This window comes from Oncorhynchus keta, chromosome 2 (assembly GCF_023373465.1).
Source record: "Oncorhynchus keta strain PuntledgeMale-10-30-2019 chromosome 2, Oket_V2, whole genome shotgun sequence".
Taxonomy (NCBI): domain Eukaryota; kingdom Metazoa; phylum Chordata; class Actinopteri; order Salmoniformes; family Salmonidae; genus Oncorhynchus; species Oncorhynchus keta.
The window spans coordinates 68409769-68481857 of record NC_068422.1 but is presented as its reverse complement, the minus strand read 5'-3'; the positions used below and the strand labels follow the sequence as shown (position 1 = coordinate 68481857).

Sequence of the window (72089 nt, the reverse complement as noted above, 5' to 3'; positions counted from 1 at the left end):
GTATTTGATAGGGAGATAAAAACAGCTGCATTTGACCTTTAAGATATTAACCTGAAAGAAGCTCAAATCTGTGAGAAATATTGGGGTCCAATCGTTGGCTAGTTTTGGTATGCAGTGGATCTCATTTACACAAGAAGCATATATTATCTCAAGCTATCCCAGTCACAAAGAGGGTGACTACCCCACCCAGGCATAAGCAAACACATCTGACAAGACAAAGATATCTTTAGAAAGCACAGGCATGACACCTCTGAATATGAATACACAATGGTATCTCATATCTATCTTCCCTTTACAATCTACTTAAAATGGGTTAGAATAGGGGCTGTGTTGGGCTGTTTTATAGATAGCGCCCATATGTCAATGGCAGTAACTGGCTGTTCATGAGGCTGTTTGTTAACTTATTGTTCATAGACAATAGCTTAATGTCTGTTTGGCATGAGATATTTTTCAATTTTAAGCCTCATGTCAAATATGTCTTATGTGGTAAAATGTACAGATGTACAATCTTATTTTGAGCCAGTTTGCCACAACAGGAAATGAATTATTATGTGGATTATAATAATGGACATTTTTGAAGGGATTGATACATTTTTCGTGAAAATCAAGTCTGATATTTTTAAGTGGAAATTACACACTTCAGAAGTCTTTTTAAACCTCAAATTTAGCAAAGGTAAACCTCAAATACACTACAAGTAATTTACAGGGTGATCAAATGACGATCCCACATCTGTATGTGGAAATGTTAATAGTAAATTACACCATTAAGCTTTGCTGGTATAACTAATTATGTAAAGGCAACAGATTTATGAAGACTTAAGTTGTGTATGACAGACTAAACCTCTGTAAATTCATTATTTGGTTTGTGGCTTAACTATGATATACAGTATCTTCATTGAAAGGGAAATCTCAGATGTCCCTTTCCTTGCCTGTGATCTTATTTAGCATAACTGACCCCATAGCATCCTTTCTGAGATATTTGCCAACGTCAATAGCCCTCTAAGTCCAGTATAATACCTTGTGGGCTGTGTTGTTGACATGCCATTTTCCCCATTGTTAGTTGTGGGATCTTGTCTACGGGTAGTTGCCTGTGTGCATCAGTAGCGTCACGGTTCGTTTGTGCGTTTTTGTTTTGTTTTGTTTAGTTTTGCTGAGTTTCGGTTTATTAAAACTATGTGGAACTCTACTCACACTGCGCCTTGGTCCAATCATTACGACGAGCATGACAGTAGTGTACTACATGTAGTTCAATTAGTGGAACTAAATTCAAATCTTGGGAGTGTTTTCAGTAATTAATTGCCATGTAGCGGTGTAGCTAACTACTGGAAGTACACACTACTTTTTTTGCTAAAATAAAGTATGCGTGAAGTAGGCAAGAATTTCCATAATTTTTCAGTATTAATCAAACCTAATTCTCATTTTTTTGTGTTTAAACCTCAAGAGTCTAAGCAAACATATGGAATTGTTTTAAGGTGGTCATAGCAAGGATCTTTCAGCATTTATATTTATATTTATATTTTTTTTAGGTACTGACTGTATAGAAATAAATAAAATATATGATAAAACATTGAATTTGGCTTTACTGCTATTAGCCCATAGAAACACAGTGAATAACGGATTCATACATGGAAAAACAAATATTTAACATTTAAGATTTAAATATGATAATTTCATGAAGTAGCTTGGATGTTGTGATTTTTTTTAAAGGTAGCATTATTTAAGTAAACTATGTTTTTATTAAGGGTAGTTTTAGTGTAGCTTTAACTACTTCCAGTGTGAAGTAATTGGTAGTTTGGTAAACTATGATTTCAGAGTAGCTTCCCCAACACTGTCAAATGCTACATATTAGCGCTCTGCCATTTAAATATATATATTTTTTACATTTCAGTCATTTAGCAGATTTACAGGAGCAATTATGGTTAACTGCCTTGCTCAAGGGCACAGACAGATTTTTCACCTAGTCAGCTTGGGGTTTTTCAAACCAGCAACCTTTCAGTTACTGGCCCAATGCTCCTTATTGCTAGGCTACCTGCCACTAAGCTAACCTGACCCAGCTGGCAGTGATTATTTCCTGTAACAAATTCCATATAAGCCTATCAAAGATCTTAAACTTTATATCCACCAACCATTTGCATTTCTTAAAATAGGTCAACTTGGCCACCAGAGGGGCTATATTACATTTTCCTGGTGGCACACACAGCTAAAGTGGTTGGTTGACTCATAAATGACAGTGCACATTAACCATGGGTTCAAGCCCCCCTTGCGTCAACCACTTTTGTTAAAGAAAACAGTGTTCATTGCTGGTCCTGGATGCTCAAATCAAATAAAGCATATGTGACAAAGTGGATAATTATAATAGTGCATATTAAACATTATGCATGTAAGTGTAGCCTACACATATATGTAATATAGCCTATAGCAGTGAAGATTTTTTTATGTAGCAGTATCTGAAACCTATGTGTCAGTCTGCAAGAAGAACTCCAACAATTTGAAATCTTTACGTAAAATGTAAGATGCAATGTTTTGGCTGCACTTCTCAACACACTAATAATAATTATACATTTCAAAGGGCCACAATCTGTGACAATTCCATGCAGCTAGGCACTCTACACAGAGAGCTATTTCACTTTTTCGACAGTCAAACACGCGTGATCTAGTTGCTTTCATTTTCAGGACGTGCGGTTGGACAAGGACGCTTTCATGAACAAGTGTTGGATCACGTCCAACTACGTAGACAATTTTAATTGGCCGACACGGAATTTTAAACCAGATATAATCACAGCTGTGTGGGTTAGCATAGGGCTAAATCTGCCAGGTTATCTGATGGGAACAGCTAACATAGCGTTTGATCACATGCAACTACGTCAACCATTTTTAATTAAATCGGCTGATGCGCATTTTGAGACACAATAAAAGTTTAAACTTATTCTAATGCTCAAAAGTATGGCCCCCTTATGTTTGCATAGAGAACATTCCAACCAGTTCTGTAAACTCTGATAAGTATGTTATCATTCTAATGAAAGCAATAGAAAAACATACAATGAAAAAACATACAATACAAAACATAACTTGGTCATGCAATCATAAGAATGATTATAGTAGGCCAGTGAAGTTAAAAAGCCATCACGCCTATCATTAATACTGTTCTGAAGAAGGTGGGGATGACACTGGATTGTTTATACTGTACATGTTCCAGATAGGAGATGGCTGACACTGACACAGTGCTTAGAGAAGGATCCAGGGAGACTGATGACGAATGACCCCTGATCCCCAACTAGGGTATCTTCCACCCCCAGCAGCCTCTCCACACAGCATGGCTCTGGGAGATAGGCAGCAGCAGCCATAGCCACAACACTGCACAGTAGTGGGCTAAAAAAGCAAAAGCTGGGCTTCTGAAATAATTTAACCTTAATGTGTTGGGCTCTGTCTGTCCTAATTCTTAGTGGCTGGATGTGTTGGGCTGTGGCTGTTCTGTCTGTGTGTGGGAACACTGATCTGTTCTGTGTATGCTATGGGTAATTTTCACCATCCCAAATTTCATCTGGGAGCTGGGCTGGGGGTGGGATGGAGGGGACCTGGCACATCGACAAAGCTGGATTAATGCCTGGCAGTTTGGCCTGCCCTGCATTTTCAGAGGAAGAGGGAGTGAGAGGGGAATAGAGGCAGATAGAAGCAATTTAAACAATTGAGGTGGAGGGAGGGAGAGAGAGAAAGAGCGAGAGAAATAAATAAATAAGGAGAGAGAAGAGAAAAGAGAAGTCGAAGTAAGGCCCTTTGGCACTTCTCTATATGACTGTAATTTCACACCTGCTCTTTGATGTGTTTAACACAATCCACCTCTGGCTCAATCTGATGTAGGTCTCTGTGTTGAGAAAAAATGAGGCCATTCAGGTGGCAAGTAGCCTAGTGGTGAGAGTGTTGGGTCAGTAACTGAAAAGTCGCTGTTTCAAATACCCAAGCCGACAAGCTAAAAAAAAAAATGGTTGATGTGCCCTGTACTACGATCGCTGACCCTGTAAAACAACACATTTCACCGCACCTATCTGGTATATGTCAGAAAGACATTCTTCCCAAAAATTGTGTTTCGGTATTTGTTTCATTAGTCTATTGTTGACGTAAACCCAAAATGTTTAGCTTTTCAGCGCTTAAGGTTTCAAGATGTCACTTTCAAAATACAGAAATCGTCCCCATAGGATGCATTTTGCATCATATGATGCTGTGGCGTTACATATCTTGAAAACTTGAGTGCTGACAAGCAAAACATTTTGGGACTATATCAACAATAGACTAATGAAACAAATACCAAAATATAGTTATTTTATAGTTTCCTTTAATGTTAAGCTCAATAACTGTAGAAAGGGTGACATTTTGTGACGCATTAATCTTTAGAAACAGGGCATTTTGTATATCTCAGCTGACTGCTGTACTGTACAGTTGAAGTCGGAAGTTTACATACACCTTAGCCAACTACATTTAAACTCCGTTTTTCATCATTCCTGACATGGAATATTTTACTTCGATTACCTGTTTAAGGTCACTTAGGATCACCACTTTATTTTAAGAATGTGAAATGTCAGAATAATAGTAGAGAGATTGATTTATTTCAGCTTTTATTTCTTTCATCACATTCCCAGTGGGTCAGAAGTTTACGTACACTCAATTAGTATTTGGTAGCATTGCCTTGAAATTGTTTAACTTGGGTCAAACGTTTTGGGTAGCCTTCCACAAGCTTCCCACAATAAGTTAGGAGGAATGGGCCAAAATTCACCTGACAGAGCTGATGTAACTGAGTCAGGTTCGTAGGCCTCCTTGCTAGCACACGCTTTTTCAGATATTTCCACAAATTTTCTATAGGATTGAGGTCAGGGCTTTGTTATAGCCACTCCAATACCTTGATTTTGTTGTCCTTAAGCCATTTTGCAACAACTTTGGCAGTATGCTTGGGGTCATTGTTCATTTGGAAGACCCATTTGCGACCAAACTTTAACTTCCTGACTGATGTCTTGATATGTTGCTTCAATATATCCACAGAATTTTCCTACCTCATGGTGCCATCTACTTTGTGAAGTGCACCAGTCCCTCCTGCAGCAAAGCACCCCCACAACATGATGCTGCCACCCCCGTGCTTCACGGTTTGGATGGTGTTCTTCGGCTTGCAAGCCTTCCCCTTTTTCCTCCAAACACAACCATGTTCATTATGGCTAAACAATTCTATTTTTGTTTCATTAGACCAGAGGACATTTCTCCAAAAAGTACGATCTTTGTCCCTATGTGCAGTTGCAAACCGGAGTCTGACTTTTTTTTATGGCGGTTTTGGAGCAGTGGCTTCTTCCTTGCTGAGCGGCCTTTCAGGTTATGTCGATATAGGACTCTTTTTACTGTGGTTTCCTCCAGCATCTTCACAAGGTCCTTTGCAGTTGTTCTGGGATTGATTTGCACTTTTTGCACCAAAGTACGTTCATCTCTAGGAGACAGAACGCGTCTCCTTCCTGAGCGGTATGACGGCTGCACGGTCCCATGGTGTTCATACTTGCGTACCATTGTTTGTACAGATTAATGTGTGACCTTCAGGCGTTTGTAAATTGCTCCCAAGGATGAACCAGACATGTGGAGGTCTGCAAATTCATTTTCTGAGGTCTTGGCTGATTTCTTTTGATTTTCCCATGATGTCAAGCAAAGAGGTACTGAGTTTGAAGGTAGGCTTTGAAATACATCCACAGGTACACCTCTAAATGACTCAAATGATGTCAATTAGCCTATCAGAAGCTTCTAAAGCCATGACAACATTTTCTGGAATTTTCCAAGCTGTTTAAAGGCACAGTCAACTTAGTGTATGTAATCTTCTGACCCACTAGAATTGTGAATCAGTGAATTATAACTGAAGTTATCAGTCTGTAAACATTTGTTGGAAAAATAACTTGTGTCATGCATAAAGTAGATGTCCTAACCGACTTGCCAAAACTATAGTTTGTTAACAAGAATTTGTGGAGTGGTTGAAAAACTAGTTTTAATGACTCCAACCTAAGTGTATGTAAACTTCCGACTTCAACTGTGCGTACACTGAGGTTCCCACCAACAGTATGTAAAAAACAATCTATCACCTGTTATCAGGTTCCAGCCACAGTGGAAATACAGAATATTGCAGCTCGAGTCTCAATCATTTCAGCACAACAGTTTTATTAGAGTTTTTCCCCCCGGTGTTGCAATAGAAACAGTAACCAAAAGCAGCACAGGTACAGGAATAAGTCTCCACATCCATGTTCATCACTCATACGGACGGAATGACTGTTGGTTCGTCTGACGTTAGACAAATCTATCACTTGCTCAGCCTTAATCCCAGTCACACAGAAAAGTCCTCAGCCCAGGGCAGAAGAGTGTTTGTTTAGGCGTGCAGACACGTGCATAGAAGCACTCAGTGTCCCAGGTTGGGATGGGTTTCATTTTGTCAGCTTGATACTGCAGCCCCACCTTTACAGCAGTTGATGGATACAACCTAGATGTACAACTCCCTTCTGCACATGTTAAGTTAGTCTTCAAGGAAAATTCATCATATCAGATCATCATTGGCCTTCTCTAAGCAATGCATCTATACCAGTGTAGGCTGCTGAGGGGAGGACGGCTCATAATAATGGCCAGAATGGAGTGAATGGAATGGTATCAAATACATTCATGTGTTCCATTTCATTCAATCCATTCCAGCCATTATACTCCATTCCAGTCATTTTGAGCCGCCCTCCCCTCAGCAGCCTACACTGGTATAGATGCATTGCTTAGAGAAGGCCAATGATGATCTGATATGATGCATTTATCTGTCTCCTTGAAGACTAACAAAAGTTGTTCTACCATCAACAGCACATTTGCATCCTTGGAACTGATTTTGCAAAACACATCCTCTCCCCTAATTTCTTTGGTCTCAATAGTGCAGGAAAGTGAAAATGATATGGTTAAAGATCTAAAGTAGACATGTGGGCTTGACTAAAGAAAAAACAAAACCCTGTTGTGGATAAGATTTCAAAGCCTGCATATTCACTTCAAAGTGACTTCAGATTTCAGGAGCCTTGTAGTACCTCCATTCACACGACCCTCAAATAGTGGGTAGTGCAGCCCACATCCCTCACATCCCTCACGCTGCTGGACCACTAGTCCCATAAGAAAACTGTATGCAGGACACTATTCAACAATATTCCCTTCAAGTTCCAAAAACATACTGCTGACACTAAAACTCAGTCTCGATAAGGGTGTCTCCTAAACAAATACATGTAAATGCAAAATACTCTCCGACGTTATGGCATTGCATCATTTTGTTCAGATTTAGTGATGTGCACTCCATAGGTGAACACTAATTGGGGTCCTGAACTCCTCCAGTTCAGAGAAGCCTTCTGACAGATAAACACAAGCCCCTCCTTGAAGAGTCCCTGAGTGCCTGGAGGGCATATCTCCAACTCTCTTTGAAACTCTAGAGAACCCCACATTCCAAGACAAGCAATCCAATCCCCAGCTATGACACGCTCACAAACACACTGACCTGACCGGGATCAAGTCAACAGAGAGGTTCATAGAACACATGGCAGTGGAATTATTCACCCCCAGATAGAGGGCCTGCTTGACAGTTCACAGATTGAATCAATCTTGCATTGTGTAAATGAAAATACCAATATTATTTCTGACCTTGACTTGGCAGTCTTACCTGCACACATGGGTACACAGACAGTGGTAGCCTAGTGCTTGGAGGACAAAATGAAAGTGCTGTGCACAGTGCAGACTGTTCCCGTGTGCACTCTCTGGGCCAATGGCTACAGGCCACGCCCTGTCAAACACAATAAATTCTAAGCCAATTCTACAGATGTAGAATCTTAATTTCAGCCAGTTTGCTACAGCAAAAAAAACATTATGCAGCAACAGGAAATGTGAATAATTATGTGGATTATAATGAATGGACATTTTGGAGAAGTTGATATTTTTCGTAAAGTAAAATCAAGTCAGAAATTTCTAAGTGGAAATTACAAACTTCAGAAGCCTTTTTAAACCTCAAATACACTACACGTTTTAAGTTCTCCTGCAACAGGGTGATCAAATTAAGATCCTACATATGTACCTTTATTAAACCTGATCTAAAGCCCTCAGACATTCTACCATCTAACAGAAACGTGTGCCAAGATATTGATCTAATCTGTGCTCCCTCTCGCTCTCCTTCTCTTTTTCCTTGTTCCCCTCCCATTAATAAGAGCTGTCAAGAAGACCTGGGAGTTTCCCTATAATTCTCACAATCTTGGTACCACACAGTATTTTATCTCCATTCCTGAGTGCATGTTAATCAGTGGAAGGCAAGGCCAAGGTTAGGGGTATCCGGAGCTGGTTTCTCTGATGATGGAATGAATCATGAAATTAGATGATACTTCAGCAACAGCTCCTGCTCTACTGTTCAACAAAAATCTCAATACTCATCTGACTTATCTCAGTACTTTTCAAAAGTCTGACTTTATCTGTCTCACAGACACCAATATACTTGAGGAAATACACATCTGTAAAACCAGTGTACCACATGTCAAATCAAATCAAACTGTATTTTGTCACATGCGCTGAATACAATAAATGTAGACCTATGCTTACTTACTTACTTACAAGCCCTTCACCAACAGTGCAGTTCAAGATCGGGCTCCAGTATACTATAGCTGAGAAATACTTTGAAACTTTGACTCAAGTATGTAGCATTTCTACTGAAATTGCAAATATAGAGTGGGAAATGGGACCTTTTGTCAGATCAATGTGCTTGAGTGCATAGCTCCCTGTTGTCATTAAAAGCAGAGGCCTCCTTTGAGGTAAAAAGGTCAATCATGTTGTCCCGGCAACCTGTTGTCTGGGCATCTGTGAGAACTTATAGAAGAGATTAAATAAAATGGTTACTCAATGTGTGTCCAAAGAAGTTCTACATTTGAAAAAATGAAAATTCTGCACTCAGTGAGAAGAAGGTCACCACCCACTTAAATCAGCGTCACTATTGCGGCCGGAGAAATATCCAGGGTATGCCTTAGTGAGCCATGGCTTTTCAACTGTCACTTTCTGTATTTCAGGCCTCGCCCAGTATTTAAAAAGCATTTTATGCCTGCATTTATACCTGTTGGGACTGGTAGACAACAGGCCACCCCACAGAGAAGGATTATTGACACCATGGGGGAACAAACAAAAATATAATGCGGTTTGGTATGAGCAGTAGCAATGAGTTTCTAAACCAAGAGGCCCAAAATCGTGATACTTCCAAAAATGCTTGGGAATCAGACTCGGCAGGCCAGAATAGGGTTTGAGGTTTGAGAAGTCAATGAAGGCACAAGCTAGATTGGAGCCAAGTAGCTGAACATGTTGTCACGCCTTGGTCTTCGTATTTTGTGTTTTCTTTAATTATTTGATCAGGCCAGGGTGTGACATGGGTTTATGTTATATTGTATGTTCGTATTGGGGTTTGTAGTATTTGGGATCGCGGCTGATTAGGGGTGTTGTTAGGCTTGGCTGCCTGAGGCGGTTCTCAATCAGAGTCAGGTGATTCTCGTTGTCTCTGATTGGGAACCGTATTTAGGTAGCCTGGTTTCGCTTTGTATTTCGTGGGTGATTGTTCCTGTCTCTGTGTAGTTTCACCAGATAGGCTGTAATTAGGTTTCATGTTCTGTTTGTTGTTTTTTATTTTGTTTAGTTATTTCATGTATCGCTTTCTTTATTAAAGACACGAGTAACCTCCACGCTGCATTTCAGTCCTACTCTCTTTCGACAAACGAAGAACGACGTTACACATGTTATAACTCCAACCTCGTGAATGTGACAAACTGACACGTTTTCATTTTCATCAAAACTCCTTTGTATCGAAGGACTACCTTTGATTTAACGGCCTGCACATACGCAGTTCAGCGAAAAACAACCGTTAGACCTGATGACGTGTTTCTACGCATGAACCTATCGCTACTATTGTGATCAGGGGTTTGTGTTGGAGAATCAGTTTCTACATATCTTCATACTAAACCATCTTTGGTATGAGGTCAAACAGCACCACATAGCTGGGATATTTTCACAATATCTGTATATCAATGTCTCTGACCAGTTATCACTTAATTAATTATACCAAATTCACAAACACTGGTGTGAGAACAAAACTACAAAATACTCATATGAAGTAATGAACAAGTGGATACATTTGAAGAGTGAACATCCTAGCCCTTCACTGCTATGGGAGAAATACAATTTTAACAGTAGTATTGTATCAGTAGATTGCATCCTCTCAGTGTTTTAACATCTGATTATGTCCAAGGGATCAGCACATCTCCATCATTCTCATTTAGGAGCAATAACCTTCACTTAAATCCTTAACTTAAACCCAACAAAAACAATAGCATTTGCAGAGTCATTGCTAATACTCTCTATCATATCATTGTTGTGAAACAAATACACACAGATTGCAGTTTGCAGAATGCAGATTTTAAGCCCTTCTGACCTGAAGCAATAGTTCAATCCCCCATATGCTGAAGAGAATGGACATATGTCATGAACAGTGGCAAGGACTGGTTGCGTGTGTACCATGTGTGTCTGTGTGTAGCTGTGTGTTAAAAATGAAAACAAAAATATGCTAATACTGGGTCTGCCTTAAAATGAATGTTATTTAAATCCTCAGATCATAGTAAAATATACAATCTGGGTTAACTTTTCATTAACTTGTCAAAGACAACATCTCTAGCTGGAGTCAACACTCCTCTTCCAGAGAGTGAGTGAGCTCAGGGATGCAGGCTCAAGGTGAGCTGACATCAAACGAGACTATGGACCTGTTGCACAGCAGGTGAGGCCTGGCTGTAATCAGCCTGATAAAAGCTGGCTTGTTGGAGAGGCTCTTTTGAGTGATATCATCAGGAATTCCCATTAGCAGAGAAGGAAAGGGACCTAGGCTGTCCTGTCCTGTCTCTCTGGCAGCTGGGTTATGTGACGTCTCTCTCAGAGCACCGAGATCAACAACACTACATCTCATGCCTCATAAGCAACTGCTGAAAACTTCATCACCATACTCCTCGTTGTTCCTTCTGGTTTTAACACACCGATAGTCAAACATATGATGATCAAATCTACTAAATCCTCCGAAGCCAAGATGCGAGTTGCCAAGTTGGATGAAATTCTTGTTTGCGATCGTTTAAGGAAAAACACAAATTGATCATCCCCTGGAAGAAAAATCTGCTTGCATCAGAATTGTTCCATGCGAGATGGAAGAAATCAAATGTTTCCATTCCATATGATACGGAAGAAATCAAATGTTTCCGTTCCATATGATATGGAAGAAATTAAAGACAAAGCAAACTGCGCGGCATGTGTCTGCAAATGCACTTTCATTTAGGAGAGGTTTGTGCTATGACTGAGTCTGACTGACTGACTGACTTGTTATCAGATTGTCTACCACACAATTCATTATTTCTGATTTATCACTATGAGTTCTACCAAAGCCAGACAATGCTCGACAATGGAAAAGCTTACTCATCAGGCACAGTTTGGGCACAGGTACCAGAGCTGGCATTTCTCTAGCTCTGTGTGAACAGGATTCCTCTAGAACCACAACCCTTTCAGCTTCACAATCCCAACATGCCCTTGGATTCCAAGAGGAGCCTCCGGGACTTTTCTTTTTTGTCTAGACAGTGTTGGAACTGCTGTCCCTGCTAAAGATTAAGCCACAATGATATCAAGGGGAATTCAGCCCAGGCTTTTTAATAAATGTAATGAGGGGGATTCATTGAGATAATGTTTTGTCTGGGCGGGATGATACATGAGCACTCCTGCATAGAATAGCCCAAATCCAAAGATGTAATTGTTTTTCTCCGAGATGCTACAGTATGTTTGCCAAAGCTAGAGAATATAAAAGACCATTCAATGGATCATATATAATCAGAACTGTGTTCAATTATTTCAATATGAGCTAAACTACTATGGTTAGGTTACAATTATCCTAGACAATTCTTTAGGCCTATTGTAACACTGTCCTATACAAAAATGACTAACCTTAGCTTTATATAAAGATCTTTGATGGCCTTTGATGCTTCTATGGAAGGAGATGGAAGTCACACAGCTTTGCTCTGCAGGGAACTGGGCTCCTATTAGAAATTAATTTGACATGTTCAATTTACATGTCTGAAATTTGTATTTTGTGATCTTGCACAGACATTTCTCCATCTCAAGAGTTGTCATAGTAGCTTTGAATGCCCTTTAAATCTACAAGTAGGATAACGAGTAGTATACAATACAGTATATATACAGTCAAGCTACATGAGGAGAGAAGAAAATAAAAATTGTGTCCCTCTACGTCCCCTCAGCAGCTGATGTGCAGACTCAGAGAAACCTGAGCAGTCACCTGAAAACTCCTGGGGACCATCTCTATTGACAGCTTGTCTAAATCTCTCCTAACAAAATGTTTCCTCATTTACAGGGTTAGGGGGCGAAAGGAGGCAGGGCCTAAGTAATGCAGGAGTCTTAGGAAGGATGGACATTAGGGGGGTCTAAAAGGGTTGAGGGCCTCATTGTATTCTAGGGATACGTCATTTCCGGTCACAACTTGCAGGCTTGTTTTCGAATTGCTGTGCGTTTTGTTGCCAACCTATTTTGCTACCTGACAACTTTACGGGTTTCACTTTTTAATTACCGTTCATATATTTATTTATTTTTTCCTCAACTTTTTCACTCCGGACACGATTCGTAAGGACCTCCAACAGCCGAAGCTAAGTAGTAACATTAACATGATGCCTTCTAATTGCAGCCGCTGTGCTCGCCTTTTACGGCGAGGATAGCTGTACTGCAAGCCCAGCTTCAGACGCAATCGTTAGGCAAGGGTAATTTCAGTGTAGGAAAGGATGAAACAGCGTCTGTGCCACCAGTAAGTACAGATAGTAGTATAAATCCCCTGGCACAGTCCCCGCAGCCGGACAACTTTCTCACGGTTTCTGGAAGGAAATGCTGTAGGAACGCTCAACCGGTGTCGCTCATTCAGCAGACAGAAACTTTCAACCGGTTCTCCCCATTAAGCAGCGGGTCGGTGTCAGAGGCCGAGTCTTCTCTGGTCTCTACTCCTCCCGTTACGGGGTCTGAGACGCCGAAGCTTCCCACCATTAGCTCTGACAAATTGAAAACTCTAGTCATTGGCGACTCCATTACCCGCAGTATTAGACTTAAAGCGAATCATCCAGCGATCATACACTGTTTACCCGGGGGCAGGGCTACCGACGTTAAGGCTAATCTTAAGATGGTGCTGGCTAAAGCTAAAACTGGCGAGTGTAGAGAGTATAGAGATATTGTTATCCACGTCGGCACCAACGATGTTAGGATGAAACAGTCAGAGATCACCAAGCGCAACATAGCTTCTGCGTGCATATCAGCTAGAAAGATGTGTCGGCATCGAGTAATTGTCTCTGGCCCCCTCCCAGTTAGGGGGAGTGATGAGCTCTACAGCAGAGTCTCACAACTCAATCGCTGGTTGAAAACTGTTTTCTGCCCCTCCCAAAAGATAGAATTTGTAGATAATTGGCCCTCTTTCTGGGACTCACCCACAAACAGGACCAAGCCTGACCTGCTGAGGAGTGACGGACTCCATCCTAGCTGGAGGGGTGCTCTCATCTTATCTGCCAACATAGACAGGGCTCTAACTCCTCTAGCTCCACAATGAAATAGGGTGCAGGCCAGGCAGCAGGCTATTAGCCAGCCTGCCAGCATAGTGGAGTCTGCCACTAGCATAGTCAGTGTAGTCAGCTCAGCTATCACCATTGAGACCGTGTCTGTGCCTCGACCTAGGTTGGGCAAAACTAAACATGGCGGTGTTCGCCTTAGCAATCTCACTAGGATAAAGACCACCTCCATTCCTGTCATTACTGAAAGAGATCATGATACCTCACATCTCAAAATAGGGCTACTTAATGTTAGATCCCTTACTTCAAAGGCAATTATAGTCAATGAACTAATCACTGATCATAATCTTGATGTGATTGGCCTGACTGAAACATGGCTTAAGCCTGATGAATTTACTGTGTTAAATGAGGCCTCACCTCCTGGCTACACTAGTGACCATATCCCCGTGCATCCCGCAAAGGCGGAGGTGTTGCTAACATTTACGATAGCAAATTTCAATTTACAAAAAAAAAAGACGTTTTCGTCTTTTGAGCTTCTAGTCATGAAATCTATGCAGCCTACTCAATCACTTTTTATAGCTACTGTTTACAGGCCTCCTGGGCCATATACAGCGTTTCTCACTGAGTTCCCTGAATTCCTATCAGACCTTGTAGTCATTGCAGATAATATTCTAATCTTTGGTGACTTTAATATTCACATGGAAAAGTCCACAGACCCACTCCAAAAGGCTTTTGGAGCCATCATCGACTCAGTGGGTTTTGTCCAACATGTCTCTGGACCCACTCACTGTCACAGTCATACGCTGGACCTAGTTTTGTCCCATGGAATAAATGTTGTGGATCTTAATGTTTTTCCTCATAATCCTGGACTATCGGACCACCATTTTATTACGTTTGCAATTGCAACAAATAATCTGCTCAGACCCCAACCAAGGAACAACAAAAGTCGTGCTATAAATTCACAGACAACACAAAGATTCCTTGATGCCCTTCCAGACTCCCTCTGCCTACCCAAGGACGCCAGAGGACAAAAATCCGTTAACCACCTAACTGAGGATCTCAATTTAACCTTGCGCAATACCCTAGATGCAGTTGCACCCCTAAAAACTAAAAAAATGTCTCATAAGAAACTAGCTCCCTGGTACACAGAAAATACCCGAGCTCTGAAGCAAGCTTCCAGAAAATTGGAACGGAAATGGCGCCACACCAAACTGGAAGTCTTCCGACTAGCTTGGAAAGACGGTACCGTGCAGTACCGAAGAGCCCTTACTGCTGCTCGATCGTCCTATTTTTCTAACTTAATTGAGGAAAATAAGAACAATCCGAAATTCCTTTTTGATACTGTGGCAAAGCTAACTAAAAAGCAGCATTCCCCAAGAGAGGATGACTTTCACTTTAGCAGTGATAAATTCATGAACTTCTTTGAGGAAAAGATTATGATTATTAGAAAGCAAATTACGGACTCCTCTTTAAACCTGCGTATTCCTCCAAACCTCAGTTGTCCTGAGTCTGCACAACTCTGCCAGGACCTAGGATCAAGAGAGACGCTCAAGTGTTTTAGTACTATATCTCTTGACACAATGATGAAAATAATCATGGCCTCTAAACCTTCAAGCTGTATACTGGACCCTATTCCAACTAAACTACTGAAAGAGCTGCTTCCTGTGCTTGGCCCTCCTATGTTGAACATAATAAACGGCTCTCTATCCACTGGATGTGTACCAAACTCACTAAAAGTGGCAGTAATAAAGCCTCTCTTGAAAAAGCCAAACCTTGACCCAGAAAATATAAAAACTATCGGCCTATATCGAATCTTCCATTCCTCTCAAAGATTTTAGAGAAGGCTGTTGCGCAGCAACTCACTGCCTTCCTGAAGACAAACAATGTATACGAAATGCTTCAGTCTGGTTTTAGACCCCATCATAGCACTGAGACGGCACTTGTGAAGGTGGTAAATGACATTTTAATGGCATCGGACCGAGGCTCTGCATCTGTCCTCGTGCTCCTAGACCTTAGTGCTGCTTTTGATACCATCGATCACCACATTCTTTTGGAGAGATTGGAAACCCAAATTGGTCTACACGGACATGTTCTGGCCTGGTTTAGGTCTTATCTGTCGGAAAGATATCAGTTTGTCTCTGTGAATGGTTTGCCCTCTGACAAATCAACTGTAAATTTCGGTGTTCCTCAAGGTTCTGTTTTAGGACCACTATTGTTTTCACTATATATTTTACCTCTTGGGGATGTTATTCGAAAACATAATGTAAACTTTCACTGCTATGCGGATGACACACAGCTGTACATTTCAATGAAACATGGTGAAGCCCCAAAATTGCCCTCGCTAGAAGCATGTGTTTCAGACATAAGGAAGTGGATGGCTGCAAACTTTCTACTATTAAACTCGGACAAAACAGAGATGCTTGTTCTAGGTCCCAAGAAACAAAGAGATCTTCTGTTGAATCTGACAATTAATCTTAATGGTTGTACAGTCGTCTCAAATAAAACTGTGAAGGACCTCGGCGTTACTCTGGACCCTGATCTGTCTTTTGAAGAACATATCAAGACCATTTCGAGGACAGCTTTTTTCCATCTACGTAACATTGCAAAAATCAGAAACTTTCTGTCCAAAAATGATGCAGAAAAATTAATCCATGCTTTTGTCACTTCTAGGTTAGACTACTGCAATGCTCTATTTTCCGGCTACCCGGATAAAGCACTAAATAAACTTCAGTTAGTGCTAAATACGGCTGCTAGAATCCTGACTAGAACCAAAAAATTTGATCATATTACTCCAGTGCTAGCCTCTCTACACTGGCTTCCTGTCAAAGCAAGGGCTGATTTCAAGGTTTTACTGCTAACCTACAAAGCATTACATGGGCTTGCTCCTACCTACCTCTCTGATTTGGTCCTGCCGTACATACCTACACGTACGCTACGGTCACAAGACGCAGGCCTCCTAATTGTCCCTAGAATTTCTAAGCAAACAGCTGGAGGCAGGGCTTTCTCCTATAGAGCTCCATTTTTATGGAACGGTCTGCCTACCCATGTCAGAGACGCAAACTCGGTCTCAACCTTTAAGTCTTTACTGAAGACTCATCTCTTCAGTGGGTCGTATGATTGAGTGTAGTCTGGCCCAGGAGTGGGAAGGTGAACGGAAAGGCTCTGGAGCAACGAACCGCCCTTGCTGTCTCTGCCTGGCCGGTTCCCCTCTTTCCACTGGGATTCTCTGCCTCTAGCCCTGTTACGGGGCTGAGTCACTGGCTTGCTGGGGCTCTCTCGTGCCGTCCCCTGGGTGGGTTGATTCACTGTTGTGTGGTCGGCCTGTCTGGGTTGCCCCCCTTGGGTTGTACCGTGGCGGAGATCTTTGTGGGCTATACTCGGCCTTGTCTCAGGATGGTAAGTTGGTGGTTGAAGATATCCCTCTAGTGGTGTGGGGGCTGTGCTTTGGCAAAGTGGGTGGGGTTATATCCTTCCTGTTTGGCCCTGTCTGGGGTGTCCTCGGATGGGGCCACAGTGTCTCCTGACCCCTCCTGTCTCAGCCTCCAGTATTTATGCTGCAGTAGTTTATGTGTCGGGGGCTAGGGTCAGTTTGTTATATCTGGAGTACTTCTCCTGTCCTATTCGGTGTCCTGTGTGAATCTAAGTGTGCGTTCTCTAATTCTCTCCTTCTCTCTTTCTTTCTCTCTCTCGGAGGACCTGAGCCCTAGGACCATGCCCCAGGACTACCTGACATGATGACTCCTTGCTGTCCCCAGTCCACCTGGCCATGCTGCTGCTCCAGTTTCAACTGGCCTGGGCCCTAGGACCATGTCCCAGGACTACCTGACATGAGGACTCCTTGCTGTCCCCAGTCCACCTGGCCATGCTCCTGCTCCAGTTTCAACTGTTCTGCCTTACTATTATTCAACCATGCTGGTCATTTATGAACATTTGAACATCTTGGCCACGTTCTGTTATAATCTCCACCCGGCACAGCCAGAAGAGGACTGGCCACCCCACATATGCTCTCTCTAATTCTCTCTTTCTTTCTCTCTCTCGGAGGACCTGAGCCCTAGGACCGTGCCCCAGGACTACCTGACATGATGGCTCCTTGCTGTCCCCAGTCCACCTGACTGTGCTGCTGCTCCAGTTTCAACTGTTCTGCCTTATTATTATTCGACCATGCTGGTCATTTATGAACATTTGAACATCTTGGTCATGTTCTGTTATAATCTCTACCCGGCACAGCCAGAAGAGGACTGGCCACCCCACATAGCCCGGTTCCTCTCTAGGTTTCTTCCTAGGTTTTGGCCTTTCTAGGGAGTTTTTCCTAGCCACCGTGCTTTTACACCTGCATTGTTTGCTGTTTGGGGTTTTAGGCTGGGTTTCTGTACAGCACTTTGAGATATCAGCTGATGTACGAAGGGCTATATAAATACATTTGATTTGATTTGATTTGATATTCAAACCTACCTGTCCAGACAGGTCCTCTGTGCTACAAAGCTATGACTGGAAAATATCAAATGCAAGGATAAAAAAACAACAACATACTATATGAGTTAACATTTCCACATACAACACATGTAATTGTTGGCTCTGTAGAAAACATTTTGGCGAGAACAGTTTTTCATCGAATGGTCTATTGAGGCAACCTTTTGCCATTGTGCTGCTGGGTGTTACCAAACAAATGTGCACACAGAGACAGCTTTGTGCCTGCCTCCCTAGAGGTCATGTAAAAAAGGCTTCAACATTTCGCAGGGAGAAAAGAGCCACATAAAGACAAGATAGAGCCTGCTGAACACATTGCTTGACTTTGTCAACACTACCTAAGGCATGGTCACCAAAGACAAAAGTGTGGACAGCAGACCACGTCATGTTGCATCCGTCAGACTTTAACACTTCTGTCCACCGGCCTTGTATTTGGTTGCATGTTATGAGGTACTGCTATAAGGCTCATCACCGAGAATACTTCCTATAGTGTACAAACTATATGGTAAGGTAGGGGTGAGTTACCAACGACAAACTTGATGTCTTCAGATGTTCTTGGTTAATAGGTCTTTTGGTGGAAGAAAGAGAGCATTATCTACATGAGGCCATTCAGATGTGCCATTTCTTTCAGGGCACTCTTACAAGAGATGGGCCTAAGTAAGAATGGAGAGAAAAGAAACTGAAGATGGGAGAAGTACACTGGATCTCATTTTCTCCTGTGGTCCCCAATGGCAGTACTTGCAGCTAACAATCCCTGTTTTGTGTTCACTGACTGGCTTGTTTTGTAAACCTGTCTCTCAATGCAATGGGTAGGCCTTGTGTATCTATTGCAATAAAATGGACTGCAACAAGTGGCATCAATAAATTCTAAATATTGCTTCTGGTGGGTATGATCGGTCTGTTACAAAATATCTATAACTGAATATAAGCCACTTAGTTAATTGTTACCCTGTTGGGTAATATGACACTTTCACTCCGAAAAGAGCAGATGGGTGGAGTAGCTCATAATCAAATAACTGTATAATGCTGCTTGCTCTCATCATTCTGTCTGAAGAAATATTGAATTAGATGATACAAGAGCCTGTTATTGCCCAGCTGTTGAGAGAGAATGAGATATAGAGAGAGATAGAGCGAGAGATCACACACCATGGATGACGTAAGCTTATTCCTGGTTTTAGTCAGAAACTCTAAATAAATATTTCAATGGGAATTAAGTTTTGAGATTTTTCATTGTAGGATCAAAATTAAGTGGGTATGGACTTTAAATGAAGTGGGAATGGTATGCTCGCTCAAACACTTTTTAATACATCCCCTTATAAATGGTTTCTCCCAAATTAATATTGCTGTTCTTTTCATCTTCATGCCAATATCATGAGTATTTACATGTGTTGAGGAAATGTTTGGTCAAGTTTTTGGCACATTTCAGTTTCATTATTAAATGCTGTAATTTACCTGTTTGCATCCTCGAAGTGGGCGTGATATTTAGGTGCACATGAACACAATCTGAGTTTACAAAAAATATAGTTTGTTTGTTTCCTTTGTTTGTAATTTGAGCATCTCGGAGCTCCATATCTGTCAGTGTTTGTCACGTGCGTACTAGGAGTGAGTGACTGCCGAGATCCACTGATCTGTGTTGAACACCATAGGGAGATGAAGCCATTCATTTTCAATGGAGGGAAGTGAAATGGGCGAGGGGACCATTGGGCGATGCGAGCATGGGCAAGGGAGCATGAAAAGGGGAGGAGATTTCCACATAACACAATCATTTGGATAGCCACTTTAGCTTCACCATTATGATATTGCTAGCAAGCTAGCAAGCAGGCTAGGTATACTCTTAGAAAAAACGGTTCCAAAAGGGTTCTTCGGCTGCCCCCATAGGATAACCCTTTTTGGTTCCAGGTAAAACAATTTTGGGTTCCATGTAGAACCCTCTGGGGAAATGGTTCTACATGGAATCTAATAGGGTTATACCTGGAAGCAGAAATAATGTTTTAAAAGGGTTCTCCTATGGGGACAGCCGAAGAAACCTTTTAGGTTATAGATTGCACCTTTTTTAGAGTTTAGTGCTCGGTATCAACAGCCAATCCAGTATCGGCTGGAAGCTATAGAGAGCTCCGATTGGTCAATAGAGTTGCAATATCGTGGCGTATTTGCATAAATTCAGCTTTCTCCAACTTTGGTTCCACCCTGTTCACTCTCCCGCGACCATGCTCCCAGCGCCCAATTGTCCCCCCGCCGACTTCCCTTCCCTCCATTGAAAACGAATGAGGCTTCGTTTGTTTCCTTGCCCCCAACGTGTTGTGTAGAAATGCACTGTTTGTTGGGGAAAGCTGAACTTCATGCAAATATTCTGTGATATCGTGGCGCGATTGACCAATCAAAGCTAATTATAGCTTCCAGCCACTACTGAATTGCTGTTGATATCTAGCGTTCTCTAGCATTCTTGCTACTTGCTAGCACCTCAATGAGGGTGAAGCTAGCGTGGCTATCTGATTTATCGCTGATAGTGGAAATCTCTGGTGGTATACAGTGGTAACTTGTCTAGTTACGCTAGCTTCACCCTCATATGGGTGCTAGCAAGGTAACATTCATGCTAGGTAGTGCTACACTCTTGGGGGAAAAGGTGCTATCATATCATACTATAGGATAACCCTTTGAAGAACCCTTTTTGGTTGAAGGTAGAACTCTTTTGGTTCCTCACTTTTTATTGATCTCTCTAAGGCTTTTGATACAGTTGATCATGCTATACTAAGGCAGAGATTGTCGAGGTAGGTCTTTCGGAGCATGCAGTTGCATGGTTTGCTAACTATCTGTCTGATAGAGCTCAGTGCACTCAATTTGATGGGCTTATGTCTGTTAAATTGTCTGTCTTGAATGGTGTGCCCCAAGGCTCTGTACTTGGTCCTCTCTTATTCACTATTTATATAAATGATTTAGACAAAAATGTCCAAAATGCACAACTTCATTTTTATGTTGATGATACTGTTATTTACTGTTGTGCCTCATCTCTTACAAAAGCTTTCCAGAACATGCAAACTGCTTTTTATACTGTTCAACATACCTTGTGTCAATTGAAGCTTTTCCTCAATACTGACATGACTAAACTAATGGTGTTTTCTAATGCAAGAAATAGACCTCTGAACCTTTCACCTATTACTACCTGTCAGGGCAAGGAGATTGATATAAATATCTTGGAATTTTAATTGATGACGGCCTCTCTTTTAAATTCCATATTCAACAACTTAAAAAAAAATTGAAGCTGAAATTGGGATTTTATTTTAGGAATAATGCCTGTTTTTCTTTTGAAGCCAGGAGGCTAGTATCAGCTACATTTATGCCTTTACTAGACTATGGGGATATTTTATATATGAATGCTTCCGCTCAGTGTTTTAGATCAATTGACACTATTTACCATGGCACTTTATGCACCACTGCACTTTGTATACTTTTATTTACAAAGCCATTTTGGGTTTACTACCTTTTATTTGTGCATTTTTATTGTTCAGAAATGTGGTGGGTACTCTCTTTGTTTGCTGGACTTTATCCTGCTAACTGTTCCAAATGTCCGAACAAAATTTGGCAAAAGGGCTTTTATGTACTCTGCGCCATCGTCTTGGAACACCTTACAAAATACTTTTAAACTGGAAGAACTTGTCCCGATTGGTGTTTTTAAATCACTGATGAAGGATTTTGAGGCTGATTCCCTGACCTGTCAATGTTTTTAATTTGCTGTTTTATACTCTTGTGAATTCAATGGTTTTAACTAGATTACTTGTAGTTTTTCATGTTGTCTGTCTGTCGTTTCTTTGTAATGACTTGGTGCTGCCCATCTTGTCCAGGGCGCTCTTGAAAAAGAGATTTTAATCTCAATGAGCCCTTCCTGGTTAAATAAAGGTAAAATAAAAAAATAAAAAAATAGTACTGTCTGGGTTCCATGTATAACTCTTTGCACAGAGGGTTCTACAAGGAACAAAAAAGGGTTCTACCTGGAAACAAAAAAGGTTCTTCAAAAGGTTCTCCTACTGTATGATATGACAGCACCTTTTTTCCTAAGAGTGTAGCACTACCTAGCATAATTGCTAGTATGGAGTGGTCAAGAATTTAGATTTTCAGCAAAAGCAAGAAGGGCAAATGAAAACAGGCCATCAAGTCTTCAAAAAGAAAATCACTGGATTCTATAAATGCGACGACAACAGTAGAGCAACAACAGGGAAAAATGACACTAACGAGGAACAAGGGAAAAAAGCAGAAGCGCTTCTTTAGTGGCACAATTCAGAACCTGAATCAGAAGTTTAAGAGGGAATATTCAGAGATTCAAATTTCCTACTATGAATTCTGCAAAATATGTCATTTTTGGTTGTCAAGCCAGCAGTCCAAGATTGAGAACCTTATTGAGCCTTTGTGTTGTGAGAACCTGAAGAAGGAGTGCATGTATAGAGAATGATCCCTTCGCCAAGCAAAAGAGCTTAAAACATATGACTTTGATACTGATGAGCAGACATGGTGGTTTGAGTGGAAAACAAAGAGGGAAACATGGAGAAGCTCACTGTACATTTGACAGTAAAACAAAATGTGTGGAGGACTTCTACAAAGGATTGAAAGAGAAGTTGGGGAAAACACGTGTACAACATTCAACACCAACATTCCAAACTGAGAGAATTAATAACCTCTATGGGATCAGTGTCTCTAAATAGGGACAGTTGTTGCTAAATTTTGGATAATGTGACTAGAATGACATTGCAAACAACAGCCAACTTTCTATGGAACTTAGACATGTCTTATACAGGCAGAAAGCTTGAATTCTTGTTAATCTAACTGCAGTGTCCAATTTACATTAGCTATTACATCAAAAAAATACCATGCTATTGTTTGAGGATAGTGCACAAGAACAAAACATGTTTATCACAGCAACTAGTTTAATACATTCACCTCTGAAGGTAAATAATGTGTAAATAATTCAGTAACATGGCTCTCATGTTTCCTGAGGGTCCCAGAGATAAAATCTAGTGTAGTTTAGTTTGAAAAAAAGTATTTTTTATATTCAAATGTATGAACTGGTTTCTACAGTTTGATCCCGCTGCTGTCTCTGGCTCCACACCACCCCGCCCGCCCATCTAGATGTGTGAAAGTTAGTGTCTTTACTGTAGGGAAGCTAATGATCCATTATGTATGACCTCCCTGGGAGTGTGTAAACTAAAAAAACGTATTACCATAGTATTTTTGTATATTCTCTATATTTATGTACTTGAAAATGTATAAATTGACCAATTTGGCACATTTGGGCAAACTCCTGGCAGACTTGATACAACGTATCGTGTAGTGATGTAATTATTCACTGCATCGGTCTGAAACTTTGCACACACACTGCTTCCATCTTGTGGACAAAGTGTAAATTATACCTAGAATCCTATCTCAATGTATGGCCTTTCTCTTGTATTTCAAAGATGATAGAACGCCCCAAAAAATGATAGTTTACCAGATCTAATGTGTTATATTCTCCTACATTCAATTCACATTACCACAAACTTCAGTGTTTCTTTTCAAATGGTATCAAGAATATGCATATCCTTGCTTCAGGTCTTGAGCTACAGGCAGTTAGATTTGGGTCGCAAAATTTGAAAAAAAGGGTCTGATCCTTAAGTTAAAAGAGAATCTGGGGAAAGAGGAGATCAAAGTTGTATACTTTGCAGTGAACTACCTGTGTAAATACACCAGTGAAATTCAGGTAGTTGTAATTCTCACAAGCACATTCTCCACGCCTGTGTTGGATACACCACAAATGATACAGTTTCACTTTGCACACTGAACTCTTCTATGCGGCATGACCCCTCTGCTATCTGGTCCCATCTCTCAAAAACACTGACCTACTTCCTTGAGCTCTGCCCATCGGCTACTGCTGAACACTTTGTGAGTGATGTTCCTTCAACCCAGTCCCCCCCCCAAAATGTACTATCTCTCCACCCTTCCCTTTGAAATGGGCTTCTAGAAAGTAGGCCGTCATTGTAAATAAGAATTTGTTTTTAACTGACTTGCCTAGTTAAATAAAGTTTCAATGTAAAAAAATCAAAAATAAAAGTGAGAGTCACATGGAACTTCCAGGAAACCGGACATGGAAAAGGCCAAGCTGATGAGGTAGGGACAGCTGTGAAACGAAGAGCAAATGGAATTGTGGCACAAGGCAAGGATCTCCCAAATGGAAGAAGTGTATTTGAGGACCTGTCAAAAGATCAGTCAGCTATCAAGCAGGTATATATCTCAGAGGAGGAGATAGCGAGCATGGAGGCCCTTCTACCAGATCACCTGGAGAAAATGCGTGGGACAATGAAGATATACCAGGTAATATTTGTGGGTTATTTTATATCAAATCTCACATTTGTTACACAAACATATTATCACTACTCTATATATCACTAGGCTATGCAATCATTACATATTTCGAATGTGCATAACTTTTAGAATTTCCTGTGTTTCCAGATTGTCACCGACAGTCCAGGAGAGATAACTTGGAGGATACTCCTGTTCCTTTCCACATCACTGCAACTGTTTCAGTTCACAGACTGATTCTGGTTGAAAAAACAGAGGCAGACCAAGATGGAAAATCCAACACATCTCACAGTGCCGTCCAGCCCATTGAAGATCTAAGTGAAGCATTGATCGGAGTGTGGTGGAGTATGATCAGGACGTTTACCCTGGCATCGTGCAAGATGTTCACGCAGAGAGTGGCCCCAACCATTTTTTGTTGTTGTTTGCAGATGAGAGACGACATCATACAGACCACAGCATGCGCTTGGACTTGTCCCTGAGCCCCATTCAGTGACCAAAAGGCACATGGAGCTGGATGCATTTGTCTGGGAGCAACTTAGCTCTCTTTCTAGATACCCTTTGAAACTCACGATACAGTACATACAAAGCAGGACATAAAATCATACATTAAATAAAACATGTGTAGCTCTCAATGAACTCTTCCTTCAATATATGTGCTACAATTTCTAGTAGTTGCATCTGTGTGTAGCCAAAACATTGTTCTCATGTTGAAAAGGTGCTAGTTCCAGTGTTTTGGAACCGTTTGGAACTTTGTCTTATATTAATTCAATGTTTAACAATGGTTGTTGTTCAACATGTTTGCAATCAAATACGTTTTTTTTTACATACATGTAATTTCCACCACAACCCATATTTTTCAGGTAAATTAGTATATTATGTATAATTTACATTTAATTCTTTATTTTATATAGGGAAATCATATGGTTGTTATCATGATCTCACAAAAAGTTTGGGTGGAAATATCTTATTTTTCATGATAAGTACATTTTTCAGCTGTCACCGGGGCAAGTTTATACATTCAGGTGTGGTGTTGAATTATTCATATTAGGAAAACCTTCAAAATCACTTAAAATAATATTCAATACAAGTTATGTACAAATGTATAAGAAATGTGTTATAAATAAATTGTATGATATTTTATTTTTAACTTAAATGGATGTTAAATGGGAAAAATAACCAAAATATATAAATTCCTGAATAGAACGATCGCAACCATTATCAGATATTGTTTCTAGACCAATCAAAGACAATTATAATACTGGTAAAAGCTATGCAGCTCGACCAACATCCGCGGGGAGGAGCATCTCGCCAAAATTACCAACCAACGCGGCTCCACATACTGTACATGTCCTCTTTTCATTTGAATGTGTTCACAGTTGGAATAATTGTTTGAGCCGCGCTGAGAATTCGAAAAGTATAAAAGCCAACAGTCCAATATTATAGAACACCGCTGTGCATAAGCTTACGTGTTTTGGACTGATAGGTGCTACTAGTAATAGTCCTACCTTGCTGCCTATTGTACTTCAGTACTCTATACTATATATTAATTTATTAAAAGTGTTCCCGCTTTGAGTTTACTTCTAGAATGTTACACGTTTTCTATTTAAATGTGGATACATTGAAGATACCTGTTGCATAATGTAATGAATGTTTTTGGTTAAGAGTATACATGGTTACTGGTATGGTCCGTATGAGAGAGACCATTTGTATAAAGATACCTGTTTTCAGGTGTACTTCAGTTCTGTTTTACTCAGGTATGTGAGTTGTGGGGAAGCTGAGGGGCAATAGGCTGGTATGCTCCAATCTGCTATAGTTGGCTTGGGATAGGCTGAATCGTTCAGTGTTTTGACAGTATTTGAAATCTGTTTATTTTGTAAATATCTTTCTAGACCTACGTAAATATCCATTGGATTTCGTCTTTCAGCTGTACAACATTCTCACTGTGAATAAACTGGATGCTATTTTGCACCTGATCCTGCTGCCTTCTGTTACTCACTACCCTTAATATGGCTGATCCAACATCTGGGCCCTACAACAGACTGGCCCATTTACTCAAAATTATTTTTGTGTGTGAAATACAACCCAATCCTCCCTCACCCTATGTGGAACAACAAGCACACAGTATACATTTGATAAAATGAGTGTTTCTCACATTACAGTCGTAGTTCAGGAGTGTGAGTTCAGTGGCACAGAAAGCAGCACTGAACGTGAGCCGGTTTTCCAGCAGACCAGTCATGCATGATGAGCACAAATCACCTGCACGAGCTGTGAAAGCCGGACTTAATAACAAACAGCAAACACAATCTGCAATTTGAATGTTACGTTCCATAAGACACCAACATTACATGACAAGCTCCGAAGTCATTACATAAATCTTGTACAACAGAGAATGTCTAAGATTCAAAAGATTTGCTTAAATACCCTCCCACTCTCTTCCTTATGGAGATCTGGAGGAGAAATGCACAGACATGCAACTGGAGAAGGAATTCACCTCACCAGACCCCTCTATCACAAGAAGGTGAAAGGTTGATTGATAGAAAATGGAAACAGCCTATCAGAAGGTTGCGCTCGCTGGCACTTGACAGGTCTGGCAATGGGACCTTTTTGTTTTGTCAAGCAGTTTCCTTTCATAATCACTTCCTACACAAGCTGCTTGGGAGAAAATAAAATGAAAAAAGTGCAATCTAGGTGGCCGTTATTAGGGGCAGGTCTTTACAGTGCAGGTCATGGCCTATGCCATACAACCCCACACAGCTTCACCATTCACATGGCCAGAGTGGTCATTGTGGTGGACCACTCATATCTAGCATTGTGTTTCATCTGGGTTTGTTCACATAGAAAAAGCTTTGTGCATGATACGATATTACTGTGGGCTGTGTCTGTCAAGGAACAATAACGGACTGAGATGTGAGTCAGGTAAGGGGTGTAGAAATCTGACTACCTCCCCTGAACCTTCTCTGTCTGCATGACCTGACTGGACGCAGCTGTCTCTCTATGCCCGTCCTGCCGCTCTGCTGCTTCACATCGCCAGGCTAAACTGTGTGATACACCACACATACAGTAGCTCACACTCCTCCACCTCCCTTCCAGCTACCCTGAGCAGAGAGGGGAAGAGAGATGGGAAAGAGCACCGAAAAGCTGGTTTAAACACAGGATGCATTATGATACCACCACAGCGCTTAATTCTTGAAAAGGTACATTAGTTCATCCACTGTAGTCTGCCTAAACCTCTTGGGATGAAGAGCGTCTGGACTCATTCTGTAGAGACATGAGAGGCATATGCTGAATCATCACGGACAGGGATCAGCAAGTCCCCTTTACCGTTTTGCGGGCAGGGCAGGGAAACAGGGGCTTTTCATGCCCTCATTGCAATGGCAGCCTGAATACATCTCTCCACAATCTCTTTTTTTTGCCCATGTTGTGCTGAATATGTGGCTGGGTGGCAGTTGCAGGTTGGGTGATAACAGCGAAGAGCTTTTGTAGCTGCTCTGCTTATGGGCAGGAGATGACAAGATGCCTGCCCCCTTTGTGTGGCAGGGAGAGAGCCGAGGGGTATGCAGGGACAGGGTTCACATGGGGCAAATGAAAATAAATGCTTCAGTGATGCAGCAGGCGTCAAGTCAAGCTGGGACACAAGCACCTTTTCCAAGCTGCTGATACACTTTGAACTGATCTCCAGGTGCAGCTTAATATGTCATCGTATTCCACAGTGCAGAGATCAAAGGGAGAATCTGTGGATGTCAGTGGATATGCCAAACCAAACCTGTTATTTATTAACAATTTCACAAGTACCACTGACCTGCCCATCTCCAATAGTCAGGCTAATTCTGGCCCAGTCCGTCTGAAATTGAGACATATTTGGGGATTACCATACAAGAAGTCTACTGTACTACCTGAGATCTGCATAACACAATCCCCTATTATGCAAATTAAAATAGAGTATGTAAGCTTTTCTTTAACAGAAATCTCAGCAAGCCTCAGAAATAGTCATCTGTAACCATCCTAAGGGAACATGAAACATCTCTATTGCATTTGAATAGCCTATATCTGCAAATAGCGTAGTTGTTTAAGGAGACATACTGTAGCCAGCCATATATGTGTGTAAATGTGAAATGACAACTGGCCACCCTCTTCACATCTATACGTTATACTCTGCTGCCCATCTGTGGTGGAAACATGAAATAGCCATACAGTTAAGAATCCACACTCATCAATCAACATGTTAGAAAACCAATGCCAGATCTTTGAATATGCATTGTTTCTCTGTTTTTGGTAACATTTACTCACCATGTTTCATCTGATAGATATTTGTCTTGTATGTCCTTGTCTTAGAATGTGATGTGGTAAGAATGCACTGTTTGTGGCTCATATTTCAATTAGGCTGTTGGTATGGCAACAGATTTGACTTAGACACAGGCAGCGATGGTTCTTTATTAGATTAGATAGTTTGTTATTTTCTGTTGATATTTGCTTTGTAACTACATATTTTTGTAACTATAATTGTAACTATATTGAACAACAATGCTTTGGTGCATTGTAATTCTGTTTTCCAAGAATACACAAACATATTATTTCTGAATAATGTGAATTGCATATTCACCACATTGTTACAGAGTAGCATATCATTATTCCTAAAGAAATATAACAGTAATTATTAGGTCTTTACTGTAACTAACTATTTATAATAAACTGTCAAAGTAGATAGGCCTATAAGGTCATTAACAGACAGACTTCGTTGTGTTGATTATTTGCAATGTGGTTAACCTGGCATGCCACGTTGGATGTTTTATCTTCCTGAGATAAATAGGCTACACTTCTATGCATTGCAACACACATTCTTGACTTGGTCCATTAGAATAGTTCCACAGACAAGTCCAGCAAAAATATTGGAGTTTTACTGCCCACATGTGTTGTGATACAATATATATTCCTGTTGACTGTATTCTATTTTGCCATTGGCCGAATCGTTGCGCTTTTCTGTAGCTTCCTTTGACGCCATTTCATTGGATATAGCCCATATTGTCTTCCCATTGCTCATTGGTCCATAAATGGCAACGAGTTATTCCATTTGCTAGAAGCTCAATACCTTGATCTCGAAAGCACCCAATTGGTTCATAAACTGGGTTAGTGGTGCAACGTTCATCACAGGAGGAGGAAAGTAGGTCAGTGTATTCCTACTGCCTACCACTGTTCCTATCCGCATCAGTGCACATGTGCTGCCTTTCCAAACGTAAGTCACATACTATGTTATATCTTATGTAAAAGTCCTATAAAATGTTTCCTTTATTCAACATTTGGTATACTGTGTGCATTTCTTTACTCGTATTGTGGTTTCAATTGGCTATCTAATGCCATTCCCGAGGATGTGCAGTCATCGTTTTACAATGTAACTTTTAAAGACACACAGTGTAATTTAATGTCGTGATAAAAAACGCGATTTGTAGGTGTCTAACCCATTTAAACATCTGGAATGTCCGTATGTAATTGTATTTTATTTGGAGGCTATTTTCTTCTATTTGTACATTGCGTGATTTGTCTGAACTTCCCTACCACGGCTCAGATTAAACGAGGTCATAGCTATGTTGCATAAATCGACTAGTGACGGGTAGTTGATTACCTGTTACAATCATTTACCTTTTATAGTCAGTCCTATGTAGTCATCCTTTAATTAACAGCAACAATGTTTCTCCTCTATATGAGCAATGCAAGGCAGGTGTTGGTCTGATATTGATACAATGTAATGAAAACATACTGCACTGGATTCTGTTCTGTTTCAGATGATATCAAATCAATGTGACAGTCACTAACATATTTCTTTCCATTTGTAAACGATTTGCAGTGCATTAGGACTGTATGTTTCATTATTTAATGACTGTTGTCATTAGGCCTTATATGCTCCACACATCCTAGTGCAGAATAGTCTAATAATAGCCATCTACCAAGCATAACAAATACAATTTTGTTAAATTTAAATCTGTTCATAAAAGTACACCATCAATTGCAACATTTTGGGGAAAAAAAGAAAAAAAAGTAGACAATCTATTTATTTATGTGAAAGTTATATGTTGGACAAGCTATTTACAAAAATAGTCTCAACATGCTGTCTATTCCTGACTAACAAATGGCTACAGCACACCATGTCCAGGGAAAGCTCAATGCAATGCTCACATTTAAAAGGACATTACTCTGCTATTCTTAAAATCTGAAACAGCTATTCCTGAAAAAGTCAACAAGTGTATCAGTAATGTGACAGGAATAACATAGATGATGCTACAGGGTTTTAATTTGACATAATATGCCATGAAGGTAAATAGAGGTCAGTGGGGTCAGAGGAAATTCAATTGTGATTGCGCTGTCTTTACTAACTCATTGATGGACTGTAGTAGGCTATAAGACAGGTCTTGTTATTGTTTTATGAAATATTTACCTATCCGAACTGCACATTAACACGGGAAAGTGAGTTGCGTCATGTCACATTACAGTATGTGTGGCGCTCGGTTGCTTCCACTGGAGCTGTGCAACTCGCAGTAGCTGTTATGTTGGGTACCCAAAATTACACACTTCTTGATTTTCCACTTCTATTCGGAAGTCCGTCAGTCTTTCTTCATGTTGCTCTCATCCCAATAGTCACCTTTAGGTTACAACTGAGGGATTCAACAGCAAGCAAGGCATCGAATTTGAACACCCTCCTACAGTGTACTGGATATGACCATAACCTGATCATATTCACCTGACCTGCCAAGACGATGCTCCACTGAGCTTTCGATAAGCCTACAGTAGCTCTAAAAGAACATGCAACATGAACAAGAAATTCATGCTGCTTTTTGCAAATCAGGAATATTGTAAAACATGCTTGAAGCCAACAGCAAATTTGCAGAAAGAGCAGGATATGCCGAGGGAGAAATCTGACCTTGAAATTCTGTACATGTACAGTTGAAGTCGGAAGTTTACATACACCTGAGTCAAATACATTTAAATTCAGTTTTTCACAATTCCTAACATTTAATCCTAGTAAAAATTCCCTGTCTTAGGTCAGTTAGGACCACCACTTCATTTTAAGAATGTGAAATGTCAGAATAATATTAGAGAGAATGATATATTTGAGCTTTTATTCCTTTCATCACATTCCCAGTGGGTCAGATGTTTACATACACTAAATTAGTATTTGGTAGCATTGCCTTTAAATTGTTTAACTTGGGTCAAACATTTTGGGTAGCCTTCCACAAGCTTCCCACAATAAGTTGGGTGAATTTTGGCCCATTCCTCCTGACAGAGCTGGTGTAACTGAGTCAGGTTTGTAGGCCTCCTTGCTTGCACACACTTTTTCAGTTATGCCCACAAATTTTCTATAAGATTTTGGTGTTCTTCGGTTTGCAAGCCTTCCCCTTTTTCCTCCAAACATAACAATGGTTATTATGGCCAAACAGTTCTATTTTTGTTTCATCAGACCTGAGGACATTTCTCCAAGAAGTACAATCTTTGTCCCCATGTGCAGTTGCAAACTGGAGTCTGGCTTTTTTGAGGCGGTTTTGGAGCAGTGGCTTCTTCCTTGCTGAGCGGCCTTTCAGGTTATGTCGATATAGGACTTACTTCTATACTTGCGTACTATTGTTTGTACAGATGAACGTGGTACCTTCAGGTGTTTGGAAATTGCTCCCAAGGATGAACCAGACCAGAATTTTTTTCTGAGGTCTTGGCTGATTTCTTTTGATTTTCCCATGATGTCAAGCAAAGAGGCACTGAGTTTGGAGGTAGGCCTTGAAATACATCCACAGGTACACCTCCAATTGACTCAAATGATGTCAATTAGCCTATCAGAAGCTTCCAACTCCATGACATAATTTTCTGGAATTTTCCAAGCTGTTTAAAAGCACAGTCAATTTAGTGTATGTAAACGTCTGACCCATTGGAATTGCGATACAGTGAACTTTAAGTGAAATAATCTGTCTGTAAACAATTGTTAGAAAAATGACTTGTTTCACAAAGTAGATGTCCTAACAGACTTGCCAAAACTGTAGTTTGTTAACAAGAAATTTGTGGAGTGGTGAGAAACGAGTTTTAATGATTCCAACCTAAGTGTATGTAAACTTCCAACTTCAACTGTAGGTATGGTTAAAGTGACTATGCATATATGATAAACAGAGAGTGGCAGTAGCGTAAAAGAGGGGTTGCCGGGTGGTGGGTTGCGGGACACAATGCAGATAGTCCGGGTAGCCAATGTGCGGGGGCACCTGTTGGTCGGGCTAATTGAGGTTGTATGTACATGAATGTGTAATTAAAGTGACTATACATATATATTAAAAAGAGATTGTAGCAGCAGCGTGAAAGAGGGGTTGGAGGGGGCACACAATGCAAATAGTCTGGGTAGCCATTTGACTACCTGTTCAGGACTCTTATGGCTTGGGGGTAAAAACTGTTGAGAAACCTTTTTGTTCTAGACTTGGCACTCCGGTACCACTTGCCATGCGGTAGTAGAGAGAACAGTCTATGACTGGGGTGGCTGGGGTCTTTGACAATTTTTAGGGCCTTCCTCTGACACCGCCTGGAGTAGAGGTCCTGGATGCCAGGCAGCTTTGCCCCAGTGATGTACTGGGCCATACGCACTACCCCCTGTAGTGCCTTGCGGTCGGAGGCCGAGCAGTTGTCATACCAGGCAGTGATGCAACCAGTCAGGATGCTCTTGATGTTGCAGCTGTAGAACCTGTTGAGGATCTGAGGACCCATGCCAAATCTTTTTAGTTTCCTGAGGTGGAATAGGCTTTGTCGTGCCCTCTTCACAACTGTCTTGGTGTAAGACGAGCGTCAGAGCCGGTGTAGTCCGATTCAATCTTAGCCCTGTATTGAAGCTTTGCCTGTTTGAAGGTTCATCGGAGGGTAGAGCAGGATTTCTTATGAGCTTCCGGGTTAGAGTCCCGCACCTTGAAAGCGGCAGCTCTACCCTCTACCCTAGCTCAATGCAAATGTTGTCTGTAATCCATGGCTTCTGGTTTGGGTATGTACGTACAGTCACTGTGGGGACAACGTCCTCAATGCACTTATTGATGAAACCAGTGACTGATGTGGTGTACTCCTCAATGCCATCGGAAGAATCCCGGAACATGTCACAGACTGGAAACATGATCCCTGCTGATGATCCCTGCTTTAGGTGTTAGAGGAAGATTCATGTCACTTAACCCACCTAAGCCAATCATTTGAAGCAATAGGTTTTCTCAACCAATAATAGAGTAATAATACAGTAATAATAATTGACAAAGTCAAAGCATGACAAGCGCAGTAGGCTAGGTAGAGCTATAGCTGCCACCTAAGCCTAGAGCTGACCGGTCAGAAATTTTGTTTTTTGTTAGACTATTGTGAATGGTTGTCCAGCTGTCTGCTTTGCCCTTTCCCTGAGGCACACACAATGCTCGTTAATCTCGGTTGCTGATTTTTTTAGACCCAAAATGGTCTCATTCCCCTTGAGTTGTGCATGTGTTTTGTCCATTCTGCTGACATGCTTGATATTTTCCTCTGGAGTTGTTTATGAGAGTAGCTGAGTGCAACTATAGGTGTAAACATACCAAATTAAAAGAAGGCATTGCTGTTATCCATGTACTCCAATGATGATATGAGCAGGAAGTTTAAAAGTCGAAACAGAACGTTGTTCTGTTTATGGTGCGGATAAGTGTGCATGTGTCTCACTGACCTATAAATAAAGGGGGGTGTGTGTGGAGCCATAAGAGCACATGCTAAAAGGAAGGAGAAGTGGTCTCTTTTGTATACATCTCCCCATAGAGCCATGATAGTCTGGGAAACATAAACATATATAGGCCTAGCTGTTCTGTTCTTAATTACAGGAATCACATCAGGGACTGGGCTGTCTGTTGTCCATAGTATACTGTGTGGCATTCAAAATGTAGTACTTTGCGCAGAACTGCTGCAGTATGATTAGTCTTATAGGCATGATATTTAGCATGGCAGTGGTGATCCTATTGCTAATACTATCCTGTTGGGGCTTGGCATAGAGGAGAATCTGTAGCCATCTCCTCTACTCACACTATCTCCAGATCACCTCCCATCTGTCGCCCATCTGAGCTTTCTAAACAAGCCACTTAATCAGAGCACCACTCGCTCTTACATCATAGGCCTAGATGAGTCGCCACTCCCGGCTGGCCAGTGTGTTTTACACTGTGACCTGACCTCTTGTCCTACCTGATCCCTCTCTTTTCTCTCCAGGTACTGTGCCTGTCGCTGGATCTGTGAGAAAAAGCCCAGCTCTGACATAAGGAGGCCGGTCCACTTCCTGCACCACTCATTCAGGTATGTGGACGCACATGGTTCTGTGTGATTTCATAAGAATTGACAGCCGCTCTGAAATGAGTTTGCGACCTTCATTTGAAGTGAATCACCAATGACATCTGTGACGCACTGCTTCATGCTGTTTCACTTCAAACTGGCCACATGAGCAGTTGGCGGGGAGAACAGTTAGGGATGAAGTAAGTTATGAGCGCAGTCAGTCATACATAAGCACAGTCATGTGTGAGGGTGGTTTTCTCACAGCTTTCTGTGTTTCATCAATATTGTTTTCTTGCATCTTATTAACTTGAACTGGAGTCTTATTTCTGCTTTAAAAAAAAAAACATGTCTTCTAACCATCTATTCCACCAAAGCTTTAACGTCTCCTGTCTATCTTTCTCGACTGGCTCTTAGAACGCTCTGTTCTGAGTAAAGGAGCCTACTGAGAAACGGACAGCTTGACTTACATAGCGAACATAGGCCATGTCATTACAGGAGCCAAGCCTGAGCATTCCAGGACGGCACACAACAGAAGGGAATTACAGACAGCCTTACAGCACTAGGATAATGCTGCTGAGGGCACAGGACACTCTGTTTCATCTGAACGTGACAGAACGATGGGATCACGTCAGGGGAGTGGCTTAAATAGGAACACAACGGTGACATAGCATTAAGAACCTTATGAAAGGGAGATGTACTTGCAGAGCAGACAGTATCACAGTGCTGTGTAAGCTAACCATGCGTATCCAGCTGAGCTGACACATTGTAGATTCACCCTGACCCTGTTACACGTAGTTCTGCCTCTTCTATACTTCACCTTATCATTTTTTTTGTGTGTTTTTTTTGTCACTTAGATACCACATGTGCATTAAAACATTAGAAATGATCAGAATCCACCTTAGTGATCTTCTAGTGTTGTAAAATGGATGGGGTTGAGTGTTACTGAATATGTGAATGCCATGGAGATGTTAAAATGATACTAAAGTACTTTCATTAGACTGATGAGCAGTGGAGTGGTGGTGTGAGGAGAGTTGAGACCTGCATGCTATCAGTGGGTTATGTGTAGCAGAAAAGGTTCCCTAATTGGCAAGCATTCAAGAAGTTCCTGCACCACTGTATCCAGGCAACCAGAGATTTGTCACAACTAGCTAAGCTGGCCTTAAAATAGGGTTTCCTTTTCTCCTTTTTTTGTCAGTACAAGCGAGAGCTTTTGTGTTTGAGTATACACTCAGCATACCAAACATTATGAACACCTTCCTAATATTGAGTTGCACCCCCATGCTCCCAGAACAGCCTCAGTTTGTTCTCTACAAGGTTTTGAAAGCATTCCACTGGGATGCTGGCCTGTGTTGACTCCAATGCTTTCCACAGTTGGTGGTGGATCGTTCTTGATACCCACAGGAAACTATTGAACATGAAAACCCAGCAGTGTTGCAATTCTTGGCACAAACCGGTGCGCCTGGCACCTACTACCATATCCCATTCAAAGGCACTTACATTTTTTGTCTTGACCATTCACCCTCTGAATGGCACACATACACAACCCATGTCTCAATTGTCTCAAGGCTTAAAAATCCTTCTTTAACCTGTCTACTCCCCATCTACACTGATTTAAAGTGGAATTAACAAGTGACAATCAATCATAGCTTTCACCTGGATTCACCTGGTAAGTTAATGTCATGGAAAGAGCAGGTGTTTGTAGGTGTAGGTGTAGCGTAGGTGTTTTAGCCTTCCTTTGGCTTATGTGACAAAATGAACTTTTACAAAAAGGCTTATTCTCAGGAGTACTGTTTGATGCAGCTTACAAAAAAAACATGTAAAAAAACATAGATGATGAATGGTATAGCAAGTTCTCTTTGTCCCGTGGATTACATGGTCAGCTCGGATGTCTGTTACATGTCTGTGACATATACTGTAACAGAGTGAAGGGTCAGGTTGTAGTGTAGTTGTCTATGGTGACGGTGACAATAACAAAGTTCCTGGCTGCAGGCAAGAAATAATGGGGTGTAATTATGGTTTGGCTCGATGTAATCACACTCTGAAACTGTCACATCATACGGATAGGGAAAAAGAGCTGGGGAAAAACAGGTCAGTGGAGAATCTAATTACAATGAAAAGACTTTCAGGCACAGTGGAGCAGAGCAATAGTTCTGGTCTGATTACAGGAGCAGGACAAGCCACAGTGACCTGAGGTGGCTGGGCTTTTTAAGGTATTTTTGTGCAACCTGGTCTCAGAGCATTTCGTATTATTCTGTATGTAAATCCGAGACACTCCATTTAGTATGATATGTTAAGTTTCGTGTGGTATGTATTCATTTGTGGATGTCCATCACTCATTCGTATGATATGTTACAAATTTGTGAAACGTGCAATATGTTACGAATTTTCAAAATGAACAATATGTCACGAAATTGCAAAACGCATGATATGTTACAAATTCTAGCAAGGTGGCTAACTTTAGCTTGGCTAGGGGTTAGGGTTAAGGTTAGGAGTTAGGTTAGGTGAAGGGTTAGCTAACATACTAAGTAGTTGCAAAGTAGCTAAAAAGTAGTAAGTAGTTGAAAATGAGCTAATTAGCTCAAATGTTAAAGTTGTTAGATGTGGGTTGCTTGATGTTCACTTTATATTTTCGTTTTTGCCTTAAGTAACCATCTGTCTCATGTATCCATACCAAACGTAACATATCATACTAATTTGAGTGTCCCAGATTTACATTTACTGTAAATCTGAAAGTGCTAGCAGCATTGTTAATATGTTATTTACAAAGCCTAGGAAACATGCAATTTGTGAGGGTAGGGCTTGGTAATTTGACCAAAATATCATATCACAGTATTTTCCTTTTTTTTTTTTTTACAGTATGGCGGTATTTGATAGTATTTTATTTTTCTGAATAATAAAGGTTGAAAATAGGTTTTATAAGTAGTGGATGAACCTAGGATGGCAAAAAAGTAATTTTAAGTGGTTTAAATGGTCTTTCTGACTGTTTTATACTCAAACAAACTAGGACAAAACTGACAGTGTAGTTTATTTAGCACTGTATCCAAATGTAAAAATCCATACAGGTATACCTTAAAATATGATATATCGCCCAGCCCTATGTGAGGTTAAGGTCATCTATAGAGGCAAATTGACCAGGATTACAATGTCACAAGGACGTTGTGCAGGAAACTACAAGGAGCACCAAGTGGTGGGTTAGCAGAGGAGACTCATTTAATCTATCTAAGTGAGGTTAGGAAAAGGCCATATTACTGATTGGATTATATAAACAGTGATCAATGTAGATATGGGTTTCTTCATGAAATGTGACTCCCTCTGTAGCATTGGCATTGTTTCATCTGAATGAGCCTTTACATTAAAGACTAATCTCACTGAATGATGTCTCTGACAGACACCTAGGTTTATGTAGCATATGCTGCATTATGTTATGGACACTATTCCCAAGCATCCGTTTTTAGTAATCCAAGGTTTTCATTGACGACAAAATTAATTCTACTCACATCAATCTTCTGGTTCATTGTTGCTGGAGGTAAAGTGAATGATGCCTCTCAAAGATACTCTTGATTGTTACCTAAGGGAGAGAGAGAGGCTTGAGCCTCTGCTATAGCTTTCACCTTATGTAAGACCTTATCATTTCTATCTCAAACCATAGAGATGTGAATCGGTCCTCTTACATCACGGGCCATCTACGGTATACGTCAGCACAAAGTCCAGGTTATCTGGCAGCTGCTCAGGTTCAGAGGGCTTTGTTATATGATGCTGCTGTGGTTTCCTCATGCCTTGTATATAAAGAGGACTTCTGACTCTTCACTGACTTGCCTTTCAGATCTGGGTCACTGCTGGAAAGAAACTGAGTGATATGTTTTGAGGATAGCCGGCCTAATGAATATTTGTGGTGAGTGTCACACCCGCTTTAAAACAACCACCGTTTATTTCACTTTTTGATCAATTGTCTTTGTCTAGGAATTTAGATTTTTATATCTAGGGTGTTCTTTCATAGAAGTCGCTTTCACGTCAACTGACCTTTTTGTTGTGTGTTATGGAGCATAATAAGTGTTGAAAACAATGTGTTTTCTCTCTAAAGGTGATCTAATGGCAGACCAAAGAATGGACATTTCCTCCACGATGAACGAGTTCTTGTCTCCCGGCTCCACTGATCTAATCAGCTCGATCGGCACACCCGGCATGGACTACACACGCAAGAGAAAAAGCAGCACCACAGACTACCAGTAAGCCTGACTTGAAAACTGCTTATAGACTTTGTCCTACTTGCTACCTGAAGATAGTACATGTGCCAATCATCTTTATTATATTAATGTCATGTTAGGTCTGGTTTAGTGAGATCACATTGTTTGTCATTTATTCCATTTTCTGACAGATTTTTGATAAACTATATGGAAATATTTTCTTACTATTTTCTTACTGTGTGTCAAAGGATTCCACTTAAAGTTGACAAGATAACTACCTACCTAGAAATGAACAACCAATTAGGAACAAATGGTAGCATAACCTTGACTTAGATTAAATCAGAATAATCCGTATACTTCATTTGAATTGTAATATACAAACTTCCTTGCTTTCACAGAATCGATGACTTTTCTTTTGAGTAAGTATCAAATCAAATGATGACTGTTGAAGTACATTTGTAGTAAAGGAGCCAATCCCATGTCAGATTAGTTGGCCCTCTGTGATCCTTGTTTGGTCGGGATTGGCCTTTCTTTGATCAAACTCTACAAACTGTTCTAGCATTTACCCCTAGAAATAGAGGTTAGACACTAATGTATTCCTCATCCCCAATTTAGGTCAATCAAAATGAATGCGCTTTGGTGATTAGTACCCTGAGAGTGACTGGTCAGTTAGTATGTACACTATGGATCGCTGTGAATATGGGAGAGCCATTCATGCTATAGTGTAGATTTGAATAGCTAGAATTAGGATAAACATCAAAGCATGAAGGGGTGCTGCAGTAACAATCTTGAAGCACCAAGAAAGTATTACAGATGTCTTCTAAAAATGTATTTGCTGGTATTTAGTTTGATCAGGCCTTCGTTTATTAGAGATATTAATTTGATTTGATGTATGATGTGTAATGGATGATGGATGATACATTATATTATTGTTTGTAGCTCATTCACTAAAGGCACAGATTTGTTTTTACCTGCCTTAGTGAGACTTAAGTCAACAACTCTGTGTGAATACCTTTGCGTCAATTTTGTACAGCCAGTCATATTTGAAATAATCTTAATTTGAGGCTGTTGAATGCTATTATAGTATGGAGTCGGCAAGTCTTGAAGTGGCACAGGATATGTAATGGGTCATGGCTTAATTTCTCTTTTGTGGTTTGTGAAAGGACAGTAGGGATGAGTGGGATGACAGAGTAGGAGTTCAGCTGTGAACAATATCAGAGGCACAAGGTCTTTCGCCTGAATCCTCACTAAGAAAGGTCTCAAAGAACCAGGTTCCTAATTCTGTAGGGACATTTCTAATAACTATTCATTTTGCTTCGACCAAAGATGGTAAGAAAATATTTGAATGACTTGCATTAATAATGTTGATGTTTCATGTGAACCAAAGGCTCTCCATGTTGTTTTTTACTATAAACATTTCAAACGACTTCTCACTTTAGTGTTTTGCTTTATTCATACTTACATTGCATACTGTAACATCATTATTTAATATTTGTTGTAAAAATAATTGTTTTACTATATTTCTTTGTACTAATGTTATTGCTTCTCCTCAAAGGGATAGCATGGACACAGACAATGATAGACTTGGTGATCATCAAGGCCGGATAAAAAATGCCAGGTAACCAAATGTTTCTATCTTCCATAGGATGACATAAATATCTATGGAATAAAAAATCTTTGTATTTATATTAGAGATTAGTCATGTTTCTGTAAATACATGCAGACTATGGATGTGTTGATTCGTTTGTCTGTGTTAAATGCTCTTTGTATTGTTTGGATGGTAGAGAGGCCCACAGTCAGATTGAGAAGAGACGCAGGGACAAGATGAACAGCTTCATAGACGAGCTGGCCGCACTAGTGCCTACATGCAACGCTATGTCCCGTAAACTGGACAAACTAACAGTCCTGCGCATGGCTGTCCAGCACATGAAGACCTTAAGAGGTGAGGCGAGAAGGATTTTAATAGGACTGCTGCCAGAACAGTACAGTGATAACAACCACCACTATGCAGCTGATCAATAAAGTACATCAGAATAATACAAATTACATATTGATTTAGTTGTCTTTACATACAAGCTTTTTCTGAATCACAGGTGCTGCTAACCCCTACACTGAAGCTATCTACAAACCAGCCTTCTTGTCAGACGACGAACTGAAGCACTTAATACTGAGGGTGTGTGTCCTTACCTCCATAGACTGTATGGTGTCCTCAGAGTGCGTTTCATGATGAGTATGCATGTGACTCAGTATTTCTCTTTCTCTCTTATCTCCCCCTCTCCCTCTCCTCTCCACAGGCATCTGATGGCTTTCTGTTTGTTGTTGGCTGCGATCGAGGGAAGATACTGTTTGTTTCGGAGACGGTCTACAAAATCCTAAACTTCAGCCAAGTACGTCCTCTCCAATATGTTGCTGTTTTTTTTCATTAAATGGTGGTACTGTAGTCATTTTTACCCTCATGAGCTATCCTGATGACATGCATATAACATTGATTTATTATTATTAACCTGGTATTACTTTACAGACATTTACATTTTAGTTGTTTAGCAGACACTCCAATCCAGAGTGATTTACAGTTAGTGCATTCATCTTAAGTAGCTAAGACAACTACATCTCAGTCAGTACATTTTTCCACAATAAAGTAGCTATCAGCAAAGTCGGTGCTAGTTGGAAAAAGTCAAGTACAAGTGTTAGTTCACGAAAGGCAAGTGTGTTAGTTATTTTCATTTTTTTAATGGGCATTTATGTAACGTGGTCTTATCTTATGGAACTCTCTCCCTCCCTGTGCAGAATGACCTGATTGGCCAGAGCCTATTTGATTACCTGCATCCTAAAGACATTGCCAAAGTCAAGGAGCAGCTGTCCTCATCGGACACGGCGCCACGGGAGCGCCTCATCGATTCCAAAAGTAATGCATCCTGGCCTCTAGTTTACCAGCCTTTCTTATAGTGCCCGGGGGGTGGAGAACAAGGAAAGCAGGGACACAGTGTATCTGATAGAGTAGAAGAGCAGACTGTAATCAGAGTGTCATCAGCCTGCTGTCCCCTACACAGCTAGCACAGTGACACACCCCTCAATGTATCCCCCTGTACCGTGTGTTCCTCATTATTTAAATGTCAGAAGCTAAATGTAGGGTAGTGATATTTTTACATAAGCCATGCTGGGTTCAGGGTAAAAATAAACAGTCAAAGAATTTCTGTAAATTCAGCAAAAAAAATTGTAATAGCAAATGATGTATTGTAGCTTTATTTGCCAGAGTAAGACTTGATACAGTATATATTTATTAAGGATCATGGGTGAAGCTGTTCCTGTTGTTGCAGCATAAATGAAATGCTATGTTGTGTCTGGTCCTCAGCTGGCCTTCCAGTAAAGACAGACATCACCCCCGGCCCATCCAGACTTTGCTCTGGAGCCAGGCGATCCTTCTTCTGCAGGATGAAGTGCAATCGGCCCCTCATCAAAATGGAGGACAAGGACTTCCCATCCACCTGCTCCAAGAAGAAAGGTACTTTAGCCTCCAATCTTTTCCTTACGTAACTTGCTCAAGGGTGTTTTTTCATCTCCTGTGATTCATTTTAGTTAACAGTTCATTTGGTTTCGTACCAATAGACTACTTACTCATTGATGTCAGTGATAGCTCCAGAGTAGAACTAGATGAGGATGATGATACATTCCCTGTGTCCACAGCTGACCGTAAGAGCTTCTGCACAATACACAGTACTGGCTACCTGAAGAGCTGGCCGCCTACCAAGATGGGTCTGGATGACGACAATGAACCAGACAACGAGGGCTGCAACCTCAGTTGTCTGGTGGCCATTGGACGGCTGCATCCCCACATTGTCCCTCAGCCAATGAACAATGAGATCCATGTCAAGCCCACTGAGTATGTCTCGCGCCATGCCATCGACGGGAAGTTTGTCTTTGTTGATCAGAGGTGAGAGATGTTTTATGGCATGCAGGCAGACATACAAGCATGTAGCAAAGGACGTGCCAGTTGGCCCCTAGACAGTGATGTCCTGACACCTGGCTGGACCTCGTGGGCAGTCCAGAGCTGGATTTACTGTGGAGTGACAGCTTATGTGTGAGTGAGGTTTTTGTCAATGTCCAAATATAGCATCAGCAACATGTTCCAGATGGAGGTGTAATGGAGGCCCAGAGGGCAGACAGGATTCAGAGTAGATATGTTGACAACAAATACTCCACTGCCCCCTGACAAAACAATCCCATAACCCCGCCGCGTCACTAATACTGTTGGGTACACTGGGAATTTCTAGATAATGTCATAGGGCTGGGCGATATGGACAAAATATCATATCACAATATTTGTAAAAAAAAAATGTTTAAAGGACCGTATTTGATGTTTTTGAATAATAAAAGTTTTAAATATATTTTCGGAGTAATTCATAACCCTAGGGTGGCAACACATAAATGAATAGCGAGTTCAATGGGGCTTTCTCCCTTTATACTATTCAATACAAACAAAAAATATTTTCAGCATTTCCATCTATTTCTGCTTATCCTGCACTTTTATTAACATTTCCACAAGGTGCCACTCAGCATGATATTGGCAAAAAATATATATCTAGCTAGCCAACATATCCTAGCTAGCCAACATATGATTTACCATCCCACTGCTACTGTTCTAGATGACTGTTGGGAATATACTAGTTGACAAGGCAGTGGTTTTGGTTGGACAGTTGGAAAGCTTGCTGATGAGAGTGGTTGGAGGGAGTTCGAGGTTGGCCCTTCTGTGTTGATAGGGGATGGTCCTCTATGGTTACTCCCAGATCCTGTTGTTGATCTAACCTTGCTAGAAAAAAAGAATGATTGGTCAAAAGTCAGTGATATAGGGAAACTGGTTCACAATTACATTGGTAGAAGTTGTTATGCATTTTTACCACTTTTCACAGATAGATCCAAGGACCAGATAGTGGGGGCACAGGAGCAGGCGTTTACGTTCCTGAATTTGATGTGCAGATATGTAGAAGACTAAACTGTCAGCATACTCAGTTGAACTGTTGGCAATAGTAGTTTCCCTCTAGTGGGTGGAGGGCGTACAACCTGTCAGAATGATAGTATGCTCAGATTCCCTGTTTGTATTGAATAGTTTATCGTCTGGCGAATATAATAGTAGTGACCTACTATTGGAGGTATTATTGCTATTATGGAGAATTGAGAGACTGGTTGTAGTAGTTAGATTCTGCTGGGACCCAGCCCATTCGGGTGTGGAAGGGGATGAAATTGTAGACCAGTTGGCCAAAAGAGCTTCAAAACTAGATATAATTGATATTAATGTTCCACTGGGTAGAGGTGAGGCCAAACGTAAGATCAGAGCCATTTTGATAGATGTGTGGCAGAAGAGATGGGACTCTGAGCCCAAGGGCCAGCATTTATATGCCCTCCAAAGAAAGGTCGGTGGACCAAGATTCAAAGGTCTAATTAGGAAGGAAGAGGTGGTGTTTGCTCGATTGTGCCTAGGACAATATGCATTGAACTCAGCATTACATCTGGTTGGCAAGCATGTGAATGGTTTGTGTCTCAAATGTATGGTTGATGAAATGATGGCATATGTGTTTTTATATTGTTGTAAATATGTTTTGAAGAGAGGGAAAGATTGAAGTGTAAGGTTATTGAGGTTGGACGGTTTGGAAGGGATTTTGGGGATGGAGGAGGGCCTTTTAGAAGTTAGTAAGGCTCTTTTTGATTTTCTCAGGAGTACTGAGTTCGGTAGGAGGATTTAGAAATGTAGAGCTAATGTAAACCGTGATTGACCAAACACTCCAGGATAGTAGGTGGCGGCATGCACCTTTAACGTTTGTTTGCGGACCCGACATTATATCATAGAAGAAGAAGCCGACATATGCATACTTTGCCTATTCCTCTCTGATAAGATTTCATTGCACAACATGCTTTTCTTGGCTTACACCGGCACTGGTACCAGGCAGTGTAAGCTAACTAAATAAGTTTGCTCTGACTCTTAGTACATTTAGCTAGCTAGCCACTAGCGATAAGCATTAACGGCTAACAAGTTATTTTAGCAACACCTTACTAAGAAAAGACCAACTAGCAAACAGTCGTTTGCAGACAGTAAAGATGCACAAACGAATAGAGAAAGTATAGGACGCTTGTGGAACGTAGTATGTCACCAACATTGTTGCATCCATCGGAGTGAACGGAAAGAAAGTGCTGGTGACTCTGGTCGAGCAACTGCTCTCTTCTTGAGTGACGGGGCAGGGCTTGGTGTGGTTAGCGGCATGCAGCATGACTCAAGAAGCAAACGGACTAAACCATAAAAACAGGCATTACACCCGCCAGAGTTGAGTATTTAATTTAAAACAAAACTAACATTGAAATACCGTTATAGAAGTTAAAGTAAAAACTGAAACCGGTCCGTGCATCAATACCGGTATATAGTCAAATATGGTACACTGCCCAGCCCTAGATTGTCATGGCATTGATTATGATCAAGCAAGCAAAGCAGGGGGGAGAATATTATTTTATTTGCATACAATAAAAAAAAAAGTGGGCTAGACTTATCTTAAAAATGTCCTAAATACCACTGGCCTGCTTTGATAGTCAGGACTTGTGTTTAATACTGTTCTCTTTTGTAGGGCCACTGCCATTTTGGCTTATCTACCCCAAGAGTTGCTGGGTACATCGTTTTATGAGTACTTTCATCAAGATGACATAGGGCACCTTGCGGAATGTCATAGACAAGGTATGTATCAGATTGAACAAGGACACCAATATAACACCAAAGATCAACGTTTTAGACTCTGTGATACATCCCTGAATCTCTTGCCATACATGAGTAATAATGTAATGTCTGGTAATATTGTCATAAAAAATGTATTGTGCTAATAAGCCTGTCACATAGCGAGTAGACTGTGATATGAATGAATCTAGAACGAGGCAGGCTACCATTTGGCAGTGTGCAGATATCATGCCTTATTGAGCTCACCCCTGGCTGCCACCTCTGTTCTCAGTGCTCCAGATGAGGGAGAAGATCAATACAAACTGCTACAAGTTCAAAATAAAAGACGGCTCCTTTATCACGCTGAGGAGTCGCTGGTTCAGTTTTATGAACCCTTGGACCAAAGAGGTGGAGTACATTGTCTCCACCAACACTGTCGTCTGGTAAGTAGCTACACACATCTGTTTCTGCAAGGACTTTCTTCCACAGCCCCCATTTAACTAGTCAATGCATAATATTACACTGTATTCATTGTATTAGGGTCATATCCTAATAAAGTCGGATAATAAATGTACAATTTTAAACAGCTGATTACAATGCCTACTGTGTCAAAATTGTTTTATCACCACCACTATTGTTTCAACATGAAATCAATGCCCAACTCATATAGCTGTTTGGCTTGCCTCAGAAAACAAAGCATGTATTATTGGAACTCTTGCATATTTATTACGGTGTCTTTCTAGAGCTGTTGGGCTAGCGTTAATAAGCTACCCAATGAGGTGTGAAGTGATGAGCATGCTCAGTGATGATACTCACTCTCTCTTCTCTCTCCCTTTCTCTGTCTCACAGCGGCAGCGTGCCTGAAGGATCTGATGGCATCTATCCTCAGCTCGCTGCCTCCCCCCAGAGCATGGATAGTGTACTCACAGACGGTAAGCCTGCCCTCCTGCGGTGCTCTCACACAGCAGTTCACCCGCTTGGATGAAGTGTGACTGTACTTTGATGAGTTGACATACACTTTTTGTGTGCCTGGCATGACTGTGACTAAGTAATGGTTTTGTTTTCCGAAATGTGACTGAGCTTTTGCGTTTGTTGCTTCCAGGAAACGGGAAGCGGGCCCTGCAGACTGTGCCTGGCATCCCCGGTGGCACAAGGGCAGGGGCGGGAAAGATCGGCCGGATAATCGCAGAGGAGGTGATGGAGATCCAGAGGTGAGAGGAACCATGTGGATTGTGTTATGATTGTCTTATCAAACATAAATTGGCATGTCTGTATGGTCATAACTATACCATGGTCTTTGACCCCCAGTGCATAATGGAAATGTCTGTGTGTGACTGAGACTGTATGGGGCTGTGTCCTGCTGTTTTTACCCTGGGTTTTCTTTACTGTTCCAGGATAAGAGGCTCCTCGCCCTCCAGCTGTGGCTCCAGTCCTCACAACTTCACCAGCACTCCACCCCCAGACATGTCGTCCCCAGGGGGAAAGAAGGTAAGAGCTCCCACCTGTCCTTCCCATTCTCCTCCACTTCAAACCCTCCCAACTGGGAGGAAGTCTGCTATTCACTCCACTGCTCATCCATGTGAAGTCAGTAATGAGCACATCTGGTGGATGTTTTTAGTGTCTGTTGGTGGCTCATACTTCAGGATGCAATGGTGATTCCTGAATGTCAATTCTGTCCTGATTCTCTCACAGATACAGAACAGTGGAACTCCAGAACATCCCTCAGCAGGGCTGATACCGGGACCAGACTCCGTAGGCTATCCATACTCCAACAACTCCAATCTAAGTATGTATTTTTCCCCGCTCTGAAATCTAATCTCGATTACAGTTAATGAAACTATCCACATAAAATCTTCGATATTTAACCCTTGTCCTTACCCTATTTAGGTGATAACTCTCACATTGGCATTGACATCATGGATGAGCCAGGCTCCAGTAGCCCGAGTAATGACGAGGCAGCCATGGCTGTGATCATGAGCCTTCTGGAGGCAGACGCAGGGTTGGGAGGCCCAGTGGACTTCAGTGATCTGCCCTGGCCACTGTGAGGACTGTCAGGCTAAGGCAAGGCCTTCTAAATGAGCTGAACATGGTAGAGTAAGGGCTGGGTGTTACAGTATTCATATTCTGTCAGTTTGTGACCAGTACCAGAGAGCCATATCAACATGGCTAATGTGACTGTAGCCTCACAGTAAGACTGAATGCAGGCGGGCCCTGAAAAGGAAGGAATACTAGGCCTGGGATCGGCCATGATGTACAGTCCACCTCAGTGCGGTTGGGGAAAAGTGAAACTGCCTCATTACTCATGTAGTATTATTGTACCAGTTATCCGGGTTTTTCTATGTCCATTCATCCTCACAGGCATTGAACCCAGCTCTTTTATAATGGCATTCATTTTTGTTTTTACACTTACAAAAACATGTTAATATTTCTAAAGAAAATTGTATCATACATGTTTATTCTAATTCACTAAATATATATATATGTAAAAGTAAGTGTATTGTCAGCAGTGAATTATTTTTTAAACTTCCTCTATTGCTTATTTCCATTTTCTAAAATACGAAACAGGGCGATCTGTATTAAGTTACCCTCCAGTGGCATAACACTGCTCAATCAACTGTAGGGATTTTACATTGTTGCTACAATGTGGAAATCCCAAGGTACTTTGCTACAATATGTTGAATGTGGAAACAGTGAGTAATCCGTTTGCTTGCCAACAATAGATGAAATGACAAAATCACAGACATACAGGATGTGCTTTACTACTGACCCCTGGGAAATGTTGTTCCCTAGCAACAGGTAGACTATCCAAATGACCCATAAAAAAACTTTCCTCCTGATCTGAAATCAGGTCAACTCAAAACACAATTGCAGGCTAGGTATTGCACATGTATTAGTCTACTTTTTGAACTTTCAGTTTGAAAGTGTAGGGTCTCTATTCAAATCTGTATCGCTGAAGCGTTACAGATTGCGCAATAGAAATGTAAAGGAGATTTCTAATTGATGCAGCGTTCACCATGAATACAGTCTCCACTAATGCAGCAACATTGCCTCTAAATTTCAATCATGCTGTAAAGCTGAACTTTCATTTTTGCTCAGAAAATGTGGGGGGCCAAATAAAACCAACAGAGGGTTAAGGTTAAAGTAACCTCTTTCAACTCAAGTGCTATTAATGGATAAGCATAATAAGAATAAAAACAATACAATGTGATTTGAATGTCTTTATATCATGCTGAATATTTAGGGAGCACAGAGCACAGCATCACATCACCAATTCTATGATGTCAACCAACCCTTACATGATTCAAAGTATATCTGAGGGGAATTCAACAGTACTTTCCACTGAATGGTGATGAAATCAGAGGATTTTCTCCATGGCCAGGCATCCCGCTCTGCAACCATTCCCCGAACAGTTACAGTATTCACTAGTCTTGCCATCTAGGAAGTATGCCTAGAACTGCACATAAAACTCAGGAGGAGAGCACAGTAACACCAGTGCACAGCCCAATAACCATTGTACAATAACAATATATAATAATTACAAAATAATTGGGTTTGCTAAATTTATTTCAAACAATTAACAGAAAAAGAAATTCCTTTGGTCAAGTATTTTATTTTATGAAATAAGAGAAATATGCCCTTTTGCCAGTCTAGTCCCTTATAGGGTTTTTACAGTCGACCAGATCCTTGAGGCTCTAAGGCTGCGGAGGAGGTGCCAAGGCAATATGGTTATGATGCCCCTCCTAGCTCCATGCTGCGGTACGCTGGGGAGGGAGATGTCAGGGAGGGGGCAGTCCTCAGACTGCGGGCGAGGGGGCGTCTGGGTCACCGGGGTCGTTGTTGTAGTTGTACTGGGCTCCGCTAGTGGGCTGGTTGGGGAGGTTGTCCAGCTCATCCACCTGAGGGCCAGGGTGCATGTTGACCAGCTGGTCCTGGGGGATATCTGCAGCAGCTGCAGCCAGGTTAGTGATGGACTTGCTTTTGACACACTGGAAGTCAACATGGCGGCTCTTGCCCTCCTCCTTCTCCCAGGACATGCGGATGAAAGGCCTCTGAACGTAGTTGTAGATGACCTCAGGACGGCCACCAGGACGCTTCTTCACCTTCTCTTTATATGTGGGGTAACCTACCAATACATGGGGCAGACAACAGAGCCAGTGAGTTCACAATGCTGAAGCGAAATCTTACATTTTTACTCTGAACCCCAGCAAATACATGATAAAAATCAGCATCTTACCTTCAATGCCTAATCTTATTTTCTTCAGTCCTCTCTCCTTTAAAACTGATTTGGCAACATCTCGATTTTCTATATACTTGAAGAACCGGTATAGTTTTGTACTGTATATTACTGCAGAGAGAAAATAAAATGTTGTGAAACACACAGCAACTCATTATCAACAACTTTTTTAAGCAGTGTCAATTAAGTTGGTCCCTTTAGGTAAGTGAACAACAGTTTAATCCACAGCAGGGATTACTAATTAGGAAGATCACGTTTTTGGTATTCAGTATCTTATAAGGATCCCTATTAGCTGTTGCGAAAGCCGAAACTACTCTACCTGGGGTCCACACAGAACATGAAACATGACATAATACAGAACATAAATAGACCAGAACAACTCAAGGACAGAACTACTTACATTTAAAAATGACACAATCAATATGCACACAAAATATCTAGGTCAAATAGGGGTGGGTGGAGAGTGTGTGTGTATTAACTCACTCTGTGAATACTCTTCTCCCATCTGTGGTGGGTACTCTTCATCCCAGTCCACTACGTCGTCATCAGTGAGCACCACGATGTGGCATTCTCTCTCTCCACTCTGGGCGCTGGCCACCATCAGAGACACAACCATTTCCTCCAGGTAGAACTCAAACTGACGCCGGGCACCGTCGTTAGACAGCTCATGCATGAGGGCACCTAGGGACAGCGGGACATGGTCAGTCAGGAGACAGCAGTTCAGATACGCAAACCAACACACTAACTTTCCATAACATCTTCATCAGTTTAATGGAAACCTAATTAAATCACTAATAAGGGATATGAAAACCAAGGGCTCATTATTTATGTTCACTGAGCCAACCAGGTCAAGAAGGGTAAAAAGGGGGTGTACTCACTGAGGTCTCTGCACTTGATGGTGCTGTAGTCAAAGGTGATGCACAGATAGTCACATGCCTCTCTCAGCTCAGGGATGGAGATTCCATCAGGGCAACGGATTATCCCAGATTTGTAGTAATCCTGCCAGTTAGAGTGAACAGAGAAAACACAAAAGACAGGCATTACAGAGACTGCCCGCTATCAGCTCCCCCTTCCTAAAATGTTCAAAATGGCCAATGCCCTTCCCCCTACGTACAGATATCAGTTTATTGCCAGTTGAGCTGGGCATGGATATAGATTTGCAAATGCAAAAATAAAATGATGCATCTTTCTAAACAAGTACGCTGCCTCTGAGGCCAGATTGATCCATGTTTGTCAACAACAGCCCACATGTATCAATCCCATCCTCCATTTTCACATCAGCAGCCTACAGCCAGTGGTATTGATTGTTGTACTTGTTCTCAGGACATTCATAGCCTCAGTGGACAACTCATGGCATCTACTCTATAATAACAGTCTGAGGTTGATCCTATAGCCTTAAGTAAATGTTTCTGTTGTCTATATAATTAAGCTACAAAGTTTCAGACAATCAACAAGTAAGTTAATCAATTCAGGATTACTATGAGTAGCAGGCTGCCCCTCCCATTGTGGCTCAGAAGAGCAAAGGTTAGCAATGGCTACACTAGATCAAGGAATTGTTTTCAAGTAAAAACAGTCAATAATTGACCAAGTTAGTAAAAGGGAGTGTTGTACTTGGTAATACAGTGCTATTGACTGACCAGGATGGCTCGGAACACCGTAGAGCTGATGCCCTCGGCGACTTCATACTCTCCTTTTTCATTGGGCCGTGTGAAATTGTGTTCCCTTCCAGATCCAAACATTCTGCAAGAAACCACAAAATAGGTCACACTTCAGTGTTGTTCAGCTTTCATACAATAAAAAAGCTAAAGGAAAAAACCCATGTAGGTGACTTCCTCCTCATAACCATACTGGTAAAACAAAACTTGATACGGATTGATGATTTCACCATAACAAAGTACAACAATGAGGTCAGCCCTACCTGCCCAGCATGGTGTTGGGCTGTGCTGTGAAGATTGAAGGGTCCACCACGAACCGTGTGTTATCTACTATAAGAGTGACCCTCTCGGAGCCTGAGGTCCGGATGCTGCGGGTACCCAGGCCCGTGCCCAGTCCCTCCTTGCTATTCTCATAGACAAACACCATATCTCCCACTCCCAGGCTCTTAAAGCAGCCCTCAGTGCTGGACAGGCTGCTATTACGGCTGCTGACCACCCCGCTACTACTGGAGCTGCTGGGGGAAATCCTCTGAGGACGGGGGCTGCTGGGCCTGGAGCCACCGTCCCTCTCACGGTCTGGAGGTGGAGGGAGAGAGGCACTAACTCACTGGCATGACGACTGACCTTTCTCACAGACTACTCCTATTACATGCCAACATTAGAATCCATCCATGTTCTCTTAGAAATATTATTTTAGGAGACTGTGTGAAAGTGTTCGCACTACGTTCTACTCACCGCTGTTGTGCTGGCGGGTGGGCGAGGTGACATTTCTGATGCAGGGGGTGAGCTGGCCCTCTCCCCTCTCGTGCGACGAGTCCCGGGAGCGGTCGCTGGAGCGGCGGCGGTCGCGTGAGCGGTCACTGCCCCCACTAGCACCATGCAGGCTCATCTTCACCAGGTCTGCTTCTAGTCGAGATGCACGGGACTGAGCGCTGTCCAGAGCAGAAAGCACAATAAATACTAATAGCTGTTGAACTTCACACACTTCTTCCCCTAATGTATTATTACAGATTGAAGGTCACAAATCTTGTGTCTGCTGTGACCGTAAAGACACTCAGGACCTCTGTCAGCGGTGACCGTATGGTCCAGGGCTTTACTAGAACCAGTATTTACCTCTAGAGGTAATTATAACACCACCCTGGGCCATACTGTCACAGTCACGATTTTGTGACCTTGTGGGAGATCTGTCGACGTGCCCTTGAGCAGGGCGTTGACCCTGGTTGCTTCTGTGTGTCGCTCTGGATGGGAGTCTGTTAGATGACAAATGTGATGTAGTTGTTGAGCGGCTTCACTGCAAGTATATTGTATGTTTTAAATATTCAATAATAATAAAACAATTTAAAAAAAGACAGATAGCATAGAAGCAGCCCATCTAACCCAAGAAGACTAACTGGAGAGAATGGAAGGACACAAATGTATATGCACAAAAGCAGAATCCCTTTTAGTGTAGGCGGACCACTTGTCTATTGGTACATCGTATAAAGGGAAAATACATTAAAAGCATTATCAAAATGATTGCGTCCCTATATAGGCCTACAATCATGAGTAATAGCTTCCCATTTAGTATTGAAATATTGAACATATTGTCCCAGAGATTCAGTAAAAGCACAGTGTTGTATAGGATAATGTCTGTTCCTTAATATGAGGGCACATCACATCAGTGAGCCATGGAAGTATAAAAAGCAGGCCAACGTTCCTGTTTGGAGAGAAGCCAAAAAACACACTTGCATGGTCATGTTCTGCACCAGTTCTTAGAAGTTATGAAAAATAAGGACTGTTTTTTTTAAAGAGTTTGCTTTGGAAGTTAGGTAGCTAGTCTCTCTAGGGACTCTTAAATAACTGAACGACAATGACCCAAGAAATGCCAAAGACTTCCTATCTGCCAAAACAACAGCCAGTAAAGGGCATAGACCATTAGCAAACACTTTAAACTTGTAGTTATAAAGTGTACATAGCGCTGTCATGCTATCATGACAGTGGACTTTTAAAATAATGACTACTGGGAGAGTTATGACAGCCCATCTGACTTTACAGCCATGATAAAAACAGTAGCCTTTTGTGATGTTGGGCTCAAGAGTAACCAGGCCTTCATTGGAAATCACAATGGTCAATGTCAACATTATGAAATCAAAATGTATTTGTTACATGTGCCGAAAACAACAGGTGTAGACTTCACCAACAAGTCCTTAACCAACAACGCAGAGCTTTTTTATAAGAAAATACTTGCAAAGAAATATATAGAAAAGTAAAGAAGTGCACAATGAGTGTGTGACTATGCTGAAAAACATCTGTCTAGCCTATAATAGGATGGACTACACCTATAGCACTATACACATGATCATGGATGTGAAATGCCTCCACAGAAATGACAACCATCTTGGTTAGTGTCAGTTTAATCTGACCGTACACGCTATCAAATATAAGGTAATTGCCTCACCTCGAGTGCTTGCAGAGTTTGCGAGGTCGGTTGTTTTTCTCAGTGTCACTTGAGTTGCTATCATATGACTGGACGTGCTGCCATCACCAATGCAGAGACATCCAGCCCAGATTACTCACCATTCATAATGTGACATGACGAAGGGAGTCGAGTTAGATATTAATTCACTAGGTTAATTCAGGAGAGCCAAACAAGCTGTAAATATTCACATAAATGCTAGTTATAAATTCAGTGAATACGAAACTAAAAAGCAGTTCCCCTTCGCATTCTAACTCTTCACAGCTGCTCGCAAGCTAATGTCACGATGATCCCGAATAATACGAGCTAAACTAATTGTGGCTAACTAGCTAGCTAATTGTGGCTAACTAGCTAGCTAACTAACAATGATGACAGTAGCACCTCAGCTAACTAATGCGATCACAACATAGCCAGCACTAAGTTAGTTACCTGTCCCAGCTAGTAAATAGCAGAGATGACTTAGAATGTTTGTAAAAATAGAAATATATTTGTATAGCTAGCCAGGCAGTGTGAAGCTGGCCACAATAAGGATTAGCCACAATAGTGGAATTTGCGGGCAGCCTTCAAAATAAAAGTCCCCCATTGAAAGCGGTGCAAACGGATACAAATTGAGGACTCAGGCCATATTTGGACTAGATCATGTTAAACAAGTTCTAAATGTTGTTATATAATCTTAAAAGACAATTAGTTAATTTGACTAAATAAAGCAAAAATCTATTGAAATCGTATTGTGGCTGTAGACTTCAGTTGTAATTGGGGCATACTTATAAAGTCTACACCTCCCTTGGATTTCTTCACATGTTATGTGACAAAGTGGGATTGAAATGGATTTGTCCTTTTATGGTCAACGATCTACACAAAATACTCCAATGTCAAAGTGGAAGAGGAATCTTTAAAAAAAAAGTGAATTAATGAAAATGTTAACACTAATATACCTTCATTAGATAGGTATTCACCCCCACGTTAGAAACTCATAAGAGCTTTGCACACCTGTATTGGACAATATTTGCCCATTTTTTAATTTTTTATTCTTCAAGCTCTGTCAAGGTGCTGGGGATCATGGCTAGACAGCAATTTTCAAGTCTTGCCATAGATTTTCAAGCAGATTTAGGTCAAAACTAACTTGACCACTCAGGAACATACAGTTCTTCTTGGTAAGCAACTCCAGTGCAGATTTGGCTTATTGTCCCACTGAAAGGTGAATTCCCCTCCCAGTATCTGGTGTAAAGCAGACAAACAGGTTGTCCTGTAGGATTTCATCCTAGATTTTCATCCTAAAAAACTCATACCCATACCATGCTGGAGCCAGCACCATGCTTGAAAATCAGGAGGCAGTTAACTCAGTGATCTATTCCTTTGTTGTGTTTTTTTTTTGCAGTATTACTTTAGTGCCTTAATGCATATACATGTTTAGGAATATTTGTTTTATTCTGTATATTTAAATTGTTATTTTCACTCTGTCATTTAAGTCATTATTGTAGAGTCACTGCAATGTTGTTGATCCATCCTCAGATCACAGCCATTGAACTCTGTAGCTGTTTTAAAATCACATCCCGAAACAGTTTCCTTCCTGTCATGCAGCTCAGTTCAGAATGACAATTTAGTCTGGTTTAATATATCATCCACAGCATAATTATTATCTTAACCATGCTTAAAGATATATTCAATGTCTGATCTGTTATTATTAATATTAACCATCTACCAATCACTGCCCTTCCTTATGAGGCTTTTAAAAAGCTCCCTGGTCTTTAAATGCAATATTTGCCTGAGGGACCTTACAGATACACAGTACCAGTCAAAAGTCTGCCAAGAGTGTGCAAAGCTGTCATCAAGGCAAAGGGTGGCTATTTGAAGAATCTCAAATATATTTTGATTTGTTAAACACTTTTTTTGTTACTACATGATTCCATATGTGTTATTTCATAGTTTGTGTCTTCACTATTATTCTACAATGTAGAAAATAGTACAAAAAAAAAAGAAAAACCCTGGAATGAGTAGGTGTGTCCAAACTTTTGACTTGTACTGTTTTAATGTGGGACAGAGGAAGGGGGTAGTCATAAAAAAGAATAATGCCAACCTCTATTATTTCACATATAAAACTTAGTGTGATTTGATAAGCCACATTTTACTTCTGAACTCATTTAGGCTTTCCTAAACAAAGCGGGTGAATACTTATCCAATGACTTGACAATGATTTTAGTTATATCTCTGTGGAGATGGGAGAATCTTTCAAAAGGACGGACAATCATCTCTGCAGCACTCCACCAATCAGTCCTTCATGGTAGAGCGGCCAAACGGAAGCCACTCCTCAGTAAAATTTGCCAAAAGGCCTCTTATTAAGGACTCAGACCATGAGAAACAAGATTCACTGGTCTGATGAAACCAAGATTGAGTGCTTTGGCCTGATGGTGGCAGCATCATGCTGTTGGGATGTTTTTCAGTGGCAGGGATTGGGAGACTAGTTAGGATCGAGGGAAAGATGAATGGAGCAAAGTACAGAGAGATCCTTGATGAAAACCTGCTCCACAGTGCTCAGGACCTCAGAGAAGGTTAACCTCCAACAGGACAATGCACACAACCAAGACAACACAGGAGTGGCTTCGGGACACGTCTCTGAATGTCCTTGAGTGGCCCAGCCAGAGCCTGAACCCGATCGAAGTCTCGAGAGACCTGAAAATAGCTGAACAGCAACGCTCCCCATCCAACCTGACAGGACCGGAGAGGATCTGCAGAGAAGGGGAGAAACTCCCCAAATACAGGTGTGCCAAGATTGTAGCGTCATAGCCTCAAGTCTTCTTGGGTGTAATCGCTACCAAAAGTTCTTCAACAAAGTAAAGGGTCTTAATACTTATGTAAATGTGACCTTTTTTCTTGACATTTGCATAAATGTCTAAACCTGTTTTTGATGTGTCATTATGGTGTGTTGTGTGTAGATTAATGAGATATATATTTGAATAAGGCTGTAATGTAACAAAATGTGGAAAAAGTCAAGGGATCTGAATACTTTTTGAATGCACTGTATAGCCTTACCTATGAATCTTGGGTCATTGAAATGGGGTATCAACTGACTGACATCCACAGATTACAATTCTGAAGAGTTCACACATATGAGCTTCGTAGCTCTTACTGCGAGACTAAAAACTGTAGTGTGAGGGGATTTCCGACAGTTAAAGATAAATATTAGCGTCATAGCGCATATTAGTTGTGTAAACACTTCAGAATTGTAATCTGTGTGTGTCAGAGTAGGCTGATACCTATGGCTCTTGGGTCCATCAAAAGGGATAAGGTATACATTGTAATATTATTGTTCAACATATATGTTGTAGGGGTGTAACGGTACACGTATTCGTACTGAACTGTTCGGTACGGGGTCCTTGGTTTGGTCCACACTGTGAACCTGAATAAATACATACAAAATAAATGTTAAACTACTAAAAGCTATGCTGCGTTGTATGCCCCTGCCTCGAGTACTGATCTGAAAAAACATTGTAGACTATTCCACTGACAACTAGACCATATGCGCACATTGTAATCAATCACTTCCCCTTTGTCCAACAAACCCCCATGCCGGTTTAGCCCACTAGGGCACATTCTCCTATCATTTCTTGTAACCACATTTACCTTGTTTGTTTATGCATTTCTGTGAATTACTTTGTAATAAACAAATAAGACAATTGATGTGTATTGAGTCAGTGTCAGTGTGTTGGCAGCAGCCACTCAATGTTAGTGGTGGCTGTTTAACAGTCTGATGGCCTTGAGATAGAAGCTGTTTTGAGCCAGTGGGTCTGGCTCGGTCCCCTGCCCTTTGATGCACCTGTACTGCTCTTGGTTCTGGCCATTTTTTGTAATGAGAATGCTTATCTAAAATGGTGAGGAAGTTAGTTTAAAGAATGACCAGGCATCCTCAACTGACGGGATGAGGTCAATGTCTTCTGGATGATAGCGGGGTTTGAACAGGCAGTGGCTCGGGTGGTTGTTGTCCTTGATGATCTTTATGGCCTTCCTGTAACATCGGGTGGTGTATCTGGTGGGTCCTGGAGGGCAGGTAGTTTGCCCCCGGTGATGAGTTGTGCAGACCTCACTACCCTCTGGAGAGCCTTACGGTTGAGGGCGGAGCAGTTGCCGTACCAGGTGGTGATACAGCCTGACAGGATGCTCTCGATTGTGCATCTGTAGAAGTTTGTGAGTGCTTTTGGTGACAAGTCGAATTTCTTCAGCCTCCTGAGGTTGAAGAGGCGCTGCTGCACCTTCTTCACAATGCTGTCTGTGTGAGTGGACCAATTCAGTTTGTCTGTGATGTGTATGCCGAGGAACTTAAAACTTGCTACCCTCTCCACTACTGTTCCATCGATGTGGATAGGGAGGTGTTCCCTCTGCTGTTTCCTGAAGTCCACAATCATCTCCTTAGTTTTGTTGATGTTAAGTGTTAAGTTATTTTCCTGACACCACACTCAGAGGGCCCTCACCTCCTCCCTGTAGGCCGTCTCGTCGTTGTTGGTAATCAAGCCTACCACTGTTGTGTCGTCCGCAAACTTGATGATTGAGTTGGAGGCGTGCGTGGCCACGCAGTCGTGGGTGAACAGGGAGTACAGGAGAGGGCTCAGAACGCACCCTTGTGGGGCCCCAGTGTTGAGGATCAGCGGGGAGGAGATGTTGTCACCACCTGGGGGCGGCCCGTCAGGAAGTCCAGTACCCAGTTGCACAGGGCGGGGTCGAGACCCAGGGTCTCGAGCTTGATAACGAGCTTGGAGGGTACTATGGTGTTGAATGCCGAGCTGTAGTCGATGAACAGCATTCTCACATAGGTATTCCTCTTGTCCAGATGGGTTAGGGCAGTGTGCAGTGTGGTTGAGATTGCATCGTCTGTGGACCTATTTGGGCGGTAAGCAAATTGGAGTGGGTCTAGGGTGTCAGATAGGGTGGAGGTGATATGGTCCTTGACTAGTGTGGGAACAGCAGACTGGTATAGGGATTGATTGAATATGTCCGTAAACACACCGGCCAGCCGGTCTGCGCATGCTCTGAGGGCGCGGCTGGGGATGCCGTCTGGGCCTGCAGCCTTGCGAGGGTTAACACGTTTAAATGTCTTACTCACCTCGGCTGCAGTGAAGGAGAGACCGCACGTTTCCGTTGCAGGCCGTGTCAGTGGCACTGTATTGTCCTCGAAGCGGGCAAAAAAGTTATTTAGTCTGCCTGGGAGCAAGACATCCTGGTCCGTGACGGGGCTGGATTTCTTCCTGTAGTCCGTGATTGACTGTAGACCCTGCCACATGCCTCTTGTGTCTGAGCCGTTGAATTGAGATTCTACTTTGTCTCTGTACTGACGCTTAGCTTGTTTGATAGCCTTGCGGAGGAAATAGCTGCACTGTTTGTATTCGGTCATGTTACCAGACACCTTGCCCTGATTAAAAGCAGTGGTTCGCGCTTTCAGTTTCACGCGAATGCTGCCATCAATCCACGGTTTCTGGTTAGGGAATGTTTTAATCGTTGCTTTGGGAACGACCTCTTCAACGCACGTTCTAATGAACTCGCACACCGAATCAGCGTATTCGTCAATATTGTTAACTGACGCAATACGAAACATATCCCAGTCCACGTGATGGAAGCAGTCTTGGAGTGTGGAGTCAGCTTGGTCGGACCAGCGTTGGACAGACCTCAGCGTGGGAGCCTCTTGTTTTAGTTTCTGTCTGTAGGCAGGGATCAACAAAATGGAGTCGTGGTCAGCTTTTCCAAAAGGGGGGCGGGGCAGGGCCTTATATGCGTCGCGGAAGTTAGAGTAACAATGATCCAAGGTTTTTCCACCCCTGGTTGCGCAATCGATATGCTGATAAAATTTAGGGAGTCTTGTTTTCAGATTAGCCTTGTTAAAATCCCCAGCAACAATGAATGCAGCCTCCGGATAAATGGTTTCCAGTTTGCAAAGAGTTAAATAAAGTTCGTTCAGAGCTATCGATGTGTCTGCTTGGGGGGGGATATATACGGCTGTGATTATAATCGGAGAGAATTCTCTTGGTAGGTAATGCGGTCTACATTTGATTGTGAGGAATTCTAAATCAGGTGAACAGAAGGATTTGAGTTCCTGTATGTTTCTTATATCACACCATGTCTCGTTAGCCATAAGGCATACGCCCTCGCCCCTCTTCTTACCAGAAAGATGTGTGTTTCTGTCGGCGCGATGCGTGGAGAAACCCGTTGGCTGCACCGCATCGGATAGCGTCTCTCCAGTGAGCCATGTTTCCGTGAAGCAAAGAACGTTACAGTCTCTAATGTCCCTCTGGAATGCTACCCTTGCTCGGATTTGATGCAGTCAGCACATGTAAAAAGTGAATGCATCCTCAATTAGCTTCTAGTGTTTCTCGGTTTGATGCAGTCAGGACAGGTACAACGTGATCATATTTGATAAATTAGCTACGACAAGCTAGAAGTTAGCCTACTACCGCGCTTCGGCTTGGTTTAAGTCTCTTCCCCCGCCAGTCACTCGCTCACAGTACACACACAAGACTCCTCCATCTGCTACAGCGGCACCTCTTTCTCGCTCACGCTTTATCAACTCTGGTTAACAAAGTAGTTTACAAATGGACTTTTCTGCCGCTTCCCTCACTCGGATCGGGTCTAGATCCAACCATGTCTATATGTTACTGGTCTAGTTGTCTTCGGGTTCGTTCAGTCTTTATATTGAAAATGGTATTTATGCATAGAGTGGGAATGACCCAGGTCCATTTTGGAACAGGTCCAAAGTGTAGACTACTTGAGAGGCCCAAAATAAATCTCTGTCACAACAGACAATGCAGGAACATTGTGAATGTTGTCACAGAAGCTGGACTTTTGTTTAGAGTCTTTTGCCAAATACACAAAAAAATAACTACAGCAACTGTTAGCATTTCAATTTCCTGCTGTATCAATAAGTACTGGACATCCATAGGGGCGGCAGGTAGCCTCGTGGTTTGAGCGTTGGGCAAGTAACCGAAAGGTTGCTAGATGGAATTCCCAAGCTGACAAGGTACAAATCTGTCGTTCTGGCCCTCCTAGGCCGTCATTGTAAATAAGAATTTGTTCTTAACTGACTTGCCTAATTAAATAAAATACATTGCATTATTGAGCATTCATATTGCAAAGAAGGCTGCAAAGATTCGGCAACAGGCTGAATAGTGAGGTGATTTCCCACAGTTAAAGTTCCCTAATATGAGCTATAACGCTAATATTGGTGTAAACTCTTCAGAATTGTGAGGCCCGACAGATTACCAGGACGCGTACTCCGAGCACACGCTGACCAGCTGGCAAGTGTCTTCACTGACATCTTCAACCTCTCCCTGACACAGTCTGTAATATGTAATGTTTCAACACACCACCGTAATCCCTGTACCCAAGAACGCCAAGGTAACCTGTCTAAATGTCTATGGCCGTGAAATGCTTTGAAAGGCAGGTGATGGTTCACGTCAACATCATCCCAGACATCCTGGTCTCACTCCAATTCGCATACCGCCCCAACAGATCCACTGATGACGCAACCTCTATTGCATTCCTCACTGCCCTCTCCCATCTGGACAAGAGGAACACCCGTGTAAGAAAGATGTTTATTGACTACAGCTCAGCTCACTAAGGAATTATCATGGTCCACACACACCAAAAGTCAGAAAAGGCACAACAATGACTCTTCCCCCTCTGGAGGCTGCAAAGATTCGGCATGGGCCTTCAGATACTACAAAACGGTATATAGCTGCATCATTAAGAGCATCTTGACCAACTACATTACTGCTACACAGTGTAGTACGTACTACCCAGTACATCACTGGGGCCAAGCTCCCTGGCATCCAGGACCTCTATACCAGGCGGTGTCAGAGGAAGGCCCTAAAAAATATATATAAAAAAAAAACTGTCAACGACTCCTGCCACCCAAGTTAGACTGTTCTAGCTGTTACCACACAGCAAACGGTATCGATGCATCAAGTCTGGAACCAACAGGACCCTGAATGGCTTCTACCCCCAAAGCCATAAGACTGCTAAATAGTTAACCACATAGCTACCCAGATTAGCTATCTGCATTGACCCTTTTATCCCTACCTATATGTACAGATCTACTTCAATTACCCTGTACACCTAAACAACTACTCTGTACTAGTACCCTGTGTATATAGCCAAGTTATCGTTACTCATGTTACAATGTTTCTATAATTGTTCTATGCCGTAAGTAAGCATTTCACTGTTAGTCTACACCTGTTTAAAAAGCATGTGACAAATAAAACTTTGAGTTGATTAGGCTGATACATTGCAATATGAATGTCAATACGCACAATAGGCTAGTGAGGTGATTTCCCACAGTTAAAGTTCTCTAATCTGAGCTACTACACTAATATTTGTATAAACTCTTCAGAATTGTAATCTGTGGGTGTCACAGAGTAGGCTGAGTACTCAGTGACATCCACAGATTAAAATTCTGAAGAGATTACACAGAAATGTGCATCGTAGCTCTTATTGCAGGACTCTGAAATCACTGTGAAATGAGCCACATTAAGCTCACCAGTCAATCTACTATGTATTGAACATTCATATTACAATGTACATCCTTACCTATGGATCTTGGTTCCATGAAATGGGGTAAGGCTGTACCGTGCATGTTAGTATGCCCCCAATGCAATTCTGAACTGTAACATCTAGTGCTATTTAAACTTTTTTTTGTTTTGTTATCAAATGAACAAATAATTGTATTACCACTATTTGTTTCCGTTTGCATCACTTTCAATTGATGACTTTTATTTTGAAGGCATACAGCAAATTCCACTGTAGCTGAGCTTCACATAGGTTAAGTGGCTAATATGAGCAAACATAATGTGTAAACAGTTGGCTATTGACTCGTCAGCTAACTAACTGGACAAAACACAACCTAGGTAGTTTCATGTCAAGTTAGCTAGCTAGCTGCATTAGTTCAGGGTATTGATCAATAACCAATCAGTTACGTTAGCTACAACAAGCTATATGTGCAGAGGAACTACCAGTAAACTAGCTAGCTCAAACATGTGAACACTTACATTCACCAAAACAAGTCTTACCTTTTAAATGATAAATATTATCGCATTAATATCATATACCCTGTACAAATCATATACATGGAATTCAAAGGATCAATCCAATCCGTTAAAATAATTGATATTGGTTTGGCATTGTCCGCTAAAAGGCAAAAGAGATGTTGTCCCTTTATTTGCAAACAAACTCATGCTCAGAAGCTCTCGCGAGATTTGACTGTAATTTTAAAAATAAATATATAGCCCAGTTTCTTCTTCTTCTTCTTCTTCTTGGCAGTCCGCAAACAAATATCATAGGTGCATGCCGCCACCTACTGTATTTACTGTGTATCAATCTACTATTCTAGAGCCTGAATTCATTACACTGTGAAAAAAAATTGCCCTTCCAACTAACCCTACACCCATTAAAACCTCACCACTATTCCACTACTTTGGCCCCATCTGATCCTACTCCAGGCCAGCAGTCTGTGAGGATGGGACACTATAATTCAAAAACATCTAACGCTTCGGCAGTAAAATCTCGTACACCCAAGTACTTCTCTGCAGCTGCCACCTATCTATCCTCTGTGATTTACGTTTCATCCCTGCAGTACAATTGACAACTATGGCCTTGAACGCCAAAAAAAAAAACTTACTGAAGTACGTTATTCCTATCACTCTATTGGCCTCGGCCTACTCACAGGGATTCTCTTAGGATCCCTCACCCTGGACCCTGGATCTTCCTCTCCCACTCTCTTCACTGCCTTATCATAAGGACACCTTCTGCACTACTCTGATCATGGCAACCTCAACCTGCCCTTCTCTCACCAGACACAGTTCTGATCTCCAGTACCACAGGTACCCCTACAGTTTACACACCCAACTTTTTCCACTGATACTACACATTCCTTTGTCTCATGTCCTCCTGCACACTTCTCAAATCTAGGAATCTCCCTCCAACACACTGCTTATCTGAGGTTTGAGACGGACTACATCGTATAAAGTGTATTGCCGCCCCCTACTGTACAGGGTAGTGAACAATAGAATGAAAAAACATTGAAGAATAAACCCCGGACATAATACAAAAAATAGACACATTAAAACCCCGTCCCACTTCTCCAGTCACAATCTAATTCAAGTCACATCCCTACAGGCTCGGGGGCCTGTGATGGTGGAACATTCTTCGACAGGATTCCCTGCAGGCCTCTGCTGTAAAATCACTGAGTCCCAAAAAGTGTTCAGCTGCACTCACAATGATGACATTTTTCTCAGATTCCTTCCATTTGTGGTGTGCAGTTTATGAACATTTCAATAAATGATACAAAGTCCACCTTTTTCATATTCAATTTATTATGATCCTTCAGTTGCCGAGAAACATTGGCCGTGTTTGAGAGAAAGAAAAAGGTAATGTGTCATGGTTAAAATGTGACCAACTGATCAACAAATAATAATGAGTAGTTATTTATGATCCAAGGTTGCACTGTCGGATGGAATGCCAAACAAACTCATTCACTGGTGCAATGCGGTAGGATTTTAACAGTGAGGAGGCATACGAGGAACATGTGCTTTTTCTTGCCTATGTGAGGATTTTTATTTGCAAGTGGATATAGCCAGTAGACTTAATAAACTTATCGGAATCAAGGAGAGCCCTAACAAATGAAAACCCAGGCTTCAATCCATGCCGACCTGTTACCTGTCTGTCTAGTCTCCCAAACAAAGCAAAGACATGTTTCTTGTAGCAACACCCATGACCCAGAACGCATCACAAATCCTACCAATTACATAATTGATAATCAAGTTCAATAAAAGGTATGCCAATGATATACAAACACATTCAGGTAATATATTCACATGATACATATCCCCACATCACTAACAGTCAATAAATATGATTCTCCTAATAAACGGGGATTAATCCATGTCTGGACATACATAATCAGGCAAGACTTTAGATTATGTGACGTATAACATAATGACAATCGTCACGTTTACTCCCTATTCTCCTTGACGCATGAAGTGTGGAGAAAAAGCACTAAACAGTTATAGGTTTACCACTTCCCTTGAAATGAAGGCTGTCAAAAGCATTTCAACACAAAAACAAGGGGTTTACATAACCAAGCTGAATGTACAGGAACAGGAACCATAATAGGAGCTGGCTGGCATTTCACCAGGGTCCTGACATTGCATTGCAGGAGGCCTACACAGGTAAACATGAATGAGCAACATCACCTGAAACAACGAGAACATGCACTCTATATGATTGTTCATCTTGAACAACAGCTTCACTCCCAGGTCTTCACTGACCTGCTTGGTTGTTGAGGGCGTGTCCACCCTTCTTGGCACAGTCACCTTTTGCAGAGAAGGGGAGTCAGGTGAATCAGGAAAGCAACGTTCAGTTTTGACTGCCACTAACCCAGCAGAACCAAGGGCAGGGTCAGACCCCTCCCCAGCTTCAGGCCTAGGGTACAACTCAGTATTATCAGTCTCAAGAGATAGTGTGTGAGGGGCTCTTCACTCTTACCAGCAACCGGCAGAGACTCCGCCCCACCGCTATCCATCAGCTCAGTAGTATTGGCCATGGGCAGCTGGCTAGCCACCAGCTCATCAACAGCATCAGAAACCTGCAGCTCCGATGAAGTCTCTGGCACCCCAGCCTGCAGCTCGGACTCACCTCCAGCAGGAAGCAGAAGATCAGGGACAGGTAGATCAGGGACCTCACCAGCAGACAGAGAAAGCTCATCCTCTCCTCCAAGAGCACACCGCAGAACAGAGTGGACAGTTCCTCATCGGTAACAGTACTTGACTGTGGGGCCTTTACAACAGGTGGCGAATCAGCCGACGCCTTGGACCTCCATGGCTGGTGGAACACGCAGGTTTCCAGTACGTGCCCGTGCTTGTCGCAGTGATAACACCAGGCCTTGCCACCAAGGCAGACTTCCCAGTCATGGCCACAGTCACATGCACAGGTTCTCTTAGGGGTGCAGGTATTGCAGTCGCACAGCTCCTTCCCCAGAGACAGGCCTCGCCCCATCACCTCCAATAGAACCCATTGCACCTTGAAGAGCTGTATTTATTCCAGATGTTATTATCTTTCTATTTTGCTTTATGCAATGTTGGGAAGGGTCCATAAGTAAGCATTTCACTGTTATTCTACACACATTTGATTGGATTTGAGCATATAACCTCAGCTGGCATACTATATTCTTCCCTTCAGCATACACTGGATACATGACCAAATCTTTTGCATTCATGACACTGAAGGGGTTTGTGCACATACGTTCTTACAGGGTATCTCACAAAGCCTAATTTACATGAGAAGGGAGAGATTATTCTTCTTCCTTCAGTGTCTCAACTCCTTGTCTTACTTCCACTCAGAGTGTGAATTATACCTTAACATACGGTCCTCCTTTGTGTACAGGCGCTTCATGTGCACGGGCTTAATAGTAAAGACATGTGTTTTTTAGAACTTTTTAATTTGAAATGAACACATTCGGTGAATGCCATTGTAGCCGTAATTAATTGATGTGTCATTTTTTGTAGAAAGACAAGTTGGGATACCTGAAAAGGGTCTGAGACACGGGACTGTCCCAGGATGACAAGTAGATACATGGAATAAATTTGTTTCAACCATGACACAGTACTGGGGATGTACATTTCATTTGGAATAAGCTTTTATTTTAATAGTTATCACTATAGCAGTACAAATTGCATATAAAACTAGTAAAATTATTAAATTAGCATTATTTGGAGCCCCCCCAAAGTTTGACTTTGTTGCATTTTGTCTCATTCAGGGGGTCACTGACTCCCCCGTAACTCCACCTCACAAATGTAGACCTGCCATTTTTTTTGCAAATATTCCATTTATTAATGCATATAAAAATAATCTCACATGATATTCACATTGAAATCAATCTTTTTTTTACATTTTGTGCTTTTCATGAATTCTTATTTTGAAATCACAAAGCATCTGTGAGAGTAGTAAACAGTGATGTCATTAGGATTATTACGGGATAAACAGCAACCAAGTTGGTCCTCATTGTGAACATTATTTAAAGTAAACAGTGCTTTACACTGAAATAAAGCAATGTCAAGGAGATGGACATATCAAAGACAATAACAAACCTTTTTTGAGACTGCTAACGGTAATTTGACACATACAAATCAAATCAAACTTTGTCTCATGCGCCGAACACAACAAGTATAGACTTTACCGTGAAATGCTTACTTACAAGCCCTTAACCAACAGTGCAAGAAGAGTGAAGAAAATATGTACCAAATAAACTCAAATAAAAAAATAATAAAAACTAACACAATAACATAACAATAACAAGGCTATATACAAGGGTTACCGGTACCGAGTCAGTGTGCGGGGGTACAAGTTAGAGATAATTTGTACATGTAGGTAGGGGTGAAGTGACTATGCATAGAAAATAAACAGCGAGTAGCAGCAGTGTACAAAACAAATGGGGGGGGGTCAATGTAATAGTCCGATGGCCATTTTATTAGTTGTTCAGCAGTCTTTTGGCTTTGGGGTAGAATCTGTTAAGGAGAATTTTGGTCCTAGAATTGGTGCTGCGATACCGCTTGCCGTGCAGTAGCAGAGAAAATAGTCTATGAGTGGGTGACTGGAGTCTGTGACAATTTTATGGGCTTTCCTTTAACACCACCTAATATTTGGATGGCAGGAAGCTTGGCCCCAGTGATGCACTGGGCCGTATGCACTACCCTCCGTAGCGCCTTACAGTCAGATGCCGAGCAGTTGCCATACCAGGTGGTGATGCATTACTCTCGATGGTGCAGCTGTAGAACTTTTTGAGGATCTGGGGACCAATGCCAAATCTTTTCAGTCTCCTGAGGGGGAAAATATTTTTTGTTGTGCCCTCTTCACGACAGTCTTGTTGTGTTTGGACCATGATAGTTTGTTGGTGATGTGGACACCAAGAAACTTGAAACTTTCAACCTGCTCCACTACAGCCCCGTTGATGTTAATGGGGGCTTGTTCGGACCGCCTTTTCCTGTAGTCCACAATCAGCTCCTTTGTCTTGCTCACATTGAGGAAGAGGTTGTTGTCCTGGCACCACACTGCCAGTTCTCTGACCTCCTCCCTATAGGCTGTTTCATCGTTGTCGGTGATCAGGCCTACCACTGTTGTGTCATCAGCAAACTTAATGATGGTGTTGGAGTCGTGTTTGGCTATGCAGTCGTGTGTGAACAGGGAGTACAGGAGGGGACTAAGTACACACCCCTGAGAGGCCCCAGTGTTGAGGATCAGCATGGCAGACGTGTTGTTGCCTACCCTTACCACCTGGGGCGGCCCGTCAGGAAGTCCAGGATCCAATTGCAGAGGGAGGGGTTTAGTAGTAGGATCCTTAGCTTAGTGATGAGCTTTGTGGGCACTATGGTGTTTAACGCTGAGCTGTCTTCAATGAACAGCATTATCACATAGGTGTTCCTTTTGTCCAGGTGGGAAAGGGCAATGTGGAGTGCGATTGAGATTACCTCATCTGTGGATCTGTTGGGGTGGTATGTGAATTGGAGTGGGTCTAGGGTATCCGGGAGGATGCTGTTGATGTGAGTCATGACCAGCCTTTCAAAGCACTTCATGGCTACCCACGTGAGCGCTACTGGGCGGTAATCATTTAGGAAGGTTACCTTCTCTTCCTTGGGCTCAGGGACTATGGTGCTCTGCTTGAAACATGTAGGTATTACAGACTCAGTTAGGGAGAGGTTGAAAATGTCAGGGAAGACACTTGCCAGTTGGTCCATGCATGCTTTGAGTTCATGTCCTGGTAATCCATCTGGCCCCGCGGCTTTGTGAATGTTGACCTGTTTAAAAGTCTTGCTCACATCGGCTACCGAGAACATTTTCACACAGTCATCCAGAACAGCTGGTGCTCTCGTGCGTGCCTCAGTGTTGCTTGCCTCGAAGCAAGCATAATTGGCATTTAGCTCATCTGGTAGGCTTGCGTCACTGGGCAGCTCGGGTCTAGGTTTCCCTTTGTTGACCGTAATATTTTTCAAGCTCTGCCACATCCAACGAGTGTCAGGGCCGGTGTAGTAGGAGGTGAAGGTGGTAAAGTGGTGTAAAAAAATATATACTGTTCTGTGTGCTTTAGTCCAGGTAGTGGTCATTAACAAAATGTGTCTTGTTAATTCAAATGCAGAAAAACCAGGAAATAAATATAAAATATAAATAAATAAATAGTAAATACATTAATAAAAACATAATTAGAATAATAATTTAGAAAATATCTAAAACTAAAATGAGTTTCACAAGTTTCATTGTGAAATTTCAACTGTTTTCTTACGAGGTATTACTTGTGTAAGACTGAAAAGAAGACAAACCCTGAGTACTCAGGCTTAACTTGTATACAGGCTCAGTCCTGTGAGATCATCAGGAAGCAGACTCCGGATCTTCCCTGATTGTCCATGTTGTTGTGCTTTGGCGTGTGAGGCTGCAATTATATCCTTTAACTTCAGCTGAAGCCAGTCTTGTCTCTCCCCCACCTGCTTGTGTACTCCCACGTTATGCATGAGCTGGACCTCACTGATGGACCTCTTTCTGTTGGTCAGAGAATAACCATTGCAACCCGTTTTAATTGAGGTGACTTAGAATACAGGACACAACAAAGCAATGAAATGCCATTGAAGAATAAACCAGGGTATGAAATGCAACACACAAAATTTCATTTTGACGGTTAAGTCGGTCAACTTACCTCATTGGTCTCGCCTCTGTGTGTAAACTGCAGAGGACAATTATCAAAACAATTTTGTCCAAAGATCTGATGGAAAGCATATTGATTGCCTGAAAAATTAAGAACACATCTCAGCAATCTTCTATGAACTTATTTAATTCATTATTACAAGTAAATCTGTTTTCAATAAAGGTCAGTAACATGTCTATCTCTTTAACTCTGTGGTAAGACAATGCTACACATTTAACATAACGTTAAGACAGTTATTAAATGTATCTTAGATTATCAATATCAGATTACAACATTTATTGCAAACTTTTACTTACCAGTTTCTGCCTGAGTTAATTCCACAAAGTTTAGATATGTTTTTCTGTAATGCTTTGGAGGGGCCCGTCTAGCTGGTTGATCAGTCTTTTATAAGTGCTTAGAGTAACTCTCCCTCCTTTTTATACAGTAGCCCTCCCCTGGTCATTGATGAGCCACTTTCATTATTGATGTTGATGTCACCCGTTCAGTGCAGGCATCTGCATGACGACATCTCCACCAACACTCACCACTAATTCAGCTTTCAGCACCTCTGCCAAGAGCCCTGCTGATCACACTGCTTTTGAACCTATTCCATGGTTGTCCATGACACTGAACAAGAGGGACGACTTCAATTAAATCTCTATCTATTCATCTACCAAACTGCAGAAACTTGGGATGTGATGAACGATTTTGATGTCTTTATTTTTTTGCTGTACGTAACAGAGCATTGCTATCCTCAAATTACCCAGAGTTACTGTCTCTGGCTGTCATCTAAATATAGAAACAAGGCTGTTTATTTACTGCAAGCATGTAAAGGGTATATGAGGCCTTGAAGTGAAAAAGTGCTGTTGGACCACCACAAAAGCAAATGCTCAACGGAACCCATCCACAGACCGTTTATTGGTAACTCTGGCGAGGAGAACATTTCTTTGGAGACAGTCGTTGTGTATTTCAAAACATTAGAAAGCTAAATGTGCTTAGAGAGATGTGCCCAGGCTGTGACGTCTAAATTGTACTCTGACTTCAGACTTGGACTTTGGACCAGTGAAGAGAGTTCCGTCACTCTCTACACACTTCCTGTAAAGGTAGCAATGTGAGGGTGAAAGAGCATAGCATCCACTTGCGTATACTCTTGGTATTCACAGCATCAGGTGAATTTATCTTGCAGCAAGCTATTATGCAGTGTGTTCAGAAAGTATTCACACACCTTGACTATTTATGCATTTTGTTGTGTTACAGCATATATTTAAAATATATACAATTAAAATATATACAATTTAGTTTTTGTTTTGTCACTGGCCTACACACAACACCCCATAATGTCAAAGTGGAATTATGTTAAAAATTTGAAAAACATCTGAAATCTGAAATGTCTTGACTCAATAAGTATTCAACCACTTTGTTATGGCAAGCCTATATATGTTCAGGAGTAAACAGTTGCTTAACAAGTCACATAATAAGTTGCCTGGACTACTGTCATCTGTCTGCAATAATATTGTTTAACATGATTTTTGAATGACTACCTCGTCTCTGTACCCCACACATACAATTATCTGCAAATGTCCCTCAGTCGAGTCGTGAATTTCAAACACAGATTCAACCCCAAATACCAGGGAGGTGTTCCAATGCCTCACAAAGGGCACCTATTGGTAGAAGGGTATAAATAAATAAAAGCAGTCATTGAATATCCTTTTGAGTATGGTGAAGTTAAAAATTACACTTTGGATGATGTATCAATACACCTAGTCACTACAAAGATGCAGGTGTCCTTCCTAACTCAGTCGCTGGAGAGGGAGTAAGCCGCTCAGGGATTTCATCATGAGGCCAATGGTGACCTTAAAACAGTTAATGGCTGTGATAGGTGAAAACTGAGGATGGATCAACAACTTTGTAGTTAATCCACAATTGGACTAATTGAAAAGAAGGAAGCCTGTACAGAATAAAAATATCCCAAAACATGCATCCTGTTTGCATTAAGGCACTAAAGTAATACTGCAAAAAATTGCGCAAAGCAATTTACTTTTTGTTCTGAATACAAAGTGTTATGTCTGGGACAAATCCAATACAACACATTACTGAGTACCACTCTCCATATTCTCAAGCATAGTGGTGGCTGCATCATGTTATGGGTCTGCTTGTAATTGTAAGGAATGGATCGTTTTTCAGGATAAAAAATAAGTGGAATGGAGCTAAGCACAGGCAAGATCCTAGAGGAAAACTTGTTTCAGTCTGCTTTCCACCAGAAGCTGCACACATTTTGCAAAACATGTTTTCACTTTGTCATTAAGGGTTTATCGTGTGCAGATGGGTGAGAACAAAAATCTCTTTAATCCATTTTGAATTCAGGCTGTAACACAACAAAATCTGTTGGAAATCATTTCTATATACATTTGAAATATATTATAAGCACAAGATATTTAGCTACATAGAACACCACTGTTATATTGAGGTCTTT

General features: G+C 41.6%; 3 protein-coding genes across 7 annotated transcripts; 1 reads left to right on the top strand and 2 right to left on the bottom strand.

The window, feature by feature from the left end:
* Window positions 1–29538: 29538 nt before the first annotated feature.
* LOC118359146 (aryl hydrocarbon receptor nuclear translocator-like protein 1) lies at window positions 29539–48059 on the top strand. Its single transcript, XM_035737441.2, has 19 exons — window positions 29539–29652; window positions 34635–34718; window positions 38518–38586; window positions 38776–38920; window positions 39277–39297; window positions 40434–40496; window positions 40663–40820; window positions 40972–41051; window positions 41173–41265; window positions 41666–41783; window positions 42231–42380; window positions 42563–42809; window positions 45487–45593; window positions 45862–46012; window positions 46419–46501; window positions 46672–46780; window positions 46964–47057; window positions 47262–47355; window positions 47457–48059. Exons 3-19 carry the CDS (start codon window positions 38574–38576, stop codon window positions 47612–47614), a joined length of 1884 nt encoding a protein of 627 aa, XP_035593334.2. The 5' UTR covers window positions 29539–29652; window positions 34635–34718; window positions 38518–38573; the 3' UTR covers window positions 47615–48059.
* Window positions 48060–48772: 713 nt separating this feature from the next.
* LOC118359150 (BTB/POZ domain-containing protein 10) lies at window positions 48773–63124 on the bottom strand. 5 transcript variants are annotated; one of them, XM_035737471.2, is made up of 10 exons: window positions 62961–63124; window positions 53896–54009; window positions 52572–52708; window positions 52194–52390; window positions 51722–52034; window positions 51441–51543; window positions 50682–50802; window positions 50287–50484; window positions 49804–49914; window positions 48773–49692 (listed from the first exon to the last, which is right to left on the bottom strand). In XM_035737471.2, exons 4-10 carry the CDS (start codon window positions 52345–52347, stop codon window positions 49364–49366), a joined length of 1329 nt encoding a protein of 442 aa, XP_035593364.2. In that variant the 5' UTR covers window positions 52348–52390; window positions 52572–52708; window positions 53896–54009; window positions 62961–63124; the 3' UTR covers window positions 48773–49363. The 5 variants fall into 5 exon arrangements, with proteins under 5 accessions (XP_035593364.2, XP_035593355.2, XP_035593381.2 ...); XM_035737462.2 differs by lacking the exon at window positions 62961–63124 and adding an exon at window positions 54343–57626; XM_035737488.2 differs by lacking the exon at window positions 52572–52708.
* A 6148-nt stretch (window positions 63125–69272) lies between these two features.
* LOC118362847 (parathyroid hormone) lies at window positions 69273–69708 on the bottom strand. The gene is made up of 2 exons (XM_035743510.1): window positions 69629–69708; window positions 69273–69474 (listed from the first exon to the last, which is right to left on the bottom strand). Exons 1-2 carry the CDS (start codon window positions 69706–69708, stop codon window positions 69273–69275), a joined length of 282 nt encoding a protein of 93 aa, XP_035599403.1.
* Between the last annotated feature and the right edge of the window lie 2381 nt (window positions 69709–72089).

What these genes read in the sequence shown, in the direction of transcription:
- LOC118359146 (XM_035737441.2), top strand. An exon ending in AGCAGCACCACAGACTACCA is followed by an intron (nt 38,921 to 39,276) that starts GTAAGCCTGACT and finishes TTGCTTTCACAG; the next exon opens with AATCGATGACTTTTCTTTTG. An exon ending in CGTCCCCAGGGGGAAAGAAG is followed by an intron (nt 47,058 to 47,261) that starts GTAAGAGCTCCC and finishes ATTCTCTCACAG; the next exon opens with ATACAGAACAGTGGAACTCC.
- LOC118359150 (XM_035737471.2), bottom strand. Translation starts at nt 52,347, where the DNA reads ATGAGCCTGCATGGTGCTAGTGGGGGCAGTGACCGCTCACGCGACCGC. An exon ending in CCCAACACCATGCTGGGCAG is followed by an intron (nt 51,544 to 51,721) that starts GTAGGGCTGACC and finishes GGTTTCTTGCAG; the next exon opens with AATGTTTGGATCTGGAAGGG. An exon ending in CATCAAGTGCAGAGACCTCA is followed by an intron (nt 50,485 to 50,681) that starts GTGAGTACACCC and finishes CGCTGTCCCTAG; the next exon opens with GTGCCCTCATGCATGAGCTG.
- LOC118362847 (XM_035743510.1), bottom strand. Translation starts at nt 69,708, where the DNA reads ATGCTTTCCATCAGATCTTTGGACAAAATTGTTTTGATAATTGTCCTC. An exon ending in ACAGAGGCGAGACCAATGAG is followed by an intron (nt 69,475 to 69,628) that starts GTAAGTTGACCG and finishes TCTGACCAACAG; the next exon opens with AAAGAGGTCCATCAGTGAGG.